This window comes from Lemur catta, chromosome X, assembly GCF_020740605.2.
Source record: "Lemur catta isolate mLemCat1 chromosome X, mLemCat1.pri, whole genome shotgun sequence".
Taxonomy (NCBI): Eukaryota; Metazoa; Chordata; class Mammalia; order Primates; family Lemuridae; genus Lemur; species Lemur catta.
This window is the reverse complement of record NC_059155.1, coordinates 60,682,225-60,754,313: the sequence shown is the minus strand read 5'-3', so window position 1 is coordinate 60,754,313 and position 72,089 is coordinate 60,682,225. Positions and strand designations below refer to the sequence as shown.

Genomic DNA, 72,089 nt, shown 5'->3' with positions numbered 1-72,089 from the left:
TTGCCCTTGAGGACATACCTGATACAATGAAAAAAGGAGTGATATTATTGTCTCTCTACAAATTCCAAAGTATACCTGGTAAGATAGTTGAATAACTATCTCATACAAGATATACAAGTACAAGATAAACATCAAAAGCTCAATAGCTTTACCATGTCAATTAAGTCATGCATCACTTAACAATGAGAACATGTTCTGAAGAATGCATCCTTAGGTGATTTCGCCATTGTGTGAACATACTAGAGTGTACTTACAGAAACCTAGAATATAGCCTACTACACACCTAGGCTATATGGTATAGCCTATTGCTCCTAGACTACTAACCTGTACAGCATGTGACTGGACTGAATACTGTAGACCAAGGGTCCTCAACCTATGGTGAGTTGTATAATTATTTCATTATATATTACAATGCAGTAATAATAGAAATAAAATACACAATAAATGTAATGTGCTTGAATCATCCTGAAACCATCCCCCACTCCCATCCATGGAAAAATTGTCTTCCGTGAAAATGGTCCCTAGTGCCAAAAAGGTTAAGGACCGCTGCTGTAAACAACTGTAACACAATGGTAAGTATTTGTGTATTTAAACATAGAAAAGGTACAGTAAAAATACAGTATAAAAGACAAAAAATGGTACACCTGTATAGAGCACTGACCATGAATGGACCTTGCAGGACTAGAAGTTGCTCTGGGTGGGTCAGTGAATGAGTGGTGAGTGAATGTGAAGGCCTAGGTCATTTCTGCACACTACTGTATACCTTATAAACACTGACTCTCAGGCTACACTAACTTTATTTTTTAAATTTTCTTTCTCCAATAATAACCTTAGCTTACTGTAACTTTTTTACTTTGTAAACATTTTAATTTTTTAAAACTTTTTGACTCTTTTGTAATAACACTTAGCTTAAAACACAAACACATTGTACAGATGTATAAAAATATTTGCTTTCTTATTCTTATATATCTTATATATCCATATATATAAGAATATGTCATATATTCTTATATATACTTGTTCTATAAGCTTTTTGCTATTTTAATTTTTAATTTTATTTTTTACTTTTTAAACTTTTTTGTTAAAACCTAAGGCACAAACACACACTAGCCCAGTCGTACACAGGATCAGGATCATCAATATCACTGTTTTCCACCTCCACATGTTGTCCCACTGGAAGGTCTTCAGGGGCAATAACACACAGAGCTGTCATCTCCTATCATAACAAAGCCTTCTTCTGGAACATCTCCTGAAGGACCTGCCTGAGGTTGTTTTACAATTAATTTCTTTTTAATAAGCAGAGGAATACACTGCAAAATTATGATAAAAGTATAATACAGTAAATATATAAACTAATAACATAGTTTTTTATTATCATTATCAAATATGTATGTACATAATTGTATATGCTAAACTTTTATATGACTGGCAGTGCAGATTTGTTTACACCAGCATCATTCACAAACACATGAGTAATATTGTTGTGCTATGACATTAAGATGACTACAATGTCACTAGGGATAGGAATTTTTCAGCCCCATTATAATCTTAAGGGACCACCATCATATACACGGTCTGCCATTGATTAAAATGTCATTATGCAGTGCATGACTGTATAATAAAATAGAAACTGTAAAAACAAAATATTCCACTTACAATGGAAGCAAATCTATTTTAAAACCTAAGAATAATTTTAACAAGAAATTGATAAGACTTTTATTAGAGAAAATATAAAACTTCATCAAAGAAAGTTTGAATGAGTAAACAAATATAACAAATTACTGGATGGAAAGACTCAATATCGTAAATACTTTGGCTTTCCCTAACATAATTATGAAATATTCAGTGAAAGTTTTATAATTCTGTGTTTTGCATCTCAAATGTTACCTCCTCATAGAGGCTATCCTTCACCACCCTATCAAAAATTACCCTGTTCCCTATCTTAGTCCATTTTGTGTTGCTATTCCAGAATACTTGAGACTGGATAATTTATCAAGAAAAGAGGTTTATTTAGCTCACAGTTCTGCAGGGTGAGAAGTTCAAGGGCATGGCCTTGGCTTCTGGAGAGGGCTTTCGTGCTGCATAACAACATGGCAGAGAAGGTCAAAAAGGAAGCAAACACATGAGAATAGAGGAAAACCTGAGAGGCATACTGGTTTTATAGCAACTCACTCTCACAGGAACTAATCCATTCCTGTGAGAACTAACCCAGTCTTGCAAGAGTGAAAATGAGCTCACTACCACAAGAAAGGGACCAAGCTATTCATGGGGGATCCATCTCCATGACCAAAACACCTCCCACTATGTCCCACCTCTCAACACTGCCACAATGGGGATAAAATTTCAAAATGAGTTTTGGTGGGGACAAATAAACCATATCCAAACCATAGCATCCCCCTCTTTTGTAATACTGTATCCCCTCAATTTGCTCTATTCTTCTTTATAAATAATATAAAGCACTAACTTTATGTTACATATTTATCAACTTTCTCTTTTATTTGTTGTCTTCCTTTATTTGAAGTAAACGTCACGAGGGCACATTGTTTTTTTTACTCACCACTGTATCCCCAGCTGCAAGAACAGTGTCTAGCACATAGTAAAAACTCACTAAATAATTGTTTATTTATGAATCAATTAATGAATAAAGGGCAGACATATTACTTTCATGTAATTCAGCTATATTAACAAAGCGTCCAGTAGGAAAAATCTTTAGGGGATCTGCTTCAAGGAAGAGATAAGATATGTTTGTAATTTGTACATCCCTAATGACAATTGAAAACACTTGATATCTTTTTATTCCCTTAAATACTTAACCTCTCATTCTTGAGTATCATAAAATTTTTATTGGTGGTGTCCAACTGAATAAAATTTTTCTCTACATAAATGAAGCCCAATGAATTCATAGCTCAATTCATGTTGTCAAATCCATGCAGCAATTTCCTTAACTTAGTAAGTAGGAAATTGTTGATTTATAGCTCTTTTATTTCTGACATCCCATAGCTTCTCCTAATCCTACATTACCCAATTGTCAACTTCTCTATCCTAACAGCCCATAGGCATTCTTTATCATGGTGCTCCAGGCAAGGGAAAACCAAAACTTCATGCTCTCCTTTGACATCTGATATCAAGAAAACCCTCATTTCCCCAGTAGGAATGGATGGAAACTCTTGTCTACTGGTCAATAATTGTTTCTATGTTCTGTGTGCCCCCCAACTAGGGTTTGGCATCTCTCCTACGACATGTCAAAGGGCTTTTTAACTTCATGGAAGGGTCATTTCTAGTTTTTCATATGATAAAATGGGAGACCTTTGAATCCCTTGCCTAATAGTTTAAGTAAATGAACCTTTAAATCAGGCTGGGGAAAAAAAGAGGTACTAGGAAAGTTATATATATATACCAGAGCCTATCTTAGAAGAAAAGTGGCCAATGAGAAATAGACACATGGGGCATCACTTGTTCTGCATCATTTTCTGAGGCTAAATACCGTGCTTCAGGAAGCTTACACACTAGTGTGCTTCATAAGCCATCCATCTTCTTGGCAGGCTTTAACTGTTTCCAGAGTATTCATTTCTGTTTGATGTACTCTCAGTCTTCCACCGCACTCATACTTGTCCTCTCCACTCAACATTCCTTTGAAATAGGATCTCCACCTTCTCTCCTTACCTAACTCTTACCTAGCCTTCTAAGTACAGATCATGTCTCACCTCTCTTGAACCCTTCTCTGACCTTACCTTCAGAGATCACTGTCTTCACTGAACTCCCAAATCACTTCTCAGGGGCAATACACAGTGATCAAGTCACTGTTAGGAACACAAATAAAATATATTGTCCCTGCCCCTCACCTCGTGTCCACCTGCCCGAGGGGTTTCCTATCAATTTAGACAAAGGAAACAAAACAAAAATATACCACAGTAAAAAAAAGTCACAGCAATTAATTAATTGCATGAGAATTTAGACAAGGGAAAAATCACTGAGCCCTGAAGTAGTTTGGAAAAGACACTTGAGCTAGGTATAAGGGAATAGGTAGGATTTAAATGGATGGAAAAGAGGCTATTATAGGTGGACAGGACAGAAGTATATGAAGAATTGAGACAGAAAAGAATAAGATATGTTCCAGGAAGAGGAAATAGGCAAAACTCTGAACTGTTTTCTTTAATGTGCCTGGTCCTGTGCTTCACTGTAATAGGTACTCAGAAAGTATTATTGATTGAATAAACTGAGAAAGGAAATAATATTTTTTGCTAAGTAATAATTTGCCATTTAGCCAATACATGAATAGAGGAGAGCTTCATTAAGGAATAATGAGAGTATTAACTTCCTACATCACATGAAATAGTAGCTTGTTATCATATCTTACTGATAGTATTAATAAGATAAACTAAAAGAACTCATCTTTAAAAACTAGTTTAATTAATAATAGAAATAGAAATATGACCTTGATCAATAACATTGCCAATGGTTGTTCTCTATTTATATTCAGTTGTCTAAAATGTCAATTTTTAAGTCAAATATCTACAAAAATATGTGCAGTGGATTTTAGCATAGCTCCCTTTTATTATAAGCATTGACATTTTTTATTTTTGAACATTCCTCTTTTGAGATAATGTTCCACAATGTCTTCTACAAATACAGACTTAAGTATTCAATTAACCATTGGATATATTGTTTCTGTGAGAGAAATAAATGACTACAAAAAGAGCATTTCTTTTTCTGGTTCCCAGAACTACCATTCCACAATTGCTTGAGGCATTATCACAGCATCCTTGAGTAAAGTCTTTTCTCCTGCTGAAATCTGCAACATGTATCAGTGAGAATCAGGATGACTGCTATGGATTTGTGGGACCTGCTCCCTCATGCCTGGCTTTGAGCAACAAACTAATCACATAACAGCTTATTTTCCCCCTAAGTCTCAGACAACCTGCCTCAGCTTTTAAAAACCTAATTGTCCAATTGCTTAATTTCATTAATCAAATAAGCTGGTTTGTGTTTGTGTGGGTGTGTATGCATATGTGTCATGTATACATGAGCTGAGAGGGATGTTTATAGACTGTAAAAATACAAGTTTGAAAAGAAAACTAGATCCCAGGGAACATAAACCGACATGTCCAAACCATGACTGCCTGTGGGGAAAATTTCACATTTTCCCCCACCTTTAACAAGATCAGTTTCTTCACTCATGAATAACTTTTTGTGGGTCATTAATTAGGCCCTTACACAATGACAAAGAAGTTAATAAGAAAGTTTGATATTAAATCAAAGAGATGAGAAAAGCATTATTCCTCACTAAGAAAGAGCAAAGCTATTTTCATACAGTTAAACGAATGAACTGAAGTATTTTGTTGACTTAAACATAGGTTTAGTTAATTCAAACAAAAGTACCTGGGAAGATAAGGAGTTTTTAGTGAAGATTTTATCCTCAAAGAATACTCATGAGGGAGAAAAAATGCAAATGAAATCAAGTTGGAAGAGAAAATTAATATGTACAATTGCTACAATAACCTAGCTAATATTGGTCTTAAAATTCAGTTATGAGAACTGTATGAAAGCTGAACATACCTTAATTAATACATGTGAGAGTGAACAGAGTCACTTTCTGCTTCCACTTGTACCAAGGACTCCTAGTGAAGAGCATGCTCAAAACAGCACAGAAATAAGAGATGGGCTGATGACAAAATTTTCAAATTTCTTCTCATAGCTAACCATCCTCAAACACACTGTGCTCTGAATTCAAGGTAAGCATAAGACATGAAAACCCTTCTGGATCATGTCTAGACACATCTCTTTTTCTCTTTATCACATAGGCCAATGATCACCAAAATGGCAGAATTTGCCAGTTCTCTGAAAATTTGATGGTGAAATCACATAGGTAATAACCTTGCTTTAACAAGCAACTGACACCTATATGACTGGCCATGTCAATTTTTTCTCCAATTGTGGAACAAGGATCTTTTTTTATATGTTTAAAATAAATTTTATTTTTTTCTTCAGTATTTCTTTTTTTATTATTTCAAAAGTTTACCGGGTACAAGTGTTTTTTGTTACATGGATAAATTGTATCATGCTGAAGTCAGAATTGTAGCATTTGATTTTTTGTTTGTTTGTTTTGTTTTGTTTTTAACTTAAACCAGTTAAACAGCTTTCAAGATGACATGGCTTTCAGGGCTACAGTCCTTTCTCTGCTCTCCCACACAAGGCCAAGAGTACAAATACCTGCCCATAGCAAATAGCTCTAGCATGTTTGCTCACAAATTCCCAAATCCCATGGAAACCGGGCCAAAACTACCCAAGAACCTTGAAGGGAATGCATTTTAAAACAACCTAACAAAACAGTGGTATATTTTACCACTATTTTGCTTGTGCTGGTTGAGAGTGGAAGGGAGATAAGGAAAAGCCTTACTTTCTATGTTAGCTATTATATTCAGTCTAAGGGATTTTTTTTCCTATAAAACATACAACTGAAATTGGAAAGTCCTTCAGCTAGATGGCCAATGTTTTTGTGCACCATGGAAAGCATGGCTTTTATAACACCTGGTAAAATAAATACTCTTGGAAGGTTACCCCCAACATCCAAGGTAGAAAGTGACACTGGGAAGAGATGATTCAAATTGTTCAAATATCTACAGTGAAAACATATAAACTCACCACAGACTTTGATCACACATTAGTCATTAGATATCTCATACTGACCCCAACCTCAAATTCACCTTCTGAAATACCTGCGTTTCAGTAAGAGTGATTAGTCATGCTTGGAAATGTAGGAACAGAACTCTACTGAAAAGTAAAAAAATCAAACTTGTCAAGAAAATCTCTCTTTGTCCTACCTAAACAATTTCCCCCCAAAGAGCCAGAAGAGTTATCATCGTATCCTTAAAGGAGAAAATGAGAATACAAAGGGTAACATCTCTAAAGGGAACTTCAGCTTTCACATCAAGATTCCGCATCACTATATTGATGACGTGCAGAGAACAATCTGATGAGAGAACGCTCTGGGTTGACTGAGCAGAGGCACACAGAGTAACAGCCTGCGTCAGCAGCAGCCCTGCTTCCAGCTAACAGCTGAGCACACCCAGAAATAGAATGATCACTGACGCTGACCACAGGCCAGGCCCCACACAGCTGCCCTTTACCATGTAACTCTCACAGCAACCATCTGAAATAGGCATTTTTAGTTCCATCTCAAAGATGAGACAGATGCATCAAGGGGCTAAATAAGTTGTCAAGCTGGTTGTATAGAGGTTAACACAACTAGCAAGAAGCAGTCAGGAGCCTGTGTCTTTCTGGCTGTTCCTTTAAGCAACATTGCCTCCCTGTGTTCAGAACTGAAGTTCCCTCATGTGCCTTCACAGCCATTTCTTACACAGACATTCAAAGGACAATGCCATAGTTCACTCACACAGCATGGAAAAATATCATTATAAAAATCACAAAGGATCTCTATAGAGAAACCAAAATATCAGTGTGAAAAATAAATTCAATATTCAGTCCTACATTAATTCACTATATCTTAAGGATTGAGTGTTGTACAGCTATTTTTATTTTAAATTAAAATGGAAAAAAATACAGGTTTGAAAACTGGTAAGATATCATGACAGTGCTTAAAATTATTTTTTTTTAGACTGGGATGTTTCAAAACCAAAGCTGAGAATAGCTTGTTTGAATCACTTAAAAAGATTAGTTTAGTAGACTTACCCAGACGAAGCTCATATTTTGGCACTGTGAAGTTCTGGATTATCCTTTGGCGGAAGGAAGGAGGGGGGATAATCTATTAATATTATAATCCACACCTCAACTTCCCACTCCTGTTCCTCCAGTCTCTTTAATAGCAATAACTTTTCTCTGAGGCTTAAAACCTCTACAACATCTCTGCATCCAGTCAACTGACAATTACTGTAATTCTATCTCTGCAATATTTTTCTTCCCTCTCCCTTTCTGTTGCAACTACCTGTATCCTAGTTCAGATCCTTCTTAACTCTTGCCTCTAAAGTGGCTTCCTTTCATTTACCCAGTTCTTCCTACTCTATCATATTAAACCAGAGTTTATCTTCTAAAGCACATCAATCTACCACCATAACGCACACAGATCATTGTCAAAACCTCCGGTGGTTCCCTATTGCCAAGCCAGAAATAAACAAAACAATACAAAACAAAATGAAAAGGAAAACATACTTCTCAGTTTATCATTAAAGGCCCTCCATGATCTGACCTCTGTTTACTTGCCCAGACCAGATGGTTTTCTACTATCTCATCCCCCTGCATCCTATTCAGCTGCCAGAGAAGACAATGCAATCTCCCTAAAATGCCTTACATTCTCCTACCAGAACATTTTTTACTTCAAAATAGTCATCACTATCTAACATGAAAGTTTCATGAAAACACAAACTTTGTTTGGTGCACCAAAAAGTATCTCCAGCACCTAGGCATGTCATAAACGTTTGTTAAATGAATGAGCGAATGATGTTCTCCCTGTGCACAATGGCCTTTTCTCCCATCCTTACCCATTTATGGACTATCATTTCCTTCCATGCATCATTTAAATCAGTCCTGCTCCACAACCCTTCCCTGATGATCCTCACAGAGTCAGTCTCTTTACTGTCTACTCTTCCCTTGTTTGGCTGCTTCTCTGTCCCAACACTTCCATTGGTTGCCTCAGATTACAGGCACTCCTGCCTCTGGTTCTCCTGATAGGAAATCCTCTGGAGGGCAGCGGATGTGTTGCAAGTATGAAGTCTGGCACTTAGTAGGAGGTCAAAAAAAAAAAAAGAATCATGTATTTAAACTGAAGTTTGTTAACAATAGCCAGGCCATCTAATATTTTCCTTTACATGAGGTTTTTATCTGTATGAGTTAAATGTGGAGATTATGTTATATTATATCACATCAGGGATCAGCAAATCTTTTCCAAAAAGGACTAGATAGTAAATATTTTAGCCTTTGTAGACCATAATGTCTCTGGCAGCCATAGAAAATACATAAACAAATGGACACGGCTGTATTCCGATAAAACTTTATATATAAAAGCAGGTAGTGGGCTGGATTTGGCCCATGGGCCGTAGTTGCCAACCTTGTATTAAATTATAACATCAAATTAGCAGTCATGATGGCTGCTGAGTTCTTCAGCTTTTCCTTTCACTGAGGCAGACAAAACAGTTTCCAGTTAAGATCAAAATACACTCATTCCTATACTTCAATAGAGGGCTTATCAGTGCTGATGTCTATGATCCTGCCTGAGGGATGCAAAAATAAATTTGTGAAAAGTCACTTGTGAGAGTCCACTACATAAACATTTGGCATTTTGTAGTATCATTTCCTTCCTCTATTTCCCAATTTATATCTTGTTGAGTTTTAAACTTTGTTTGCTAATTTTTTGCATTAAAAAATACATTCTGTTTTCAGAATGATGTGCCATTCCGCACATATATAACATTTTTTCCTTCTAATAAATTCCTTTCTAATTGAGAAAAAAGCACATCAAAATAAATCAGGGCCAGGCATGGTGGCTCACGCCTGTAATCCTAGCACTCTGGGAGGCCGAGGTGGGTGGATTGCTCCAGGTCAGGAGTTCGAGACCAGCCTGAGCAAGAGTGAGACCCCCTCTCTACTAAAAATAGAAAGAAATTATATGGCCAACTAAAAATCTATATAGAAAAAATTAGCCGGGCATGGTGGCGCATGCCTGTAGTCCCAGCTACTCGGGAGGCTGAGGCAGTAGGATCGCTTGAGCCCAGGACTTTGAGGTTGCTGTGAGCTAGGCTGACGCCACGGCACTCATTCTAGCCTGGGCAACAAAGCGAGACTCTGTCTCAAAAAAAAAAAAAAAATCAGAATACTGAATTGAATATTCATTATAGTCTCAACTATATAGCAAATGTTCACAGAATTGGTAAGTGAATATTTTTCAGTATTATAGAGAAAAGTTTTGTTTCAATGGAAAACTCTGTTTCATCTACAGTAGTCCCCAACCTTTTTGGCAGCACCAGGGACCAGTTTCATGGAAGGCAATTTTTCCATGGATTGGGGGAGGGATGGTGGAGTTCAGACAGTGATGCTCGGCCCGTTTCCTAACAGGCCATGGGGGTCGGGGACTGCAGATCTACAGCATACCCTCCTGGGTTGTCAGATTCTAATCTTATTAATTGTCTCTGAACTACTGTGCATCGTTTTTGCAAATTACAGGAAACATAAAAACTCTGTCTTGTCTGATGGAGATTTGACTTCCTCTTTCTCTGGAAAAACCAGTTGGGTTTCCTACCTGCAAATTGGACTGGATCCTGTTACCATGCCAGATTCTTGGTCAATTCTTACCAAATTTTTAGTTCTTCCAGTTTTCTTCAATATCTGGCTATAGTCTCCAAACTACCAGTTCCAATTTTTCTCCCTCCTGCCTTACTCTTGAACCTGACTGCCAAGAAACCAATTGAGATGCTAGGCTTCTTTGCACCTGGCCTTTTCCTCCAGGACCTAAAGAAACCTTGTAAGTTGAATCCCAAAGACTTGATATAAACCTCAAAGGACTCACTGTCACAGTAGACCAGGCATGCACTGGAACTCTTGCCTGGACAAGCCATTGGCTGAACCACTAAGAACTCTGAAGAAATGTTCAGGTCATACACGCCCTTTAATGAATACTAGCCAAGACCGTTGACAACATCACCAAGAGCACAGATATCCTAGCTTGAGAGCTTCAAGAAAGTTGCTTAGTTGTGTTGCCTAACTGACTGGTGCTCACATAATTTTGGCCTCCAGAGAGGGGTGCATGCACAGCAGTAAGAAGCAACTGCTGTATATTTGTCCCCCAAAACATCTCTAACATCTTAATCACATTTGAGATGTCAACAAAGAAATCTGCTGAATATCTACAATTCTCCTGACTCCTGATCTAAAGATTTTCCTCTACCCATTTCTTGGATTCTGATGGACTGGTTGCCCTCAGGGTTCAACTCCTGGCTCCTTAGGTTAATATAACCTTTTATTTTTATATCAACATTTCTCTTTCTCACTTTAGGCATCCCTCTTTTGTAATGCCTGATCTCCAGGACCCTAAAACAACTTACCTTTTCTACCCCCCCCCAACAGATGGATCAATTTGTTTTACAGGGCCGGGCGCGGTGGCTCACGCCTGTAATCCTAGCACTCTGGGAGGCCGAGGCGGGTGGATCGCTCGAGGTCCGGAGTTCGAGGCCAGCCTGAGCGAGACCCCGTCTCTACTAAAAATAGAAACAAATTATTGGACAACTAAAAATATATATAGAAAAAATTAGCCGGGCATGGTGGCACATGCCTGTAGTCCCAGCTACTCGGGAGGCTGAGGCAGTAGGATCACTTAAGCCCAGGAGTTTGAGGTTGCTGTGAGCTAGGCTGACGCCACGGCACTCACTCTAGCCCGGGCAACAGAGTGAGACTCTGTATCAAAAAAAAAAAAAAAATTTGTTTTACAGGAACAATAATGTATGGTAGAAAAAATGATTTTCTATTTACCCTTCATAGTGAAAGAGCTTAGGAAATTTCAACCCCAGATATGACTCCTTGGTATAAAGAGTATTCCCTTGTCTAAAAATAGAGCATAAATTTCGCCTTGTTTTACATTTATAAAAGAAGTTTTCATTTTTAAAGATATCGCATACCAGGAAAAGAACTACTCCAGGGGGCAACTTTTATCACCTGAGAAAGCCAGGATATTTGAATTTCTATAAGGGATACCCTAGCAAAGCTTTCTTCAGCCCTGCCCCTGCCTCAAGAACATGCATGGAGGAGGATTTGGCAAGCCACTTTAGCTATATCTTGAAACCCTGATTTAGCCCACACCCACAAAGCATAACACAGACACTATTCCTAAAAGATAGAAATCTGTCTATTCTTTCCTTGGAAATCTTCAGAGAAACTCCCTCTGCCATCAGGTTCTAGTTTCAAACAGTTAAAACATAAAACACTTGGGAGTTACTACTAAACTCTTACCAAACCAAGACACAGAAAGATTTCCTAAATACAAGACTATAGCCAGGCATGGTGGCACATGCCTGTGGTCCCAGCTACTCAAGAGGCTGAGGCAGAAGGATCACTTGAGCCCAGGAGTTTGAGACCAGCCTGGGTAACATAGTGAGACCCCCATCTCAATAAAATAAAATAAATACAATACTATAAGGCTGTTGGTCTCTCTGTCCCTGGAAACATGTGAGGACTTGTGTGAAGGGATTTAAGAAAACAGGAAAGCTTTAACTCTCACCCTCATCTTCAACTTCTCCACAGATTCAGTCCTTCCTCAGACTGGAAGCAGGAGTATCCTGCATACATGTGACAATGTGCATATACACACACACCCTCTGTTCTACCTCCAGTCTTTCTCAATCGTGTTATCTAAAATTAGATTAATATTGACTCTTCCTATACACATATATTATGCTCAAATAACTGTAGGTTAAATTTCTAGCTGTTAGCAGCATGAGGGGTACAGTTAAAGATAGCCTGTAAGGTGAGTCTCACCAACTCTCTCCCCTGTTGGGTGAAATCTTGGAGAGTTTGAATCATTTCCACTTCAAAAGTGTTTTAAGAGTTGCTTGCTGGTCTTCTCTGACAAAATCCTTTTGAGCCGTTAACAGAGTGTTTTATTTCTTAAAAGATCAAAGTCACACAACTCCATGAATAAGTGAATTCTAGATTAAGGCATTCAAGTTCAGTCTCAAAATCTAACTTCTGTCCCAAGCTGGGCTCTCAATTTAACAAATATTTTTTAACTTATATTGAATTTTTTAAAAATCATACCTACTTGTAACTCTCCATGCCTCTTCCTTCTCTTTTGCTGTGCCATCTTTCATTTACCACATCCCACAACTACATTTGTGATTTCCTTTGTTTGTACCACAGAAATGTAATCTTTGTTAACAATCATAAGACTTTAAATTCTCCTAGTTCTAGCATATATATAAGATAATTTAATACTCTGTGAAATTTTTATTTATGATATTTGATATTCAAGTAGGAAATTGAGGCTCAGTGACATCAATGGCTTCATTCAAGAAGTAGCAAAATAGGAGAATATATCAGTTAATCTGATTCCAATATCAGTACCATGGATTTTTTCAACAAATATTAACAAATGACTTTATGTCAGATACCATGCTAGACACCGGAATACTATAGTGAGCTGGATAAGAAGCTAATTATCCCAACTGTCTATATTCACTCTAGTTGTCCCCTAATCATTTCATATTTTCTTTATTTTAGGGCATCGTAATTATACCTACTCACTGACTTGAATTAAAAATGCATTATTAAGCACATGAAAGAAGGTTCAGATGGCAGGTAGTCAGATTCTAGACTGGATAGGTTTCCATAAGCTGCATGTATTGGGGGATGAGTTTCTAGCTTAAGTTGTGTTTATAAAGTAAATAGTGACAAAGAGTCTCTCCTTGACCAAACTTGTCAGTCTCCTCTGAATCCTCTTCCCAACTAGGCCTCAAATTTTGCACTTCCGTGTCCTTCCTTGTGTCATTCAACTTTATCAATAATCCTGCTAAGTCAGTTTGGCCAGACTCTCCCACTTAATATCTGATCATCCTCTATATCTCATCAGGTTCCTCATCCTCTACCCTCCCCAAGGTGATGTCTCATCATCCTGGCCTCTCTTCAGCAAGAGTCCTGTTAGGTCAGTGAAGGATCTCAGGAAATTTTACCCCAGAATATGACTCCTTAGTATAAAGAGTATTTTGAATTAAAGGCCCTTAGAGATCAACAGGCCCTTGAAAGGGTCTTTCCCTCTATCTGCATAACCAGAAGGACCCATCAAAAGAACAATGGACATCCCTTCCCTTCCCTGTTATCTCACTATATTGAAGGAAGGAAAATCAAGAATACAACCAGACCTAGCCCAAATCATTTTAAATATGATACCTGTCTCTCAAGGTTAATTTAATTTGCAAAGAGAGTCATTTACAAGTCGATCTGTTTCCCCGCATCTATTCATCCTCCCTAGCAACCATTTATTGCCCCTAAGCAGAATTACCTATATTCCTTATCTCCTTCCTCTCTAAAAAGCGTGTATAAAAATATCTGGATCCCACTGGGATACTGGGTAATCACTCTGTGATTCTTCCCGTGTGCATGGTAAATAAACCTCTTTCTCTTATTAATCTGCCTTAACTGTGAGTTGATCTTTCAGTGAACTTTTGGGGGAAAGGGGAAGTTTCCCCCTCACCCCTACATCAGTTTAGCCATAATCCCCCTTACCCCTGATGTTTTCTCTTAGTAATTTTTCATCCACTGACCATCACGGACCCTGCTCGTTGGCAATAAATTCCTACTTTTCCTTTTCCTTATTGTATGCAGAATTGAATCTAGTCCTATACTGAGGTCTTTTTTCCCCTATTGCAATAGTCCTTAATAAAAGATGTTCAGCCTAAATGTGATGGCTTCTGTTTTCTTTCTTTTTCACTAGCTGTCTGTTCTTCAAAGAGCAACCAAAAGGACATTGTAATCATGTAAACCATAGGGGAGGAAAAATTGCTTCCTTCTACCCTCCTAGGTTCTTTGGCTGGTCTACAAATTAAATTAACACAAGATCAATTAACAGGAGAAAAACAATTTTAATTATGTAACTATGCACAGAAATCACACAAAAATCTGAGACTCAAGGAAGCAGCCAGATGATTGAGGCTTATCTATCATGCTATCATGCTGAGCTATAGAAAGGAACCGTGGCAGGGGCGTGGGACTTCTGGGTGTTGGTGGAGACAAATTAAGGGAGGAGGAAGGGAGGAAATGTGTGGTGAATAAAGTTTGCCTTGTTATGCAGATAAAAGTCTCTCAGGTAATAAAAGTTAGCTTGGAGTATCCCTCTTCCTGGTACAAACACCTCTGCTAATAAAGATTTCCTTTATAAATGTAAATTTTATTTACAAAAGGGAAATTTATCCTTTATTTTAGGCAGTTGAGAGGGAAGTGAAGAGCTTTTCCCTTCGTTGGCTGGTTCTCACTTTCTTTTAGCTCGAAATAATCAATATACCAAAGTGGCATATTTTGGGGCGACATGTTCTGAACCTCTTCAAAATCAAGTTTCGAAACCGTTTCAAAGCCTGCTTAAAAGAACTTCACTGAGCCCTCAGTAAAAACACTTTCAATGTGCCAACTGTTTCCCAGATACACTGACTGATAAGACAGGAAGCCCAGCTTATCAGTCAGGCAGTGTTTGGGCAATGGCAGGCAGACCAGATTTGACTGACTTTGAGATGACAAGAAGGAAAAAAAAAAAAAAAAGAACTTCAATGGCTTCCCACTGTTATTGAAATAAAATCTAAGCACTTTCTGTTGGCCTAACGGTGATTCTTAAAGCATGGTCCCTGGACCAGCAACAGAAACATCACCTATGAACTTCTTAGAAATGGAAATTCTTGGACTTGCCCAGACCTCCAGAATTAGAAACTCTAGGGATAGGGACCCCAAACCTGTGCTTTAACAAGCCCTCCAGATGATTCTGATGCTTGCTCAAGTTTGGGAACCACTGGCCTACAAGATCCCACACAGTCTGGCTCTTGCCAACATTTTTGACTTCATCTAGTTCAACTCCCTCCCTGATCCACTTCCCTGTAGCCACTCTGGCCTTCTTTCTGCCGCTTAACTATCCAATCTTATGTCTAACACAAGAATTTTTTACTTGCTCTTCCCTTTCCCTGGAATGCATTTTCTGGGATCTTTATATGGCCTGTACCTTTTCATCTTATAGGTCTCAACTAGATGTCATTTTCTCAGAAAAGCCTTCCCTAACTATGATATCTAAAGTCACCTTCTTCAATCCACTACCTTAATACTTCCTTTTATTTTCTTCTGTTAATGGGAAAAAAACTCTATAAAGTAATTTAAAGAGGCTTATTCTGAGCCAAATATGATTGATCTTGGCCTAGAGAACATAGTCTCAAGAGCTCCTGAGAAAATGCCCCAAGGTGGCCAGGTTACAGTTCAGTTTTATACATTTCAGGGAGACAGGAATTGCTGGTAAAATAATAATTCAATACATGGAAGGTATACACATTGGTTTGGCCCAAAAAGGTGGGACATCTCAAAGTAGGGGCTTACAGGTTATAGGTGTGTTTAAAGATTCTTATTTGTAATTGGTTAAAGAAATAAAGCTTTGTCTAAAGTCATGGAGTCAGTAGAAAGGAATGATTGAGTTAAGATAAGGGTAGTCTGCTAATCAGAGAGCAAGTCACAATACACTCAAAGTGATCTGTTAAGTAAATTGATAGCCTGCAGGTGTCACTTAAGCTTTGCCTTGCATGGCTTTAGGTCCCATTAATAATGTAATATCTTATTATCACAAAGAGTCTGTTTTGTCAGTGTTATGATCTCTGTTTTAACATTAATCCTAGTCAATTGTGTATAAACTCCCAAAGGGAGTTTACAATGAGGCATGTTTGACCTCCCTTCCCTTCATAGCTGCAAGCTCAGTTTTAAGGTTTTTCTGGGGTCCCCTTGGCCAAGAGGGGGTCCATTCAGTTGGCAGGGAGCAAAGGATTTTATTTTTAGTTTACACTTCATAACAGTTACCATCACTTATGTTTATTAGCTGCGGTTTGTGAATTAAACTGACAGAAGACAGAGTAATAGGAGAAAAGACATACACATTTAATTGATATTTTTAATTTTATGTGCATTGGGGTGGGGGGCTACACACAAAAAAGAAGTGAAAACCTCAGAGAGGTGGTTAGACCCAGGGGCTTACATACCATTTTAACAAAAGTGTGATAAATTATGGAGAGGTGACTAGACAAAGGAAAAGGAGTTTGGATGGTTGGGCGCAATGGCTCATGCCTGTAATCCTAGCACTCTGGGAGGCCAAGGCAGGAGGATTGCTTGAGCTCAGGAGTTCGAGACCATCCTGAGCAAGAGTGAGACCCCATCTCTACTAAAAATAGAAAAAATTAGCCGGGCATGGTGGCTCATGCCTGTAGTCCCAGCTACTTGGGAGGCTGAGGCAGGAGGATCGCTTGAGCCCAGGAGTTTGAGGTTGCTGTGAGCTAGGCTGGTTCCATGGCACTCTAGCTCGGGCAACAGAGTGAGACTCTGTTTCAGAAAAAAAAAAAGGGAAAAGGAGTTTGGGCTCCTAGTAGTAAATTGTGGGAAGGTAAATATATTGGGGAAACTAATGGTAGATAAAAGATGTTTAACAAGGTTTGTTATACAGACGCAAGTAAGTGCAGTCTCTATTGATAAGAGTCATTCGCTTCCTGATAGAAAAGAGGAAAACACCTTTACAATTGGAAATTTCTGCCCTGCTTTCAGGTTAAAATGGGGCAGGGAGAGAGTTTCTCCTTTGTATACTGTTTTTCAATTGCCTTCAGCTCAAATTAATCCTTAAATCAATGTGGTCTATTTGCAGGTGGCATATTCTGATCTCCTTCACCACCTTGAATTATCCTATTTAATTATTTCACGTCTTAAATCTCTTTATCTCCCTCTCCCCACCACTAGAATATAAACTTTATGGAGGCTGGGATCTTATCTGTATAGCTGGCTCAATAATTATTTGTTGAATGAACTGTCCTGGATCCCTTCTGTTCCTGCCCAAGTATTCCCTCAATTAATGAACAAGGGAATATTGCTGTAAGTTGATTAGAGAGGCTTTTCCTCAAAACTTAAAAAGGTAAAAATATGTGAAAAATATTTTCAAAATAAATGATATTGAAAAAGTCACTTTTAAATTTTTTTTTTTTATTTTTTAGAGACAGGGTCTTGCTCTGTTGCCCAGGCCAGAGTTCAGTGTGGCATCATCACAGCTCACTATAACCTTGAACCCCTGGGATCAAGCAATCCTCCCACCTCAGCCTCCTGAGTAGCTAGGACTATAGGCACATGCTACCATGACCAGCTAATTTTTTTGTAGAGATAGGGTCTTGCTGTGTTGCTCAGGCTGGTCTCAAACTCCTGACATCAAGTGATCCACCCACCTCAGCCTCCTAAAGTGCTGGGATTACAGGCGTGAGCCACCATGCCTGGCCTGAAGAAGTCACTTCTAAATAGAAGTTGATATGTACCTACCATGAAATATTTTTTGTAAGCAATATTTTGAGTTAAAACTAATTTCCCCCTTAGAATTTATCAAGTGGGAGATGGCTTCTTTCTCAAACTCACACTAGAAGTTACTTAAAATGAAAAAAAAAATCTAAATCAAGATACATTGTGAATATCCAGCAAGGTCCCTCTCATTTCATCCCTCTTCAAAAATCGTCATCGTCATCATCATCATCATTGTCACTATTACCTGGTGCTCCACTCTTGTAATTCTCTTCTCATTCACATATCAAGTTTTAGATATTTGACCAGATCTATTTTTTCTCAATAGGAAGTTATTGATTTTCACTGTTTGTGTGAAATAGGGATAATAACTTCTTTTGATTCATCCATGCTTGTGCTGTTTGAAAGAGTGACAGTGCTATATAAAGGAAAGGTATTATCATTATTTTATTTCAAGGACATCTGCGTGGGAGAAGGAACAGATGCTTCTATTTCCTTTAAAAATTCCCTACAAGCCATTTCCCCATCATCTGTATTCTGCAGAATGCATTGATTTTACATAGAATCAAGTAAGATTGATTACTCCTATAGAGACCCAACCTTAAGTAAAGGAAAGAAGCTAGGTAGCACAAAATTCAAATCAGAACTCATCTTTAGTGGGAATCTGAAGGAAATGGACATCCAAAAATGAACTCCAAGTACAGCCATAAGCTACCTGTCATTCATCAGCTCTGTTCATCAGAGCAGACTTCATAAAGTCAATTATAGCAACACCTAAAAAGTAAAGGAAGCTACTACTATGTCTCACTACATTAGAAATTCTCTTTTGAGATACATTTACACAAAGTCCACACTATTCCCCTTGCACAGATTAGAAACTTCTAGAAACACTGCAATTCATTTTGTCACTAGGATTCTGTTGTACAAGCTGCTGTTTCTGTATAGCAAATGGAAGTCTGGATGTTGTCCAAGGCCCCAAACCTTCCAGAGCACCTGTCTAACCTGCAAAAAGAGAACAGCTATTCCAAGAGAGCACCTTGGATTCTGAAAGAACATGATGCAATGTCTCATGCAGTTTGCTTCTCTGTGGCAAGGATTTGCATCAGTGCCTGTGAGGCCCACAGCATGGCAGGCTCATTATTCATCACGGCATACCACATAAGAATTGGCACAGAAGACCATAAACGTGATTGTGATTCACAGGACAGTTGTGAAGTCATAATCATATGTAATAACACCTTGTAATAATGTCACTCCTGCCCCATTAGGAACCTCTGGTGCTTCACGGACATCTCTTTGTGCTTAGCTCCCACTCTGCCAACTAGCACTGAGTTTTTCTCACCTCACCTCAGCAGAGGGAGCGAAAGAAATGTTGTCCTCATTATTCCTGAGCCAGCCCTTCAGAGTGGAGGCCCTCGCATTAGTCTTCTATTGATGGGTAAGAAATATAGCAGCTTAAAACAACACTAATTTATTAGCTCACAATGTGTGTAGGTCAGAAGTCAGCCACGGCATGGCTGGTTCTCTGTTCAGGTTATCACATGGCTGAAATCAAGGGGTTGGCCTGGCTGGGTTCTTGTCTGGAGACTCTAGGGAAGAAATCCACTTACAAGTTCATTGTAATTGTTGGCAGACTTGAGTTCCTTGCAGCTGTAGGACTGAGGTCTCCATTTCCTGGCTGGTTCTCAGCTGGGGGCCATGCTCTGCTCTTAGAAATGCACTCATGTTCTTTCTCACACTGCCGCCTTCATCTTTAAACCTGCCACAGTGCATTGACTCCTTCTTGTGCTTCAAATCTGTAATTTCCTCTTCTGTGACCAGCCAGAGGACACACTCTGCTTTTAATGGGCTCACCTGATTAGGTCAGGCCCACCCAGGCTAAACTCCGTTTTTCTATATAACATAACATCAGCACAGCAGTACTATCATATTCACACTCAAAGGGGAGGGGATTACACAAGGACAAGGCTCACTGGGAATCATCTTAGAATTCTGCCTTTCACAGCTCAAAGGGATAAAGGTGACAGAAATAGTGAATGTGGACAAGTAGAGGGTATAACAAGACTCCAGAGTCATTTCAGAGGCACATTTCAGACCCTCAGTTCTCCAAGCCTACTTACCACCCTTTGTAGAGGGCAATAATGAACTCAGAGCACGGCTCTAGGTACTGATATTATTTCTAAAAAGTGTGCTTCCTATGGGAGCTTCCCAAGCTCGCAAGATTCAGGAGACCTACCCACATTAACCTTATCACACAGTTTATCACAAGGGACTCTGACAGCCTTTTTTGCATGTTCTCTATTAGATTCCAACTTAAGGGCAGAAATTCATTGCTGTGCCTGTAGACAGTAAGCTCTAAATACATGTCTGTTAAATGGATGGCAAACAAGAATGATAGAACTGTCTTGTGATTCCTCCATGTCATACTCCTGTTTGATCACATTTGCTGGACTATTAACCATTGCTTTTACTAGTTTGCATGGTAGTTATAAAATGACATTTAGATCAACCAGAATTTATCAAGTGCCTACTATGTGCAAATTTTCATGTGGGATACAAAAAATGATGAAGATGAAATCCCTGTCAAGGATTTCCTACCTGTTCTCTGGTAGGAAAGACTGGCAAATAAACAACTAGAACAATGACACAAATCTGACCTGCCATTCTCCTGGCTAAAACTCTCAGATAGCCCCCAGTTGCACGTGGGTTAAAATCCAAAATCCTTACTGTGGTCTTCAAGGACTTGCATGACCTGGCCTGCCTTTCCCCTCCAGCCATACTTCCTTATGGTTCAGCCATGCTAGATGCATCTCTTTTTGGACTCAAGGCCTTCAAACCAGTGGTGTGCTGGTAAATATTTAACAATTGGCTCTCCAGAAGAAAAACAAACCTTATTTGTGGCATTTGCCAATTTCCATGGTGCAAATAATCCTACCATGACCAATTTCAAGCTACCAATGTTAACCAGACAACAAAATTGCCGAAAATTTAACAATTGGGTCTTGAGAGCAGCTTAAAGTCAGCTCTAGCACACCACTGCTTCAAACATATTATTTCTTTGTTCATCCCCTGCAGGGGACTAAATAGTGTCCTTCCAAAAATCATGCCCACCCAGAACCTCAGAATATGACATGTTTGGAAATAACGTCTTTGCAGATATAATTAGTTGAGGATCTTAAGATGAAATCATTCTAGATTTAGGGTGGGCCCTAAATCCAATAATTGGTGTCCTTATAAGAAGAGGAGAGGACACAGAGACACACACAGAGAAGAAGGCCATGGCAGAGATTAAAATTGTGCTACCACAAGCCAAGGAATACCTAGAACTACCAGAAGAAGCTGGAAGAGGCAAGAAAGAATTTTTTCCCTAGGCCGAGGTGGGAGGATCGCTCGAGGTCAGGAGTTCGAGACCAGCCTGAGCAAGAGCGAGACCCCCGTCTCTACTAAAAATAGAAACAAATTACCTGGCCAACTAAAATATATATAGAAAAAAATTAGTCGGGCATGGTGGCGCACGCCTGTAGTCCCAGCTACTCGGGAGGCTGAGGTAGTAGGATCGCTTAAGCCCAGGAGTTTGAGGTTGCTGTGAGCTAGGTTGACGCCATGGCACTCACTCTAGCCAGGGCAACAAAGTGACACTCTGTCTCAAAAAAAAAAAAATAAATAAATAATAATTTTTTCCCTAGAGTCTTCATAGAGAGCATGGCCTTGCTGCACCTTAATTTCTGACTTCTAGCTGCCAGAACTGTAAGAGAATAAATTTCTGTCATTTTAAGCCATTCAGATTAATTTTTTTTTAAAGACAGGGTCTTACTCTGTTACCCAGCGTGGGGTGCAGTGGCACAATCATAGCTCACTGTACCTCAAACTCCTGGCCTTAGATGACCCTCTTGCCTCAGCCTCCCCAGTAGCTAGGACTACAGTGCCACCACACCCGGCTAACACATCCCCCAAATTTGATCTTGGAAAATCCCTTTTCATCCTTCAAGCTTTGAGTTAAATATTACTTCCTCAGAGAAGCCATTCCTAACTAAATCAGATCCCCCCATAAATAGCTACATTTCTTTAGAGCCTGTTTTATACTTCATAGTGAGATAGAGATAGATATGATTTTTTCACATGTCTGCCTCCTGCACTTGACATATGCTCTATGAGGGCAGAGACCTCATCAATCTTGTTCACTGCTATATTCCTAATCCCAGCAGAGTTCCTGTACTTAGTAGGTACTCTTTCTTTGTTCTCACACCCCCCTGGGTCTCCTCCTACTTCACCATTTGCTCTTTCTCCATCTCCTTTGCTGTTTCCTCTTCATCTCCCCAACCATTAAATATTAGAAGGCCCCACAGATTAGTCCTCAGACTTCGTCTCTTCTCTATCCACATCCACTTCCTAGGCTATTTCATCTCATTTCATTGCTTTAACTGCCATATGTTTGCTGAAAAATCCCATACTTATATCTCCCCTGAACTATAGACGTGTCTATCCAAAATGCCTACTTGAAATCTCCACCTCTGTGTCCTCTACAGCAGCAGTCCTCAGCATTTTTTGCACCAGGAACTGGTTTCATGGAAGACAATTTTTCCATGGACTAGGGGATCAGGGTGGAGTACCATGAGGCAGGGTGCAGAGCACAGGCAGTGATACATGGCCTGTTTCCTAACAGGCCACCGACCAGCACTGGGCCATGGCCCGGGGGTTGAGGACTACATCTTTACAGTGTTTTACTTTTTCATCTACATGCAAGTTACAGGTGCAGTCATTTTGTGAAAATTGAATGAGCACGTTTCTGTTAGAATGTGATATTTCATTAAAAATTCTTTTTAAAGTAAAAAAGTCATTAATAAGTCCAAAACCAAAACTCCTGATCTTGTCCCCCTCACCTGCTTCTTGTACCATCTTCCCCATCTTGGTATCTGGAAACTCCATTTTCCAGATGCTCAGGGCAGAAGCATTGGAATCATCTTTGACTTCTGACATGGATGTCCAATCCATCAATTCTGCAATTCTGCTTTTCCTTCAAAATGTATCCAGAATATGACCACTTCTTACCACTTCCCAGTGCAAGCCACCATTCTCTTCTCCCTTCACTGGCCAACAGTCTGTTCTCAACACTGCAGCCCTATTACCCTTCAGCTCAATACCTCCCAATGACTTCACTTCCTGCTCAGAGTAAAATTCTAAGCCCTTTCCAAAGCCCAATCCTATTCCCTTCTGCTTTTTCCTCACTCACTCCACATCAGTGTCTTCCTCACTATTCCTCAAATGTGCCAAGCACAGTCCCACCTCAGGGCATTTCCACCTGTTATTTCCTCTGCTTAGAATGCTCTTCCCCCAAATACCTGCATAGCTCACTCCCTCCATTCCTTAAGGTCTATGCTCAAAGGTCACTTTTCCAGTGAGGCATTCTCTAACCATCCAATAAAAAAATATAGTAAGCCACCTCTTCCTAGCACTCTCTAACTCCCTTACCTTGCTTTATCTTCCTCCCAACACTTATTCATTTACTGTCTGTGTCCACCACTAGAGTATAATCTCCATGAGGCTGGAGTCTTTGTCTATTTTGTTCACTGTTCTATCCCTAAGCCTAGATCAGTGCCTGGCACATAGTAGGTGCTCAACAAATAAATGAACTCAGAAGGCAAAATTAACTAAGGGCTAGAATAGATGTATAACAAAACATTCTCGAGACTACTGAAAAGGAAGGAATTTATGCTGATACCTGCGAAGGGGTAGAAACCAGTAATACCTCACAAGGAAACCGGTATTGAAACACAGTCGTGGAAAATGAGTAGGATTTCCATCCTCTGAGAAAGGATGAAGGGCATTCTATAAATCCCATACAAGCAAAAATATTATTACTTGAAAATAAAATCTAAAAATAAATAAAAAGAATAAAGAGAAATGTCTCATATTATAAACCAAGGCCTTTCCCTATCTACTGTGGGACTAGTTAGAAATATAGGACAAAACTTATGCTGGATTAAACAATCTCAAATTCCTAACAATCTAATTCAGGGTATTCACTAACTTAACTGTTTGTCAAAACAAAAACATGTTAAAATTAGACCAGCAATGCCTGTTGAACTTCAGTTGACAAGCCTGCCTCAATCTGGTTTTAGCTTATTCTAAGCCTATGCCTATAGGAAAGCAAGTTTTTTTGATGACGGCTTGAATAATAGTTTCTTATAATAAAACTAGATTCACTCAAAAAATTCAAGAACATTCATAAACAAGTCTATTCTGAGATATCTAAACCTAAAACTATAAAAACACAACAGTGACTTTAATTTTGAATGTGCTTTGTGTGATGTAACAGGTAAATAACACGGCAGAAATTAAATTTTAGCATTTCTTTGTTATACTATTATTTATAAGAAAAAGAGCAAAATATAGTACTGAATGACTCTAAAGTAGAACTCATTTGATAAATGCATCACCTCAAAATTTAACACTGTTTGGATAGTCAAAGGGGATAAAAACAGAGGCAACCTTGTTCAGAAGACAAAGCCCTACATTCTGATATTCTTTTTTTTTTCTGTCCCTAATACTTTATTGGTTACCTCTAGGTCTGTGCCAGGATGGGTGGAGTCACTATTCACCAGGTGTCATGTAGGGGCATGAGAAGACCTTGGCCTAGCCCTCCAGGGATTGTGGAGTTTAGAGGGGCAGGTTTAGCCTTTCCTGGGTCATTACAGGGCACCCAGGTAGGGGCACATGTGGGGGCCAACAGCACAAGGTAGTGACCTTGTCCGTAGACCTTGTCCGTCTACCAGCCTAGTTGTGTTTGTAGAAGTACTCCTTGCTGTCATCCACGTTGGGCTTGATTGTGTCGCTGCCAGGCTTCCAGCCAGCGGGACAGACTTCCCCGTGCTCGTCGGTGTATTGGAAGGCCTGGACCAGCCGCAGAGCCTCATCCACAGACCGCCCCACAGGCAGATCGTTAATAGTGATCTGGCGAAGGGCACCCTTGCCGTCGATAATAAAGAGGCCCCTGTAGGCAATGCCTTCATCGTCTTTCAGCACGCCATAGTCGTGAGACAAGCTTCTAGACACATCAGCAAGCAGGGGGATGTTCAGGGGGCCCAGGCCTCCCTTCTCCCGGGGGGTGTTGATCCAAGCCAGGTGGGTGAACTGAGAGTCCACAGAGACCCCCAGCACTTCGCAGCCCAGCTTGTGGAAGGCCTCAGCATGATCGCTGAAAGCAATGATCTCCGTGGGGCACACAAAAGTGAAGTCCAGCGGGTAGAAAAAGAGGACCACGTACTTCCCTTTGTGTCCGAAAGCTTCACCTCCTTAAAGGCGCCATCCATCACGGCGGTGGCTTTAAAGTCAGGGGCGGGCTTGCCGATTTGCACTTTGCAGATCATAACTGAAAGCTGCGTGGGTAGAGGTCTGACGCACGGACGACCAGACGCATGGACCTGCGTTCTCAGCACCCTGATATTCTAGTCTTGGTATTGCCACTTACAAGTTTGGGCAAGTCACTGGGCCTCATTTGATCCACACTGTTTACAAAGTCAATTCTTGCTCTCACGTTCTATCTCTGGGAGATAATGCATTTGGAATTAAATCAAGCAGTCATTATGGAAGCTTAAATGTTTTGAAATGCTAGTGCAGAAAAATCATACAGTTTCTCAAGGTAACCTGAGATTCAAGAGGAAGTTATTTGAATTGGTACAGATTCTGATTTTGACATGCCTATGGCCTTAAACCACAGGTCATTGTTTCCCCTACTGTATTCTTCCCACAATGAACCATGGAATGTTCCTATCTACCATTCAAATTTTAAAATAATCAATGCATACACTCAGTAAATAGGTTGTGAATCTGAGAAACCCTATAAGGTTCAAATAAATTAAATGATACCAGCCTAAACTCAATGACGTCCAAGTAAAGTATGAGCTTTCTGATTTTCTCCTAGTCCATTCTCATGTGAAGCAGAGGAAAAGGGGGGAAAAAACCACTTTTTCATCTTATGCCCCTACAAATTTCCTTCCTAACTGATGTTGAACCAAGCACAGGAGTATTATTCAAGTCCATACTTACTGCTACATTTTCCTTCTGCTTAGAGGACAGCGCATGCAGCAGCCTGAAACCCGAGCTCAGATTCGGGTCTCTATGTGAACCATGAACCTAGCCTGAGACAGTTAGGTTATACACATTCATGAACCATGTGGCTATCACTTTCCCCTGTCACAGCTGGTTAACCTCAGGGAATTACCATGGGAATACTCTTGCCCAATCAAGCACTTATGAGATCCAGCATACATACTGTGTACCTGCCCCAATTGAGTTCCTGGGAAAATGCTTCTCTTTTATGCCCCAGTCTCTGTCTCAGTGAGAGGAGGACTTTGTGTGCCCTCTATGTACCCCAAGTCTTGCACATCTGTAATAAATTCCAAACCCAGGAAACTTATTTCCTAGCTCTCCAAATGTTTAGATTTGAACTGGGATCTTTGAAACCTAGAGGTTTCCTCATTATTACATTACCTTAGGAATTCCAAATATTTTAACTCGGGTATATTACAGGGGTAACTTCAATACAGAGAAAAAGAACTTCCTGGATTCCAGTGAACCCAGAATCATACCAGTAGCTTCAGCATGCTGAGGAATCATTCTAGAAATTCTAGTGGTGCTTCTGGAGGGCTGCTAGTGCAAAAGAAGACCCTGAAGATCTATAGTTCCCTAGCATTGCCTGGGTCTGGAAATACTTGGCAAACTTGGAAGTCTTTTGTTGTTTAAGTTAAGCGTATGCTTGGAAAAGTGCATCATTCAGCTCTCAAACAGAACGATGTAGGCTCTAAATAGCTCCCATGACAGTTTGTCTCAGAAAAGAATACATTTCACAGAAATATTCTGGATTCCATTTTAAAGAGTTCTTGTAAGCCAGCAAGAACTGCACATATAGGATATCAGAAATGAAAAAAAAAAAAAAAGCATGGAAAAAGCTCCTTTAAAAGGCACGCCTGAGAAATTCAATTTAATGTCCTTAAAAAATCATCACCACCATCCATTGCAACCAGAGACTTGCTGGAAAAGAGAAGGGCAAGCTTTGGGAGAACTTCCATTTACTTTAGGAACATAACACAGACATCAGTATTGGTGGCATAGGTATTTACTTAAGCTCACTGGCATCAGCTGGTATAACTTTTACTGAGAATTAAGTGCCCACAACAAATACTCAACTTTCTCAGCAAGCGGAACCAAATAGATCTTCGGGAAACCAGCTACCGCTCTCACACTGCAGGCAACTCTGGAAGGCTCTGTCAAAGATAGAGCACATTGGTCAGGCCATTTCTGAATTCACAGACTTTCACTACTACCTGGATCAACAAGACTTTTTAGAAATCAGAAACATAAATTCAGGTCAAAAGAAGAGTTCCTTGTCTACAGACCAGTGTCCAACATCTATAGGTCATTAGGGATGGTGAATGATGGACTATGAATTTCACCAGAATTTCACGGAGAAAACAACAAACAGAATAATATTCTTTCCCCATGATGCAGACTTTGAGAATGCTATCTTGCCACTCACTCTTAAAATGCAAGGGAAGAAGTAGCTTACAGTAGTTCATGGGTAGAGATGGGGTTTGAGGGGAGAAAAAAAAAAGATATGGGTACAGATAGCAGAACAAACAAAACAGTATTACTTATTCCACAAACTATTTTCAATTATGTCAAGTTTCTTAACTCCAAAGCTAGGCATGTGAGAATTCATTCAAAAGTAGAAAACGACCTATTCCCCACCACATCATAAATTCCAGGAAATGCCAGGAGGTTTGATTATTATGGCCCATATGCCACGAATTCATTAAAACACAGACCTGTTTAAGTTACAGGAAGCACAGCTTTGTGGAATGAGCACCAGACTGAGTCCTGGCTTGACTGTTCTCTTTTAAGTGATGCTAGGAAATTTGCTTAACCATTCTCTGTGTTCTAACTCTACAACTGTAAGAAGAAAAAAGATAAGAGAGAGGAGAGAGAGAAGGAAGGAAAGACACTCTCCATTTCTCCTACTTGCCATTCAGGGATGCTATGAGAATCAACAAATAGCATCCTTAGAACACTGACAGGCCTCTGGAAGCCATTCACCTTAATGCCACTAACATTAGCTGGTACTGATGTGGGGCATCCCTCAGATCGGCATGCCCACATCCCCGTAGGACCCCACAGTGCCTGGGACATTGACAGAGGCTCACACTATAAACTTCCTACTTCAGCAAGTCCAACTTGTAAAGCATGGTTCATTGGTATTCTCTGATGCTCTTTGTGTAGGAGGTAGGAGCTGACTGCTCATTTTAAAAATAATTTCCTAAGAGGAATTTTTTAAAATATCAAAGCACTTTAACTGGGGAAAGGAAGGGAAGGAAGACATCTCATTCAGTGATAAGTGGATTGACTCATTTACTTATTCTGCAAATTTTATAGAGCAGCTCCAATGTGCCAGAAATTTTGCTAGACTCTGGGGATGCAAAGCCAAGTGAGGCAGGTCTCTGACCTTAGGGAGTTCATGGTCTCAGAGGAGAGAAAGATGAACAACCCTGTGATCCTAACACTGTGGTGAGGGTAAGATTAGATGCTTACAAGAGTCCATTGCAGCTACCTCTAAACTGTACTAGGGTTTCTGGAACAGGGTGTGCCTTGAACTGGATTGTAAGGACATATAGGAATTAGAAAAAGAAGAAGGAAAGGGTATTTCATGCAGAAGGACCAGCATCTGAAAACATAGGCATGAAACAGCTTTCCAACACAGAGAATTCTTAAATGAGATAATTTATGAGGAGCACCTAAGGAAGAGTAGGCATTCAACCAACCTTGAAACAAATGCAGGGGTGTGTGTGTCAGCAAGAGAGTTAAAGAGCCAGGAGGCTGGTGGTGCAGGCGTAAGTGCCTCGCCTTATCCACGAGACCCTGATGCTTTGGCTGTTAGGGGAGGACAGGACAGATGGAGCGGGACACACAGGATCCCAGCCTTGCTCCTCCCACATGCACCTTCCGCCCTCAGACCTCCAACTGCAGTTCCTGCCTTCACACCATGTTGGTAAAGAAAAAGTGATCAGATATGCTTTTCTCAGAATCACTGATTTGACAAGGTGCCTTGAGAAGCCTGGGATGGAATCATGTCTAGATTCATGACTGTAGAACTGTGGAAAATGTGTAGGTCTGGCTGGACAGGGTGAGTACTCTTAGCTAAATAGATGCAGCCCCCTCTGGATGCCATGGTCTGAGAGCCTAGAGCCTAGAGACTGTGCTTTGGTGAGTTGGAGCAGTTACATTCTGAAAGCACTAAAAACAACCAATGTTTGTTGAGCTCTCACTAGATGCCAGGTACTATGATTATCTAAGGATATCCTGATGGCTAAGAAATGACCACTGATAAGCTAGCCATTTGAAATGGAAAAAAAAAAAAAGCAAGCTCTTGCCAACCTCTGATCAGTATGTGAGGTTTCTTTGTTAGTATTTTAAGGATAGTCATTTCTCTCAGTTTGGCATTATAGAAAAGACATTTAGACCAGAGAGAACCATGCGGAAGATCTTTCTCCTTTTATCACAATTTCTGGAGATAAAGCTTAGAAAAGCCAGGTGTCTGCTGCCCTCATGTGGTCACAGTCATCTTTCGCTTTCAGCAATCATATGAAAGTGCATTTCATACACCAACCAAATAGAAATGTGAAATTAAGAATTTTGGTGGAAAAGGATACAGTCTTGTGTGAAAGGTTTCTTCTTTCCATGTCTCTAGGAAAATTCTACGACAAAAATTGAAATTTCTCCAGGACAGCCTAGACGATCCCAGTGGTAAACTCTGGTTTATCGTTTTTAAATTGAAGGCCCTTGACTTGCCATTCTAAACTCCGTAAGTTTCTCTGATGTCCAAACTGTGAAAAACAGTTCATTTCCAGGAATTCAGTAAACAAAGCCTGGAAGTTATTTCAACCAATGTCTTAGCCATGTGCTGTGAAAGTTGTGAAGAATTTCAAACTGGTTATTTTCACGTCTTCTTCAATTATCCTCTTCACTCTACACCCACTCCTTAAAAATCTGTCATGGGATAAGCTTAGCCAAGCAAATGCATTTGTCCTTCTCCACACATAGGCTAACAACTACTGAATCAAATCCTTCCCCCATATTTATTTCCTTTTTCTGGAATATTTACTTTATTCCCTTCACCACACCAATTCCTACTACTCTAGGAAATTTCTTTTCTTTCTTTCTTTCTTTCTTTTTTTTTTTTTTTTTGAGACAGAGTCTCACTCTGTTGTCCAGGCTAGAGTGCCGTGGCATCAGCCTAGCTCACAGCAACCTCACACTCCTGGGCTCAAGCGACCCTACTGCCTCAGCCTCCCGAGTAGCTGGGACTACAGGCATGTACTACCATGCCCGACTAATTTTTCTATATATATTTTTAGCTGTCCAGATCGTTTCTTTCTATTTTTAGTAGAGATGAGGTCTCGCTCTTGCTCAAGCTGGCCTCGAACTCCTGAGCTCAAACGATCCACCCGCCTGGGCCTCCCAGAGTGCTAGGATTACAGGCGTGAGCCACCACGCACGGCCTTACTCTAGGAAATTTCTACCCAGAAATTTATCTTTTCTGCAAAATCGTCCCAGACTCTACCTAGAAAACATAATCAAAATGATTTCAGCATCTTCTACCTGGAATAGAAAAAAAAACCTGGGACAGAGGATAGGAAGAGACAAATAGAGAGAATGACTTGGAAGCCTTTGTTATTTACATACTTAGACATAAACTCCTCAAAAGCAAGGACTGCATCTAGTCTTTCCAATGTTGCCTTCTCTTACACTATTACAATGGGATGTGTGTGTGTGTGTGTGTGTGTGTGTGTGTGTGTGTACAACATGCTTAATCATGAGAGCTCAGAACACTACCTTCTCCAAGAAAAAGTTTGGATTTTGAGATCAGGCATGACACATAATGAGACAGAAAACCACAGCACATTGAATATGTGTCTATAAATGAAATTAGCTCAAAACATTACATTTGCTTGCAGATCTGTCTGTCTCCTCTGTTAAACATCAGGCACCGTGCACCTCGTGGGTAAGAATCATGCCTTCTTTGACTTTTTTTTAAAACAGACTTATGGATGAATAATTTATATGCCACAAAGTTCACCAATTTTGAGTGTACAATTTAATAAGTTTTAGTAAATTTATAGAGTTAGGAAATCATCAACACAATCCAGTTTAAGAATATTTCCATCACTCCAAAAAAGATCCTGCATGATGTTTGCAATCTCCACACCCACTCCAGCCCCAGGCAACCATTAAATTGCTTTCTGTCCCTATAGATTTCCCTATTCTGGACATTTCATATAAATGGAATCATACAATAGGTGGTCTTTTGCTTCTGGCTTCTTTCCCTTAGCATAATGTTTTTGGGGTTCATCCATCTTACAGCATGCATCAGTACTTCATTACTTTTTACTGCCAAATAATAGTCCATTGAGTAAGGGATTATTCCATTGTATGTATATAATACATTTTGTTCATCTAATACATTTTATTTATCCTTTTATCAGTTGATGGACATTTGGATTCTTTCCACTTTTTGGCTATTATAAATTATGTTCACATGGACATTGGTGTACAAGTTTTTGCATGTTATGTTTTCAATTCTCTTGAGTGGTTATTTAAAGAATTGCTGGATTTTATGGTAACTATTTAAGAAACTGGCAAACTGTTTTTCCAAATAGGCTGTCCCACTTTGCATTCTCACCAGCAATGTATAAAGGTTCTAGTTTCTCCACAGCATCACTATCATTCTAATGGGTATGAAATAGTGTCTCACTGTGGTTTTTATTTTCATTTCCCTGAAGATTAATAATGTAGAACAGCTTTTCACATGGTCATTTGTATATCTTCTTTGGTGAGATGTGTGTTCAAAACTTTTGCTCATCTTTTAATTGAGTTGCTTGTCTTCTTCTTAGTGAATTGTGAGTTCTTTGTACATTCCGAACATAGGTCCTTTACTAGAAATATTAATATAATTTGAAATATTTTTCTGGTATGTGGATTGTCTTCTCATTTTCTTAATAGTGTCCTTTGAAGTACAAAAGTTTTATAATTTTGATGAAGTATAATTTATCAATTTGTTCTTTTATGTACTGTGTTTGGTGTATATCTAAGAGATTTTTTTGTCTAACCCAAAGTTACCAAGTGTCTTGGTCTATTTTGTGCTGCTATGACAGAATATCTGAGATGGGTAATTTATAAAAACCAGAAATTTATTTTCTCATAGTTCTGGTGGCTAAGAAGTCCAAGATCAACTTGTCAGGAGGTTTGGTGTCTGATGAGGGCTCTTTCTTTGCTCTCACCCTACTTGGGGAATCAGGGAGCCACTTATCCCACCTGGCCCACTGTCAGGCAACCTAGAGGAAGCTTCTTATTATTTAGCAAATAATCTTTTTTTTTTTCTCTGTAAATGATCTTTGGAAATAGTTCTGTGGTAAGATACATTTGAAAAATGTATTCTATAGACCCTCTGGGAGATCTATAGAGTAAATTTGTATTCTAGAGGTTCTAGAAGTCCTGTCATAAAAAAATTCCTACACAGCGTTTCCCAAGTTTTTACAATCTTAGAACTCTTTTCTCACATCATACTTGTTAATAAGCCAGAGAACCAATGTTTTGTGGAACACATTTTGTGAAATGCTACCATTGGGCAGGCATGGCAAATAAATTTCAACTAATTGCCAACTCTGGTTGGTAGAGATAGTCTAGATATAATATTGAGAAGGATTCTAAGACCTTGTCTGACCTCAGCTAAAAAGAGTACAATTATTGACAAATAATAGCTTCCATGGATATAGAGGACTGTAATGGCAGCACAAGGCAATGAGTTTGACAGTCTTGATCCAGGTCATTTAGCTTCATTTTCTCTGGCTAAAGATTCCTCTAGTTCAGAATCAGTGACTTAAGAATTACTCCATCAGGAACCCAACTTAGGAAATGTGAGGTGTCATTCATTATAGTTTGCTCATGTTCACTGAGTGTTCATTGAATGTACAGGACCCTCAAGAGGTTGAAGAGGTTCTTTCTACTGATAGCAATACTCTCAAAGGTGCCATACAAAATAAATCCAGAATTCTTCTCAAAATTCAGTATATAGGAGAATGGTCCATACCTGAATGCCTCTATGACTGCAGACTCGGCCTCTGAGGCCTGTGGCATTTGGGCAGAATCTACAAAGTCCTCCCAACTCATCTGAAGCCTCCTTGGCCCTATCATCTAAGGGCTTCTCCACTGTGACACTAAGGAATTTTCTGTCTAAGATGTCGGTCTGTGTGTGCATGTGTATACAAACCCACAAGTACATACATGTACAAGTGTGTATAAGTATCTTAGTCCATTTTGTGCTGCTATAACAGAATAACACACACTGAGTAATTTATAATGAACAAAAATTTATTTTGCTTAAAGTTCTGGAGGCTGGGAAGTCCAAGATCAAAGGGCTGCATCTAGTGAGGGCCTTCTTGCTATGTCATAACATGTCAGAAGGAATGACATGGGTGAGAAAGAGAGGGAAGGGGGTCAAACTCATCCATTAATCAGGCACTGACTCCCTCAATAATGGCATTAATCCACTCATGAGGGCAAAACCCTCATGACCTAATCACCTTTTTAAGGTCCCACCTCTCAACACTTGCACTGGGGATTAAGTTTCCAACACAGGAACTTTGGAGGATACATTCAAACCACAGCATTCTACCCCTGACCCCCAAATTCACGTCCTGCTCACATTCAAAATACATTCATTCCATCTCAATAGCCCCAAATGGCCTAACGTGTTCCAGCATCAACTCAAAAGTCCAAAGTCTCATCTGAACCAGATATGGGTAAAACTCAAGGCATAAATTTCCCTCCAGCTGTGAGCCTCTGAAATTCAACAAGTTATCTACTTCTAAAATACAATGATGGGACAGGCATTGGATAGACATTCACAACCCAAAAGGGAGCAACAGGAAAAAAGAATGGGGAAACTAGCTCCCAGTAAGTCCAAAACCCAAGATAGAAAACAATATTAAAACTTAAGAAGCCAGGATAATCTCCTTTGACTCTATGTCCCACATCCTGGGCACACTGGGGTTGGGATTGGGCCCCCAAGGCCTCAGACAGCCCTGCCCCTATGGCTTTGCTGGGCTCAGTCCACTCATCAGCTCTCACAGGTTGGAATCTTGTGCCTGTAGCTTTCCCAGACTGGAGTTACACGCTGGTAACACTACAGTTCTGGGGTCTCAGGAGCTGCCCCACTCCTGTGGTTCTGCTAGGCATTACCCTAGTGGGGACTCTCTGTGGTAGCTATACAACTGCAAAAAGTCTCTGCCTGTGCCCCCAGGCTATCTGTGACATCCTTTGAAATCTAGGTGGAGGCTGTCATGGCTCCATAGCTCTTGCGTGCTGTGCGCCTACAGAATTAGCATCATGTGAACGCTGCCAAGGTTTACAGCTTGTACCTTCTAAGGCAGTGGGTTGAGCCACACCTGGGCCTTCTTGAGCTATGGCTGGGGTGACTGAGGGCACTGCACCAGAGTTTAAGGAGCAGAGTCCTGAGGTGGCACAGGGCAGTGAATGCTGAGGTCTGGTGGGCACCTCTCTAGAAACCTTGCCCTCAAAATCCTGTCCTTCTTCCAAGATCTCTGAAATACCTTCGGGGCCATTCTCCCACAACCTTGAAGAATAGAACTTTCTATACATATTAATCGCTTTAGCAAACAGTCATTTGGCCACACCGTTAGTATTCTCTTCTAAACACGCTTTTTTATTCTCTCCATGGCCATGCTGAAAGTTTTACAAATCTTTCCATTCTGCTTCTCATTTAATTATAAACTCTACCTTTAAATCAGTTCCCTCTTCTCTCATTTTACTGTAAACAGCCAAAGAAGCCAAGCAGCACTTCAAACACTTTGCTGCTTAGGTATTTTTTTTTTGCCAGATAGCCTAGTTCATCAACTCCCAAGTTCTGCTTTCCACAAAGTCCTAGGAAATGGACAAAATTCCATCAAGTTCTTTGCAACTATGTAACAAGAATGGCTTTTACTCCAGTTCCCAATACCTTGTTTCTCAGTTCTCTCTGAGAACTCACGAGAATGGCCTTTCCTGTCCATATTTCTACCAACATTCTGATCATGACCACTTAAGTAATCCTTAAGACTATTTAGGCTCTCCCTACAGCTCTTATCTTCTTCTGAGCCCTCACTAGAATTGACCTTAATGCTCCACTCATGGAAAACTTGGCTTGCTCTTCCAAATTCTTCCAGCCTCTACTCATTATCCAGTTCTAAAGCCACTTCCATATTTTGAGATACTTGCTATAGCAATATGCCACTTCTCAGTACAAATTTTCTGTCTTAGTCCATTTTATAAAGCTATAACAGAATACCACAGACTGGGTAATTTATAATGAACAGAAGTTTATTTGGGTTATGGTTTTGGAGGCTGGGAAGTCCAAGATTGAGGGGCTACATCTGGGGAGAGCCTTCTTGTTGTATCACAACATGCCAGAAGGCATCACATGGACAAGAGAGAGAGAGGAGGCCGAACTCATCCTTTATAAGGACTTCACTCTTGCAATAACGAACCCACTCCTACAATAACAGCATTAATCCATTCATGAGTACAAAGCCCTCATGAACTAATCACCTTTTAAAGGTCCTACCTCTCAACAATGTTGCTTTGGAGATTAAGTTTCCAACACATGAAATTTAGGGGACACATCTAGACCATAGCAACTAGTAGGGAGCACAAATTAGGACTCACTTGATATCCAGAGGGGTCTAAAGGCTGGAAAAGAGAATTCCACGACACAAACCATTTTTGCTTGCCTCAGCAGCTGATGCCTCACTTTGCAGAGTGACACTAGAGACTTCTGAAGTCCACAACTTCAGCCTGGAAGGAGAAAAAGGGAGACAAATCTTTCAACTTGAATGGGATTTTCAAAGATGTACCAGGTATAGTCTATTGGGAGTCCACAACATTCCCACTCCCACCCTTTTCCTTGGATTTCAGGAGCTGGAAGCTTCAAGACAATATTTCTCAGACTCCCTTGCCAATACAATCTCTCTGGACAAAATTTAGAGGAGAGAACAGACAAGTATCTTTTGGAAGATGTGAGTTTTCACAGCACCCTGCTAAATTCCTTTCTAAGCTAATCATCTTGGGGCCTCTTGGAGCCATGGGACACTCATGGTATTAGCAATGGTATTCTGCAATTTTCTGACCTCTGAGTGGCAGAAACAACCGTGATCTTCTAGACCATGGTGATCCAGAAAGCTAGTTGTGGCCCCTGACCTTTGCTCTTCCATGTTCTTTCTTACTTCCAGGAATGATGATGACCACAGTGTCTTGGAAGCCATTTTGAAAAGGGCAGACATGGCAATACCCTGGGTCTATATGAAGGAGCACTGCCTGATAATATGGAATACCCATGGTTGATTCTTACGTGAGCAAGAAAGAGATTGCATCTGAGCCATTATATTGTGGGTCTAATTATTCCAATAGTTTGGCCTAACCAGAGTAGTATAAAAGTTGTAGTATGCATCTCGTTATTGGAAGTCCCTAGAGTTTATGGACAGGCAACTGGGCTTACAAACAGTATCTGAGCATCTGAAAGGTTGCTGTAGCTACATTTTTCCCAGGATGGTGCCTGCATGAGCATGCAGACCTGTGAAGGGATCTGTTTTGGCCTTTTTCCTAGGCTCAATATATCCAGGTCCTCCTGAGCAGCTATGTGTTTATGTGTTCAGTACAGCATGAGGGCAAGAAGGCCTGAAATGGAGATGACCCTGATTTTTCCTGCAAAGTCATGAATAATCTGACATTGAACAATGCCCATTCTTTATTACTCTCATCCCCAGAATCCCTGGGCAACAGAGGGAGGAATGAGGGAGAGAGGAATGGGGGAGGGAGGAACATTGGCTGAAAAGTCAAGTAGAGTGGGTCCTAGTTCCAGTCTGCTAACAACTCCCTGAAGAAACTTTTCTCTCCTTGCACCTCAGAGTCCTCACCCCCAGAAAGGGAGTTGTTGAGGGGTCTCAGAAGTAAGATTCAGAGAACACATAAGTCCTATTCCTCATCCCTTATTCTCCAGGTCTTCGTGTGTGTGTGTGTGTGTGTGTGTGTGTGTGTGTGTGTGTATGCATATGTTTTTAAGAAATTCTAATGCTTGGAAGCCATAGCTGCCAAACCAGAGGGTTGCTCAAATCTTGTTTTGACTCAAAGTGTGTGGTCCAAATACCATAGTATCAGCATTACCTGGGAGCTTGTTAGAAACGCAGAATCTCAGGCCTACCACACAAGCACTGAATCAGAATCTGCAATTTAACAAGATCCCTAAAGGGACTCCAATGCATATTAAAGTCTGAGATGTACTTCTCCAGAGAACCTGAAATGATACAAATGGCAGCCTGAAAAAAGAACGGGATTTGAAGTTAGGAGACCTAGGTGCTAGTTTTAGTTCTGCCACTTACTGGCTGCCCAAATTAAGCAAGTCATGTAATCATCCTCACCCTTTTTCTTAAATGGGGTGCTCTAATTAAATTACAGAATGGTGTAGAGGTCAGTGGTGTGTGTTCTGGAGCCAAAGTGCCTAACCTTAAATCTTTATTTATGATCTATGAAACTTTGGGTGAATTGCTTGACATCTGCAGGCTTCGGTCTCCTTATCTGTAAGATAGGGTACAATAATGATGAGGGATATTAGTGATTTTTAAATGAAGTAATTGATGTAAATCACATAGCACAATGGCTGGCATAGTCTAAGTCCACAGTACATCTTATTATACCCTGGCTTACTATAGTATCTTTCAAGAACAGAAAGACACCTTGAAAGTAGAGTTGCCTGGGTGCTACCTGAAGTCTTCTACCTTTGGTTTTTATCACACCCCTCAACAATGGGCACAATCACCCAAAACTGGAAATTTAACCTCTATGCCACCAGACAGCTATGAGATTGGCTTCATAAAATCCCCAGGGCTAGGAGCAGAGAGAGTAATGCAATCCAATCGGGAGACAAGCACTTCTAACTGGCCTTCCCTTCCCTACAGGAACTCACAAAGTCCAAAGAATAGAACATCATCAGGAAATTGCCTGATGGGCCTGTCACCACTCGCTTCCAGGAAGAGGCAGGTACCAAGGACCTTCAGCAAAACATGAAACCACAACAAGAGAGCAAGCATAACCCAGCTCCTGCCCACTGCAATTACTCAGGAACTCTGCCCCTTGGATGTAGAAAAAGCCCAGCAGTGCTTCCCAGTAAGCTGCTATTCAGGTCTGGAACTTTCTGAAAAATGACCTGGCAAGTCATTTTTTCAGGGCAGGGTCAAACTGGATTTTGGAAGGTTTACACCACTGGGATGACTGAAACAACCTATAGACTGGGTACCAATGCACATGATAATGTTGTAGCATCGGAAAGAAAATAGATAAATTTCAACTCAGTAAGAAGCCTAACTTCTGCATTACAAAGTGTTTGCAGCTAGATATAAGTAGTGATCCTGGGCAAGGTTGGTGCCAGGCACAGGCACATTATGCAAGAAGATGGCAAAAGTGAAGCCTATGGTATGGAAAGGCCCAGCAAGGGCACCAGCATGTTGCATAGTGTGTGGGAGAAGACAATGGGAAAACTAACACCATTTACCAGGTGCCTGCCATGGGCTATTTCTGGGCTTGGGACTCTAGAGATGTTCTTTTGAACAATAACAGCAGCCATCTAGGACAGCGGGTCCTTAGCTACGGCAGATAAGACAGGACTAAGGCCCAAGAGGCCAGTAAATAGTGGATTTAAGCCTTCTCTTCCAATGGATTAGTAGATCCCAACAGTCCAGGCAGAGTGTGGGCTGGAAAAACACTTTTGTGTGTTTCTTGATTCCTCAGTGCCAATGTCATGACTGGCAAATGCTGGCATTGCAATAACAGCATGCTTTTCACCAGGCCCCATCCAAAGCATCAGCTCCTTCTGCTTCTGTGCAAGCGCCTCTTCCTGCAGAACCAAGATGTGGGGGGGGGAGGAGTCTGGCCAGGGCCACAGACCAAGTGCTTCTGAAGCTTGGGATTTCTCTACTGTCTTCAGGACACTGTCATACCAACACTATTAATCCTTTCCTGCCTAGTGATTATGATATCTGAAGAGAAGGTTATCAGGTCACCTCTCCTCTAGAAATAAATGGCTTGGTATCTCTAAACCTGGCCGTCATTTACACATATACGGGAAATCCTCAATGGGTGATAATTCATTGCCCACAGGCCCAAGGGAAAACAGGCTCTTTTACTGAGATTTCTACAGGAGGCTTAGACAGGGTCACTTCCCACATGTCAGGACTGAGTTTGCAGATTTGGGTCTTGACTCATCCAAAACACCTGGGGAATGTGAGTTAACTTCAGAGAAGAAAGGAAGAGGAGAAAGAAACATGTCCAAATGGAAAGTAAATGTCTGATGGATTCCACGATCGCAGTTGACACTCACATCTATGAACAGTGTCTGGCACTAGCTGGCTCCAGCGCACAAAGAATTGCTGTGTACCTGGGCTGAGACCCTGCCATCCTGACCCAAGGAGGTCTGCTTGGTGACCAGGCAGGAACAGCAAGCACAGAGAACACACTTGGCCTCTCTCCTTAAGACCCTGACAGGAAACAGAAAGCTTTCCTCCAGGCCACCACAGGCCTTTTTAGCAGGCCATATTGCCACTGGCTGGCATTCTCTGAGAGACCGGCTCTCCACTATTTTACAATACGTTTCCCAAAAAGCAAAACCCAGATTTTCCCAGGGGGTCTAGGATCCCAGGAACTGGAGCTCCTGCATTTGTTAGATTCACGCCTGCCAGGCAGAGAAAGCGGCTTTCCTGGCTCTGCCTGACCGAGGGCGGGGTCTGCTGAGTCAGGCCAGAAAGTCCCTGGGCTGGGGGAGGGGTGTTGCCCGAAACCACTGGGCGATCAAATTAAAAAGCTTTTGCACAGCCAAGGAAGCTATTATTAGAGCGAATGGGCAACCTACAAAATGGGAGAAAATATTTGTATGCTACACATCCAATAAAGGGCTGATAACAAGAATCTATATAGAACTTAAGAACATTAAGAAAAAAAATCAAACAACTCCATCAACAAGTGGGCAAAGGACAGGAATTGAAACTTTTCAAAAGAAAACAGAATAATGGCCAGCAAACCCATAAAAAAGTGTTCAACATCTCTAATCATCAGGGAAATGCAAATCAAAACTACAATGAGATATCACCTAACTCCAGTGAGAATGGCCTTTATCAAAAAGTCCCAAAACAACAAATGCTGGCGTGGATGTGGAGAGATGGGAACACTCTTAGAGTGCTGGTGGCACTGAAAATTAGTACAACTCCTGTGGAAAAGTAATTTGGAGATATCTCAAAGAACTAAACATAGAAATACCATTTGATCCAGCAATCCCACTACTAGGCATCTACCCAAAGGAAAAAAAGACATTCTATAATAAAGACATCTGCACTTGAATGTTTATGGCAGCACAAATCACAATTGCAAAGATGTGGAAACAACCCAAGTGCCCATCAATACATCAGTGGATAAATAAAATGTGGTATACATATACCATGGATTACTACTCAACTACAAAAAACAATGGTGAACTAGCACCTCTTAAATTATCCTCAGCACAGCTGGAGAGCATTCTACAAAGTGAAGCACCACAAGAATGGAAAAACAAGCACCACATATACTGGCCATCAAATTGGTACTAAGTGATCAACCCAAGGTGCTCACTTGGAAGTAATATTCGTCAGGTGCCGGTCAGGTGGGAGGGAGTGGCAGAGGTGGTTAAACTCACAACTAATGGGTGCGGAGCACACTGTATGGGGGAAGGGCACACTTGTAGCTCTGGCTTGGGCGAGGCAAAGGCATTATATGTAACCAAAATGTTTGTACCCCCATAATATTCTGAAATTTAAATTTAAATTTTAAAAAAGTACAATGAGGGTTTCTTCCCCCATTCGGAGAGATTGGTGGCCCTGCAGCCCAGCTCCAAAGCCCCTCCTCCAGGCTACTTCCCGTAAGGAGCCAGGCCCAGGTCCCCACTCTGTATTACCCGTTCTGGCCCCTAGATGGCCGCGCCCTAGTGCCGCTAATGACAGAAGAGGCCCGACTCCCTCTTTTCCTACTCCCAGGAGCAGAAGGCAGAGGAAAGTGTGGCTTTGGGAATGGAGGGATGCGAACTGCCAGGAGCGCAGGAAAACGAAGTGGGAGAGGGGGCATTGGCCTCTGTCCCCTGGGCCGCTGGAAAGTCAGCGCCAAGCCCGCTGGCCTCTCGCCACCCAGGGACGCCTCCCGGAGACTTTCGTACGACCCGCCGGAGGAAATAGTCGCACGCTCTTGTCGCTCCCTCTTGCCTCTGCGCGAGCACTGTCAGAACCACACTCCCTGAAAGGCGCCATGTTGGCCATCGGCGGCGGCGGCGGCGGCGGCGCCCCCCCATCCTCCCATGCGCGTGCGCAGTGCCGCGACCTCGCGTTCCCCGGGGGTGACGGGAAGCGGAAGTAAGTGCGCGGCTGACCCAGGAGGTCCACTTGTAGCTTATGCTGGCGGTTGTCATCCGCCCCTGACGGGCTCTTGGCGGTGAAGTAAGGCGGAGGCGGAGATGGTGATGGGTTTGATGGGCTGGGGTTGTTGGCAGGGTTGTGGGTGAGCGCCCTTGTGGAGGTTGAGTGACACGGGCCGTGGGCGTGAGCGTTGGGGGCGCGGTTCGGAATCGATTGAGTCATTCAGGGACTGTTTCCTGAGTGCGTAATTAATGCCAAGCTCCGTTGCAAGTGTTTCACATTAGTCTTTCAGGAGCCGTGTGAGGTGGTACTGTGATTATATTCATTTGAAAGAGAAAACAGCACAGCGTGGCTCGGCAGCGTGTCCGAAATCCCGTAGATAGCAAACCCGAGGGATCCTTTTATCTTTTCCTATATTTATCATGTTATTGTTTCTCGTCTGTCTTCCCTGCTAGAATATAAGCTCCACAGGAGCGGGGAACTCTGAGATTTTATCAGATACATCTGTAACACGGAGAAGAAGGACATAGAAGGCACGCATTTCTTAAATGAATTAAAGTGGCACAGCAGGCTATCAGTTGTAAGACAGAGATTGAACTCTGTATGAATGTTAACTCTTAAAGTAGAATGAGGCATTGTACCCCCTTCTGTTGAGTGAAAACCTTTGGGTTTTGCCGAACTTCACTCCATGGAAGGTAGCAAAGGGGTTGCTAATGGACTCTCCTGTGGTCATTGTGTGTCCAGGGTCAGAGTGTGTAACCGAGACCACTGCTCGCCAACTGCAGACTCCAGCTTATCTGCGCCCAGGCTTCCTCACTTAGTCTGAGAAGACCCATTCTAAGGCCCCAGGAAGAGGTGAGTTCCCCGGGTCACAGGCAGACATCTGGTGCTGCAGTGAGGTCCCAGCTGACGTGTGTTTGTGTCTGAATTTCTTGGTCCTGTCTCCTTGGGAACAAGAGAGGTGCTCTGAGGCAAGTTGGAGGAGAACCCTCAGCACAGAGCCCAGACCCACATCCTCAGGGCAGAGGGAAGAGGCTCACAGGACAGTGGACAGGAGAGCTGGACCTGCAGTGGCCTTTGTCTTTCATGGTCAGCTGAGAGAGGGCAATGCTGGCTCAACTTCCAGGTGTCATCAAGGACCATGTGACAGTGGGCAGTTGGATCCCTGTTGGAGGAGAGAGAGATGAAAGTCACAGGTAGATCAAGGCATGGATGTCCCCCTTGGGGCCAGTCCCCTGCTGTAGGCAGGATGAGGCTGGGAAGGATCATGACCACCCACAGAGGTCTTCATCCACTGCTAACACACCCACTTATGCAACTTAGTGCTCCTTCTCTTGTCACTGGCTATTGTTGGATTTGAGTCAGTGCCATGGCATCAACCTTGCACCTGCTCAAGGGGAAATGCTGAATCTCCCTCCTGACCAAGGTGCAGAAAACATATTTTTAGTTTATAGAATTTCAGAGTAGTCTACAGGTATGCTCTCATCCAGTTTTGCTGCCTCATTTTGATGCTTAATGAAGCTGGGCCTGAGAACATGACTTGTTAAGCTACACAGATCTGAACTCTGTTGTCCTGATGCTGTCGCAGTGATTGCTGCAGCATGTGATGGTTACTCTGCCCAGAAGCTCCTTGCTGAAACGTTCTGAAAAACTGCCAAATAAGAGAGAGCATGGCAATCAAAATGCAAATTGTGGGAAAGGAGAAAGTGATGGGCAGGAACAAGGTAGTGCAACAGCCAGTGATGCATGGAGGATGGAGGAGGGCAGTCACAGTGGCTTTCAGCTTCACACAGAACTGAGGAATGCTGTACTGTTACCCACCTGCCCTCCACCCCTCCCTCCCTCTAGCCCTCTGAGCCCTGGTGTGTCTCCTCCCACCAAACTACATCAAGAGATCCTTCTTATACACACTTTGCTGAGGGTCTTTTCATCTGTAGGGTTCTGTGTGATAATAGGTGATTTTTAATCATTTTTAATTTATATTTCACTTATAATTAATATTCACTGTCAAAAAATGGAAATAAACAAGGGAAGGAAATTGAAATCAGCATCAATAGTGACCAATGTCAACTTTTGAATAAATGCTTGTCAAGACTTCATATGTAATCATATTGCCTAACAAACATGAGATCACACTGTATTTTTTTGTAACCTACTTTTAAGTATCTTAAGAACTGAAAACAAAATTCCATAGCATTTTTATTTTAAGAGACAGAGTCTTACTGTGTTACCTGGGCTATTCGTGGACTTCTGGGCTCAAGTGATCCTCCCACCTTAGCCTCCTAAGTAGCTGGGACTACAAGTGCTTGCCACCTTGCCTACCTCTATAACATTTTTAAACCCTGTGCAGGATGCCTGTTTTTTTTGTATCATATTTTTTAAATAAGTTCTTTTTGTTGGACGTTTAGTTGGTTCCAAATTTTGACTTTTTTTATTTCAATGATTCTAAATTTTGAATGATGGGGATGACTACAGTTAATATCCTTGCAGCTTTGTGCACATTTATTTGTTTTATTATGATAAATTTCTAAGACTAGAATTCTGGAGATAAAGAAGGTATCAAGTTGTTAATGATTTCTGAAGTAGATGCCTTTAGTGATAAGTCATACATCTTTCTTGTAAGGGAAACAAAATTTCATGTGCAAAATGCACATGATCTTAGCAGAATCCTATGGGAAGAGGCTGGAGCTACCAGGCCATGTTTCCAGATCATTCAACCCAGGGTGCAATGGTGATTATTATCATGCTGATAATTATGGTCTTATGTCTGTACTCACTGATCTCAACCCTCCTAATTCTGCTTTTGTAGATCTCTGTCCCTTGTACAGAGAAGAACAGGATGGCTATGTCCCAGGTGAGTTCCTAATTTACTTCTATTTTTTTCCCAATGAACTGGAGGCAGAGGCAGCTTTTAGGAATCTATGTTGTAACCTTGAAAAAAATCTGTCAATTTCCTCTGTTTTCTCTTCAACCTGTCATCTGCTGCAGGTTTCTTTAATCCTTTCCCTCAGAGAGTGAGAGAGAGAGAGAGAGAACGAGAACAAAGGAGAAAAGAAAGACAGTTCTCTACTTATCCTTTTGGGACCTGTACCTCATTTTTTCTTCTTTTTCTTACACATAAATTTCCTTAAATTTGCCTTCTCTAAGTCTATGCTAATTACTATCACAAAATTGTAAAGACCAGGTAATTTGTACATTTCAGGTTTCTAGACTAAGGAAAGACAAAGAGGAATCCAGTTCCTTTTATGAATCCACCTAACATTAAATTTGATGAAGATACTGCAAAAAAGAAAATTATAGACCAGTTTTACTTAAGAATATAGATGCCAAAATTCTAAAACCATATTCTGAATAGAGCATTAATAAATTGAATTGAACATTTTTTAAAGTAATTTTCACACATACTAAAAAATTCAAACAAAAGCTTTCCAGTCACCCAGACTGGAGTACAGTGGCCTCCTCATAGCTTGCTGTAACCTCACACTCCTGGGCTCAAGCGATCCTCGTGCCTTGGCCTCAGGAGTAGCTGGGACTACAGGTGCACACCACCACACCCAGCTAATTTTTTTAAAAAATTTTTGTAAAGAGGGGGTTTCACTGTGTTGCCCAGGCTGGTCTTGAACTGCTGGCTTCAAGCAATGCTCTGTCTAGGCCTCCCAAAGTGCTAGGATTACTGGGGTGAGCCACTGTGCCCAGCCAAACAAAACTTTGTTCAACAAAAGGAGAAAAATAATTCTCCCTCTCACTTCATGCCCAAGTCTTCTCCTCCTTCAGTTTTTTATACATTCTTCCAGATATCATGTATACATATCTGTCTAGATATATGAATCTTTTTTCCTTCTTTCTTTTTTTTTTCTTGTGAACAAATTAGTGCACATTCTGGTCCTTTTCATAAGTTAATGATCATTCCATTTCACCACATATTGGTCTACCCCAAGTTTTCTTAACCTCATCACTACTGACATTTTGGGCCAATAATTCTTTGTTGTCGACAGCTGCCCTGTGCCTTGGAGAATGTTAAACAACATTGCTGGCCTCTACGCTCTAGATGCCAATACCTCCACCCCACCTCCCTTGTCATGACAATGAAAAATTTCTGCTAACATTGTCAAATGTTCCTTGGGAAACAAAAATCACTCAATTTTGAAAACTGTATGGGTACCTCATTTACAATAATGGCTGCTCGATATTCCACTGGCTGGAAATACCATTATTTATTTACCTTTCTGCCAGGAATGTACTTTTAGGATATTTCTAGTCTTTTTTTTTAAATAAAAAGCAAACTTCTTTATTGTACACAGTACAGAATATAATGCACCTTGGCAGAATGCAAATGGCCCTGCACAGGGGAAAGTATTTTAAATCAACTGGCAGGTTAAAGCCTTTCTGCACTGTAGACTTTCCACACTCTGGAAAAGAAGCAAACAAACAAACAAGGGAAACTCCAAAATCCCCAAGAAAAACAAACCATTCGGGAGGTGCATGAGTCCTATGGGAATGCAATAGTGATCCTGCCGTCCTATGTCCCGTGACAGCACAGGCCACAAAGTTATAGCAGGGAAGGGGTAGCTTACGCTACAGAGGATTATATTCATACTTGCTAAGGTAGCATGAATCCATCCAAAAAAATCCCAAATCAGGATAAGTAAAGAAATGAAAAACAAATCTATACAGAATTTACAGCAAATAAATCTCTAGCCAGTGGGGGTAAAATATGCATCTATGCATAGACTGTGTGTAGGTTATAAAACTATAAATATGGTTTTTTTTTTTTTTTTTTTTTTTTGAGAGAGAGTCTCGCTCTGTTGCCTGGGCTAGAGTGAGTGCTGTGGCGTCAGCCTAGCTCACAGCAACCTCAAACTCCTGGGCTTAAACGATCCTACTGCCTCAGTGACCTCCCGAGTAGCTGGGACTACAGGCATGCGCCACCATGCCCGGCTAATTTTTTTTCTCTATATATTTTTAGTTGGCCAGGTAATTTGTTTCTATTTTTAGTAGAGAGGGGGTCTCACTCTTGCTCAGAGTGGTCTCGAACTCCTGACTTCAAGCGATCCGCCAGCCTTAGCCTCCCAGAGTGCTAGGATTACAGGCGTGAGCCACTGTGCCCAGCCTAAAGCTATAAATATGGTTTAGAAGGAGTCCTTTGATTAGAGTAGAATGCAATTAAGGCCCAAGCTAAAGGTTCACCATCTTTATGTGCTAATTAGCTTTCAACAGAGGCGAATCTTACGTTTCCATATCTATAAAATGTACCCCTTATCCCTGTGAACTTTTTCAGAAACGTGCTGTTGGTCAAAGGGGGACAGTTGGAGACTATGGAGTGCCCCATTAATAGAAAAGCCATTCAAAGCATGTGTCTTACATTCACGGGGTCATCACTGCCTCCCTTCACATAGGAGGAACAGTACAGTCATTCTTGATGCTATAAATAACATAGCCGTGAATATCCACATACATTCCTGTTTGTATGCATCTGAATATATCTCATCTGTAAGATAACTTTCTAGAGGTGATAATTCTAGGTCAGAGGCATGTGCATTGACAGTTTAGGGCTTCTTAGCCAGGTGGACCCTGTACTCACCAGTGTGGTCATGGTCACTAGCACCTCAGCTATCATTGGGAGGGGTGTGTGGAGGGGTTGGGCTCCTCTGAGAAGCCCTCATGCTGGAGAAATCGGCCTGTCACCACCCTATGGCACACTGATTTTTCTGTCTCCTAAATTTGGGCCTTGTGGATGCAAAATGTCTCTTTGAATTTAAGACCACCAAGTGTAAACATAACAGGATGGGGTTCAGAGCATGATCAGGTGGCTTATTGGCCCTTTTTTTTAAGACAGAGTTTCACTCTGATGGCCAGGCTGGAATGCAGTGGCGTCATCATAGCTCACTGCAACCTCAAACTCCTGGGCTCAAGCGATCCTCCTGCCTCAGCCTCCCGAGTAGCTGGAACTACAAGCCAGCGCCACCATGCCCAGCTAATTTTTTCTTATTTTAGTAGAGACGGGGTCTTGCTCTTGCTTTGTCTGGTCCTGAACTCCTGAGCTCAAGTGATCCTCCCGCCTTGGCCTCCCATAATGCTGGGATTACAGGCGTGAGCCACCTCGCCCAGCCCAGGCTGGTCTTGAACTTCTGCCCTCAGGTGATGCTCCACCTCAGCCTCCCAGAAGTGCTAGGATTACAGGCGTGGGCCACTGCACCCAGCTGGTTTATTGGTCTTTGATAGAAATTAGGGCACTTCTAGAAGTGAGTTCTTGTTTGTTGGTGACAAAGAAAACACCAAAATTTCCCTTTTTGCCTCAGTCAGCTGCCCAAGCCACAGACCTTCTGGTTTTCTGTTCCTGTCTCATGATTGATGAGCTAAGGTTAGAACCGCTTGTCATGATTAATGAGCTATGTTTAGAATGGTTTATTCTAGCTCTATATCCCCTGAGAAGCCCACTCTGTCAGCCCCAAGCAGAATTGACTTCCTCCTCTCTGGACCCTGTCCTACATCTGTCATCTGTCATTGCCCCTGTAAGGCAGGCTCCTTCCCTCCCTCCCTTTCATCTATGAGTCTGTAAGTGTTGTTTTTCTTCCTCCACCAAACCGAAGCTCCTTCAGTTCAAGAGGGGCTTTTTTTTTTTAAATTACTCTTTATATCCACAGGACTTACCAGCTTGGTCTCTATTCAATAAATACGTGTTGAATGAATGAATTTCCAGGGTAAGATATTTCTAATAGCTTATCTGTTTCTCCTATAAAGTTTCAAGTAACTTTAGTTGTATAAATACTCTATGTGGTATACTCTGCCAAATTGTGACAAGTGAATAGCATAAGAACAATTGCACAGAGAAAGGCAGATATGGGTGCCAAAGCTAGACCGTGTGGATTTAAATCCCTCACTCCTAGCTGTGTGACCTGGGCTGGTTAGTAGAGACTGTGTGCGCCTCACGTTCCTCACCTGTCGAGTTTCTCCTAGGGTGGTGGTGAGGATTGAAATCTTCAGCACGCGTAAAGGACTTAGAATAGGCACAGAGTAAACCCTCCATGTGCGTGAGGTGTCCTGTCCCAGTCCCCCAGGCGGATCCCTTTGTGCTAAAGAGGAATGTGCTGTTACAGGAATCATTGACCTTCAAGGACGTGTTTGTGGACTTCACCCTGGAGGAGTGGCAGCAACTGGACTCTGCTCAGAAGAACCTCTACAGGGATGTCATGCTTGAGAACTACAGCCACTTGGTGTCTGTGGGTGAGGGACTACTCCACAGTGGGATGTAGAATGCACCCAGTAGTGTCTTTCTGAGCTGCCGCTGCAAGCTCAGGGACATTGGAAACCCTCAGTGAGTTTGGGCTTAAGGCCCACTGTCAAGTATTAACGGTCCCATTTGGGTGCTGGACAGGATGTTAGTGTCTTGGCCTGCTACGTGAATGTTCTGTACTGAGGGGCAAATAGCTAACTGTGCATGGGGCAGTCACCAAGACCATGCCATCTTCAGCCTGCAGGGAAGGGCCTCGGTTCTGGAATGCCTTCAGCATTCATAACAAAGTTCTATGTCATTTCCCCTGAACAGGGTATCTAGTTGCCAAACCAGATGTGATCTTCGGGTTGGGACCCGGAGAAGAGTCCTGGGTGGCGGACGGAGGGACCCCAATGCAGAGCTGTCCAGGTGAGTCAGGCCAGGGAAAGGGGAACCAGCTTGGCCAGTGAGAGCTTGGCCTCTGGGAGGCGCCCAGGAGCCCTTCTCAGAGCCCCCAGACTTGTGGATGTGCCTGGGGTCTGATGCCATGTGCTGTTCTCACATCCAAATGAGGCCTCTCCCTGGCAGCGTTTTCCAGTCACCATGCACTTTGCTTGGCATTCAGACAGTGTGGCCACTCTTGTTCTTAGATCCCATTTCTACCTTCCAGCCTCCTGGCTTGCTAGCAAGAAGTGCCAAGCCCCTTCTCATTTCTTTCCTCCCTCCTTTCTGGAAGCTTTTAGGACTTTTTCTTCCCCCTCTTGGGCTTTTGCATTTTCACCAGAATAGAGGTAAGTGTTGGTGTTTCCTCTTTATTGGGCATACTGTGGGCCCTTTCAGTCTGAAATTTGGAGTCTTTTTTTTTTTTAACTTCAGGGAAATTATCCTACCTGGTTTGTTGGAGTCGGTACAGACGACAAAGCTTTGCTAGTGACCTTTAACTCTACCTGGCCAGGTACCCACCATGTTCTCGTCTGCCCTCACTTTGTGGTGAACACTGTAAACCACACCATTTTCTCTTTCCTCTTCTTATGTCTTCTCAGACTCTTAGAAATCTGACTTGATACACTGCCTGTTTTCGAATTCCTCCTCGTATCAATACTTCGCTCCAACTAAACTCGTGTTTTTTGTATTATCTCTTTATTCAGAAAATAAATAAACTTGAGGGGACTTTACTCCCAGGGAGGAATATTTCAGTGAACTGTATTTCAGTCCTGGGTAGAGCTCCTTTTTTTGGTCTGTTTTTCAGTCTGGGCTGCTTATGGGGATCCAGAATCTCTTCACATTGTATTGGTCTCCTCTTTCTCTTCCATTCATAGTTCCCCTTCCGTGGGCCCATCTCAGAGAAGTCTGTTAAGAACACTGTTACTATTCATAGTGTGGTCCCTGGACCAGTAGCTTGGGCATTACTCAGGCTCTAAATAGAAATGCAGGAGCTGAGGGCCAACCCCAGATTTTCTGAATCAGAATGTTTATTTCAGCAAGCTCTCCAGGGAGCCCATTGGCACAGTAAAGCTTGAGAAGCACTTCTTTTCAGAGATTAGTTCACAGCATCAGCTGTAGTCAGATGCAGGCCCCATGGACCTACAGGTGACTCCCCAGAGCCTGCTCCTACACAACAAACACGCCCACTTTCTTAGACCCTCCTGTGCTAGTGGATGGAGCTCCCACCACTCTGTAGCTTCTCCCAGGACGGTTTTGGGCTGTAATATCCTCCTTATTGCTCAGTGTAATTCCATACCCACTGCCTGGTAGAGATTCATCAGGATTTCTGGTGTGCTGAATATCATGCTTTCTTACTTTTAGTGATTCCTGGAATTATAATGATTGTATATCTTTTTCTCATTTCAGTGGCATCCTGGAAGGGAGGAAAAACAAACTCAGGCACAGTCCCCCTCCTGAGTCACAATTCCCTTATAATTAAAAGTGCATTGGCCAGGCGCGGTGGCTCATACCTGTAATCCTAGCCTTCTGGGAGGCTGAGACCGGAGGATTGCTCGAGCCCAGGAGTTTGAGGATGCAGTGAGCTAGGCTGACACCACTGCACTCTACCTGGGGCAACAGAGTGAGACTCTGTGTCAAAAAAAAAAAAAAAGCCCTGAATTACATTAAAATATAGACGTTCACATGTTCAGTCTAAGAGTACAGAATGGTATAGGATAAAAAGAAATCCTATATGCATTTGCAGCCACACCTCCCAAGAGCAACCTCTTTGAAAGATTTCTGTTTTTAATTCTTCTGGCAAGCACCTCCATAGGTCTAGAGAATACCTTTACACCTCCATTTCTTGAGTTTTCAGTTTTATCTCCCCTCTATGGAAATAAGGATTTAGCTCACTCTTTGGCTTTCTGCTCCTCAGTACTTCACAATGTTTGCTAAATTCTTATTTTTAATTCCTTTATTGGTTACATTAATAACTTGAAATAACATAGCCAAACTTCTGTTCGATACAGTAACTTTTTGAAAATCTAGCTAACTACCAGTGGCTTATTTCTCTCACTAGAACACAAACCCCTAGATACCAGAACCTGTGTCTTGTTCTAACTTATCCCAACATGGGACCAGTAGATGACATTCAATAAATATTCCATTGATTGTTTTGGATCTGGGCAGAGGAAGGAGGTTAGGAGCCACATAGCCTGGGTTCAAATTCTGGCCATTTCCCTTACTAGCTATCACTATGCACATACTGCTTAGCCTTTCTTTGCCTATTGTAGAATGAGACTAATGATAGAACTTAATGATTGTCAGAAGTTAATGAGTCAGTGCATGTAAAGTACCTAAAAAGGGCTGGGTGCAGTGGCCCATGCCTGTAATCTTAGCAGTTTGGGAGGCCAAGGCGGGAGGATCACTTGAGGCCAGGAGTTGGAGACCAGCCTGAGCAACATAGCGAGACCCTGTCTCCACAACAAATACAGAAATTAGCTCAGTGTGGTGGCATGTGCCTGTAGTCCCAGCTACTCAGGAGGCTGAGGCAAGAGGACTGCTTGAGCCTAGAAGTTTGAGGTTGCAGTGAGCTATGATGACGCCATTGCACTCTAGAGTGAGACCCTGTCTCAAAAAACAAACAAACAAAAAAAAAGGCACCTAAAAGGGTTTCTGGCATAAAGGAAGCTCTTAACAAATGTTATCACTCTTTTTATTGTTATTATACACACAGAAGTTGTTTTTAATATAGTAGTTAACCAGAAATGTATCGCATAGTTACCTGTGAGTTTGTCAGAACAGTCATGAGTAATCCCCATGAGTTTCAGAAAGCCTGGGATGGGCCTGTTTATATGTATTGTGAGTAACACTTTAGAGTGTTCTGATACTCACGTCTAGTTAAGATCCACCACTTAAAATATCTGCTGAGAGGGATTCCAGGGAAATGGGAGACATAGCAAGGCCGTCATCCAAGAGCACGGGAGCAGGATGGGATGGGAAGACAGGATTATGTGGACTCACTCCTGGACAACTCTCCAGACTCCCAGGGTTGGGATCAGAATGTAACTTGAATTTCTTCCCCATGCCTCCATCTTTAAATCTATTTTGGGGAATGTATTTTTCCCCATCCCCTGGATGAAATCTCCAGCATGTCCCATAAGTTTTCTGGTCATTCTGAGATAATAAAAATCTAGGAAATGTTAGTCTCAAGAGTATCCTCATTGTAGTAATAAAAACTGTCCAACCCCATGTAGTAGTGTAAACTCTGATGTTTATTTAAAGTTTGTTGATCTTTTCACAGACAGAAATTTTAACTTCGTTAATTTTCTCTATCATTTCTATTCTGTTTTGTTGATTTCTCCTTTTACTTTTATTTCCTTTTTCCTACTTAGTTTGCGTTTACTTTGCTGTTCTTTATGTAGCATTTTCCACTAACATTTTAATATGAAATTTTTCATACAGAGCAAGTAAAAGAATCATAGGTTGAACACCTATATAATATCTCCACCTAAATTCGACAGTGAAGATTTTGCTATGTTTCATTTATCTATTACCTGTCTGTATGCCAACTCTTCTGTCCTATCAATTCACCATTTTGTTTTGTTTTGTTTTGTTTTTTTGCAGTGCCTTTCAAAGTTGCAGAGATTGGTATGCTTCACCCATAAATGCCTCCACAGGCATATCATTAATTAGAGCTTAATATTTGTTAGTGTTTTGTTTATCATTAGTGCTTATGAGGTATTTTAATAAAAGGAAATACATTAATGGCACCATGTGATCTTCGGCCTGTATGTGGTAATGTTGTAACATAATTTCCTGTATATATTTTCAGTGTGTGGTCATTATTTATACTGATGTGACTGGATTCCTTTTTTTCAAATAAGATTTATTAAGGTATAATGCACATGTCATGAAATTCACCTTTCTTAGATATACAGTTCTATAGTTTTGACAAATACATAGTTATGTAACCACCACCACAATCAAGGTATTGGACATTTTCATCCCCCCAAAAAAACCTCTTGTTTCCTTTTATAATTAAATCTCTCCCCATCTCAGGCTTGATCTCTTTTCCTTCTAGTTTGGTTCTTTCTATAACACCATATACTTGAGTCATATAGTATGTAGCCTTATGCGTCTGGCTTCTTTCACTTCATGCTTTTTAGGTTCATCCATGTTATGGCATATATCAGCAGTTTGTTCCTTTTTATAGCTGAGTAGTGTTCCAGTTTGTTTATCAATGGACCAGTTAACGCATATTTGAATTGTTCCTGGTTTTTGGTTAATATGAATGAAGCTGGTAAGCATTCTTATACAGGTATTTGTATGGACCTATGTTTTCATATCTCTTGGGTAAATGTATGGAGTGGGATCGCTTGGTCATATGGTAAGCGTACATTTAACTTCTTTATAATGCGTTGTCAAACTGTTTTCTGTTGTGTCTATACCATTATGTTTCCCTACCAACAACACACCTTCCTAGTAGGTGTGTAGACAGATCTGATTGTGATTTAAACGTGCATGATGATTAATGATGTCGAGCATGTTTTCATGTGCTTATTTGCCATCTGTGTATCTTCTGTGGTGAAGTGTATAATTATAATCTTTTGCCATTTTTGTTTGTTATTATGAGAGTTCTTTATATATTCTAGATATAAGTCCTTACCAGCTATGTGTTTTCCAAGTATTTACTCCCAGGCTGTGGGTCGTTTTGTTCTTAACAGTGTCTTTTGAAGAATAGATGTTCTTATTTTTGATAAAGTCCAATTTATCAAGTTGTTCTTTTATGGCTCACGCTTTTTGTGTCCTATTTAGTGAATCTCTCTCTAACTCAGGATAACAAAGATATTTTTTTCAAATGTTTTCTTCTAGGACATTTATAATTTTAGTTCTTTTTATTTTTTCTGAGACAGAGCCTTGCTCTGTCAACCAGAATAGAGTGCAGTGGCATCACTGCAACCTCAAACTTCTGTGCTCAGGCGATCCTCCTGCCTCAGCCTTCCGAGTAGCTGGGACTACAGGCATGAGCCACTGTACCTGGCCTTATTTTAGTTTTTATATATTATTTTTTGCATATTCCTTTCCAGTTGTTCCAGTAACATTTTTTAAAACACTGTTCTTTTAAAATTAATTTACCATGGCATCCTTTTGGAAAGTTATTTGAAAACATATATGTCAGTCTATACACCAGTACAGATTGAGTATCCCTAATCCAGAAATCCAAAATCTGAAATGCTCCAAAATCCAAACCTTTTTGAGCACCAACATGATGTACAGAGGAAATGCTCATTGGAGCATTTCAGATTTCAGATTTTTGGATTATAGATGCTGAACCAGAAGTATATAATTCAAATATTCCAAAATCCAAAAAACTCTGAAATCTGAAATACTTCTGTTTCCAAGCATTTTGGATAAGTGATATTCAACCTGTACCACACTGTCTTAATTATTATAGCATTATATTATATTAAATGCTTAAATCAGGTAGTGTGAGTTTTCCAACTTTTTTCTTTTTCGTAATGTTTTGGTTATTCTAGGTCCTTGGTATTTTCTTATAAATTATAGAATTAGCTAGTCAATTTCTATGAAAAAGCTTTCAGGGGATTTGGTTTGAGATTGCATTGAATCTGTGCATCATCGATATGCTAAAACCATAATTCATAAATATGGTTTATGTCTCCATTTATTTAGGTCTTTTAAATTTTATTTCAGTAATGTTTTGTAGTTTTGAAGGGACAGATCTTACCCATATTTTGTTTAATTTAACCCTGTGTTTTATATTCTTATAAGGTAATATAAATGGGATGTGGGTGTATGTATGTATCACATAGTTGTTTTGCATTTCATTTTCCTGTGGGTTGCTTCTAGTTTATAGAAGTGTAATTGATTTTTCTATATTTTTCTATATTTCTATATTTGTATCCTGGGACCTTTCTAAATTCACATATTAGTGCCAGTAGTTCTTTTAGATAGTTTGGCATTTTCTATGTAAACAATCACATAATTGTGAATAAGGGCAATTTTTTCTTTATTTCCAATCTGAATGCTTTTACTTCTTTTTCTTGCCTTATTGTACTTAATGTCTAGGGTCTTCAGTATAATGTTGACTAGGAGTAGGGAAGGCAACATACTTGCCTTGATCCTGATCTTAGGACATAAGCATTCACTCTCTCACCATTAGGTATAATTTTACTTGTAGGTTTTTTCATAGATGGCCTGGTAATGATTGAGGATGTTTCCTTCTAATCCTGGTTTTCTGAGAGTTTTTATCATGAATGATTGTTGCAAATGATTTTTATGGATTAATTGATGTGACGGTTTTTTCTCTTTTAGACTGTTGCATTTTATATAATTATTGATATTATTGGATTTAGGTCTACCATTTTATTATTTCCTTTTCTGTTTGTACTCCCCCACCTTATTTTATTGTTGTTGTTCTGCTTCACCATTCTTCTCTTTTGAATATTTCACTGTTTTTTAAACAGTCTACTTTGAAATAATTGAAGATTCCCATGCACTTACAAGAAATAATACAGAGAGATACCATGTACCCTTTACGCAGTTTCCCCCAGTGGTGACGTCTTGCAAAACTATACTGCAAATCACAAGCATATTGACATTGACAAAGTCAAGATATAGAACATTCCCATTACCACAAGAATCCCTCATATTGCCATTTTATAGCCATACCCATTCCCTCCCACCCCTACCCCTTCCTTAAACCCTGGAAACTACTAATTTTTTCTCTATTTCTATAATTTTCTCATTTCAAGAATATTGTATCAATGGGGGAAAACATTATGATACCTTATGGGATTTGTTCTTTTCACTTGGCATAATTCTCTCGAGATTTATCCTGTTGTGTGTACCAATTGTTTCTTTCTTTTTGTCACTAAGTAGTATTTGACCACATGGATATACCACAGTTTGTTAAACCATTCACCCACTGAAGAACATCCCTGTTGTCAACTTCACTGATTTCTGCTCTAATTTTTATTCCTGTTCTTTTGCTTGATCTTTCTTCATTTCTAGTATATGCATTCAGTGCTGTAAATATCCCTCCAAATGCTGCTTTGTGTCCCACAAATTTTGACATGTTGCATTTTCATTTAATTAAAAATATTTTTAAATTTCCCTTAAGACTTATTTAGAAGTAAGTATATCTTTAAATTTCCAAATATTTGGCGTTTTCCAAGTATCTTTCTCTTACTGATTTTTGGCTTAATAATGTTATTACACATAATATGATTTCTTATAAATTTATTACAGTTTAAGACCCAGAATATGGTCTATCCTGGTGAATGTTTCATATGCACTTGAAAAGAACATATATTCTGCTGTTTTGGATGCAGTGTTCTATGCATTTCAATTAGGTGAAGTTGGTTGATGGTGCTGTTCAGATTATCTGTATCCTTTCTGGTTTTCTGTCTACTTGTTCTATCAATTATTGAGAGAAAGAGTGTTGAAGTCTCCAACAATAATTGTGGATTTGTCTGTTTCTCTTTCAGATGTATCCATTTTTGCCTCATGTATTTTGAAGTGCTGTTATTAGGTACATACACTTTTAGGATTGTTATTTCTTCTCAGAGAATTAACTGTTTTATCATTTTGTAATGTCCCTCTTTGTCTGAGAAAATCTTTCTTGTTCTGAAGTCATTGTCTGAAATTATAATTACTCCAGCTTTCTTTTAGTTAGGTTTTCATGGTTTATCTCCATCCCTTTATTTTTTTAATAAATAGGCTTTATTTTTAGTATACTTTTAGATTTACAGAAAAATAGACCAACTAGTACAGAGAGTTTCCTTATACCCCTCTCTACCCTCCTCCCCAGTTTCCCCTAATGGTAACATCTTGCATTAGTGTGGTACATTGCTTACAATTGATGAGTGAACATTGATAAATTATTATTAACTAAAGTCCACATTTTACACTAAGGTTCACGCTTTGTGTTGTTCTGTTCTATGGGCTTTGGCAAATGCATAAAAATCCACCATTACTATCATGCAGAATACTTTCACTGCCCTAAAAATTCACCCGTGCTTTCCTTTGTCATCCTGTCTCTACCTTCCTGGCAAGCAATGATCTTTTTAATAACTCTATAGTTTTGCCTTTTCCAGAATGTCATATAGTTGGAATCATCCAGTATGTAGCCTTTTACAGACTGGCTTCTTTCAAATAACAATATAACTTTAAGTTTCCTCCATGCCTATGGCTTGATAGCTCATTTCATTTTATTGCTGAATAATATTCCATTGTCTGGATGTACCAGTTTGTTCATCCATTCACCTACTGAAGGACATCTTGGTTGCTTCCACTTTGGGGCCATTATGAATAAAGCCACTCTAAACATCCATGCTCAGGCTTTCCTGTGGACATAAGTTTTCAACTCATTGTGGTTCATTTCCTTTTAAAGTTTGTAATTTTTCATTGTGAACTCCTTTTGAGTGAGAGTTCTTTTCCATGGAAATTCTGTGTGCCCTAAGCTATAAAAGCATCACTGAAGAACTACTTAGTGCCACTGCTGGGGACCACTGGTTTCACTAATGCAGGACCAATTTTTAGGTGAATTTTTCAGCTTTGGGGGTTTTGCATTACACTTCAAATGTCCATTTGGAATACACTCCTGTATGTGCTACAGGACTATGGTTCTGATTTCTTATAAGTAACCCCCTGATGCTTCTTACCATTTGTGCTAGTGAGTGACATCTTTCTAGTTCCTATTTTACAAACAGAGATGTCCTTTGTGAATCCCAGCTTTAAGCAGGTAGCTCAGTTCTAATTCTGTATACATTTGTACCCTGTGGCCTGGAAGTCAATCCACACTCATGATTAGCACCTTAATCCCCCAACTACAAAGCCACAGAGCTTCAGTTTCTGTTCGCCCCCTCACTTCAAATTTCTTCTTCATTTTTGTCACATAATAAATTTTTTCTTGGTTTTAAGCTTGGCTGCATATTAAATTATTTTTGTTAAACTTCAGCCAGAATTTATTTGTAGTTTCACTCAGGGGGGGAGGTGGTGGGGGTGGGATTTGGAGGGGGGATCCATCCATATCAGCTCAAGTCATGTTGATAGGAGTTCACTACAAGGCATTTAGGGGTTAATGTTATCCCATAACATTATAGTAGAAAGGCTTATAATAAGTTTGATGACTCATTGCATTTTTTTCTAGAAGTCTGGCAAGTTGATAAGCAGATAGATCACTACAAGGAAAGCCAAGACAAACCTCTGTGGCAAGCTGCATTCATAGACAAGGAAACACTGAAAGGTGAAAGTGGTCAAGAATGTAGAACATGTAGAAAAATCATTTTTCTGAGCACAGACTTTGTTTCTATAAGACAAAGACTCCCTAAATATTACTCATGGGGAAGGTGTTCAAAACATAATTTAAACTTTCTTAGTCAAAATAGAAGTTATGTAAGAAAGAAAGAAGATGGATGTAAGGCATATTGGAAATTATGCCTCCGTTCTAATCTTGATAAAGCTCAGCCTGCAGAGAAAATTTTTGACCCTAATCAACGAGGAAAAGCCCTACACCATAAGCGAGCCCTTGATAAAAGTCAGAGAATTCAGAGTGGGGAGAAACTCTATGAATGTACTGAATGTGGAAAAGTGTTTATCCAGAAAGCAAACCTTGCTGTCCATCAGCGAACTCACACTGGAGAGAAGCCTTATGAATGCTGTGAATGTGCAAAAGCCTTCAGCCAGAAGTCAACCCTCATAGCACACCAAAGAACTCATACGGGGGAGAAGCCCTTTGAGTGCAGTGAATGTGGGAAAACCTTTATTCAGAAGTCAACTCTGATTAAGCATCAGCGAACTCATACGGGAGAGAAACCATTTGTATGTGGCAAATGTGCAAAAGCCTTTAAGAGTTCATATCACCTTATTAGACATGAAAAAACACACAACAGACAAGCATTTTATAAAGGTATTAAATGTGCTAAGTCCAACCTTATATATCAAAATACTGATATGGGTCAGAAACCTGAGCACAGTGAACATGGGAAAGCCTTTGAAGAGAAGCCTACCACCCCTATTAAACATCAGAAAACTCATACAAAAGAGAAAGGTTATGAATGCAGTAAATGTGGAAAAAGATTTAGGGGAAAGTCACACCTCTCTGTTCATCTGAGAATTCATACGGGGGAGAAACCTTATAAATGCAGCATATGTGGGAAGACTTTCAGTGGAAAATCACACCTCTCTGTCCATCATAGAACTCATACAGGAGAGAAGCCCTATGAATGCAGAAGATGTGGGAAAGCCTTTGGTGAGAAGTCAACCCTTATTGTACATCAGAGAACTCATACAGGAGAGAAACCCTATAAATGCAATGAATGTGGGAAAGCCTTCAGTGAAAAGTCACCACTGATTAAACATCAGAGAATTCATACAGGTGAGAGACCCTATAAATGCAGTGACTGCGGGAAAGCCTTCAGTAGGAAGTCAACTCTCATTAAACATCATAGAATTCATACAGGAGAAAAGCCCTACAAATGTAATGAATGCGGGAAAGCCTTCAGTGTGAAATCAACTCTCATTGTACATCACAGAATTCATACAGGAGAGAAACCTTATGAATGCAGAGACTGTGGGAAAGCCTTTAGTGGGAAGTCAACTCTCATTAAACATCAGCGAAGTCATATAGGAGATAAAACCTATGAGTATACTTGAGACTGGGATAATTTTACTAGTAGTTATACCTCATTATATATCAAATAATTCATCCTGAGGAGTAACCTTCAAATATCAGGAATGTCAACTCTTCATATATTGTTACTGTTCATTTTACTTAATACAAAGCACAAAAGTATAACTTCAGAGGCATTCAATAAATGTGATCAATTTTTCACCCAGACTTATTTACTAAGGAGCAAAGAACTATATATCAAAGAATTAAAAATGGCCAACATTGAGTGTACTGACATGAAAAAGCCTTTAGAAAGAATGTAAGTGTCATTGCCTATCAGTATTTATGCTGAAGAAAAACTAAGAATTTAGTGAGCTTAGAAAACCATGTTAGAAATTATTAGAGGAATCATGTTCCATATTCTTTACCAAACATTTTGTGGAAAAGGTATAGAGGTGGCAAAGCAGCACTCAATTATAAATTTAAGATATGTTCACTGTGGAGTAGAGTATTACATTTTTTAAAGAACAGTATAAAGCAGAAAATATCCTAGGTGGGACAAATTCCCAGGTTATTTTTTTAAACAAATAGAAAAAATGCTTCCTTAAGTAGGGTGAGGGAGCAGGAGTCATCAGAATCCCTGAAACAAAGGATCTCAGACAGGAGACCTTACACATATTATTCATCAATATATATTCAGTGCAGAAGTGTAAACCCATTACAGAAAAGGTTTGACACACCTCCCTAGGAACAGCACTTAGAAGTTAACATTCTCTGTCTTTTAAGAAAGGGTAATGCTTTTATGGTGAGGCAGTAGAGATTTTTAATTTTCAGAGTAACTTTTATAACAGCAGTATTATTTAAATTAGTGAAAAAATTAATACCCAATGATAGATGGTTGATTAAAAATTGGTATGTCAATTAGGTGAAATAAAATGTACCAATTAAGACTTTATTTGAGGATTTGGAAAAATGTTCATGGTAAATCATTAAATGAGAAAACATTATAACACAATATATCATGTGTTTTATGTTGTAAAAACATAGAGGAAGGATATGCACTATTATGCCAGTGAATTCTGGATGACAGAAATATGGAAATCGTATGATGAGCAACATATGCACATATATGTATAAGTATAAATTTGTATTATATCTATTTTCATTGTGTGTGTGGGTGTGTGTAGATAAATAGAGCAAAAAGCGAGGAAGGAAATAACACCAAGTTATTAAGTAAATTAACATTTGGTTGTGAGGATTATCGATGTTTAAAAATGTTTTTAATGTAGTCTCTAGAAACTACCAATAAAATATATTGTTTAATCTTGTGCATGTTTGATCATTCTGTCTTCCCATCCATTTTCCCATTCAGATTTGTCTTTAATCTTTGACATCATTCTCTTCTTTAAAATGACCCCATTTTCACATATGTTATTGCCTATTTGTTTTCTATGTGATTGTGTAGGCCTGTGGTTTTGACTGTGTACAGTTGATCCTTGAACAACATGGGTTTGAACTGTCGGGGTCCACTTATATGTGAATATTCTTCTGCCTCTGCCACCCCCAGACAGCAAGATCAACCTCTCCTCTTCCTTCTCCTCAGCCTAGTCAATGTAAATACAATGAGAATGAAAACCTTTATGATGACTCACTTCTACTTAATGAACAGTAAATATATTTTCTCTTCCTTATGATTTTCTTAACATTTTCTTTTCTCTAGCTTACTTTATTGTAATAATACAGTATATAATATATATGCAAAATATGTGTTAATTAACTCTTTATTGGCAAGGCTTCCAGTCAACGGTAGGTGATTCGTAGCTTAGTTTCTGGGGAGTCAAAAGTTATATGCAGATTTTCAACTGTGTGGGGCAGAGGTTGGCACGCCTTACTCCTGGTGTTGTTCAAGGGTCAACTATATTTTGCATCTTGAGAATTAGTATCCTGATTTCAGTATCTGTATGTGATTTTTCTGATACAAATAAATGCATCTCCATAATTTTTTACTCTCTAACCGCCAAATTCTGTGACATAAGTTATCAGTTAACAAAGTTTACAGGTAAGAGATGTGGATAGTTAAATGTACCACAAGTAATAAGGCAAAACCAACTTTTGGAAAAAAGCTTTTTCACTGTGATGTTTTTGAGTGCTACTGAATGCTCATACTCCCTCTCCTCCCTAACTTCCCTAGCAGTTGTAGAAGACACCCTAGGTGAACCTCAATGATTTATGTCCTATATAATCCCCTCCCTTGTGGGCAGACTGAGACTGCTTCTAGCCCATAGATTATGGCAAAGGTGATGGGATGTCACCTCCATGACTATGTTACATTATATATTTATCCATATTAGCAGACTAAAAAGAGACTGTCCTTTTTGGCCTGATGAAGTAAGCAGCCATGTTGAAGAAGCACGGAACTGCAGCTGGCTTCTAGTACCTAAGGGAGCCCTGAGCTAAGACAGGACTTGAGTGGCAAAATCCTAGAGACAAGAGAAATGAAGAGAAGCAAGTCCAATACACTGAGTTACTTTTCCCCACAAGGAGTCTACTGATTGGTAAATGGCTTAGCACAGATTTGGAGGTGTAGAGCTTTCAGCAGAATTATGTGCCAAGGAAATCAAATTGGGAGTTCAGATCCCACCAGTGATGGTGGGCCCTGGCAAATACCACAGGCTTTCAGTTGGAACCTCTGAAGGACTTTACCTAGGAATTAGTAAATATAGACCAGATATTTAAAAGATTGGTAGCCCACCTTGAATTAGCTCACTAGCTAACCAAATTAAGGGAATTTGCCCCTACTATAATTGTCTTCAGAAACTAAAGCTCATCTAGAGCTTCTACAATTTCTCATGCACAGTAGTATTCAATCAAAAATTGCCAGGCATATGCAGAGTCAGAAGAAAAAAGTGGACAGTAGAAGAAGACCCACAGGTAATTCCAATACAGGAGTTACACTTCATGGTCTTCAAAATAACTGAATAATGTGGTCAAGAAAATTTTTGATAAAATTCATCAGAAATGTGAATTATTTCCAATAATTATTCAGTTTTCTGCTTAGTTTTAAGTTCTCCTGGAGTTTCTAATTGCACTTTTTTTTCTTATTTGTTGTTCTAGGGTCTCAAATGTGCCATCTCATCTATGGAATTTTCCTTCTCTCTGGCATTCGAATTCTGAATAGTTATTAACTTTGAGGGGCAGGACCGGGTAAGAGCAAAGAGACTGGGCCAATAGCAAGCTAGAAACTTTCTCTAAATAAGCTATCTGCAGAAGATATTGCTTTGCTCCAAAATCCTAATAGACTGTATTGTGACTCACACAGGGGTTTCCATAGGCTTTCCATACATCATTTCTATCTTCCACAGACACTTTATATATTTATTATATGCTAGATCATATGGGCCAAGAGACAGTGTGCATGACAGATCAGACCTAGTAAAAGTATATTCTTGCACTGGGCCACACTGAAAATTGGCAACTTTGTGGGTTATTCAGTAAATAGACTGGAGCAGCATGAAAAAAATCAGGTTTATGGGGCCTAACGTAAGGAATGGTTTCTCAAAAGTAGTATAAATCTCTGTTGCAGATTCCATGGCTTTGCTCCAAAATCACAATAATGTCCTCACAGTTTTCTCACTACTGATACCTTCAACACCACAGGGTCAGCTAGATCATATGATCTAAGTGATAAGGCTGTGTGCACTACAGCCTGAACTTGCTGCAGACTTTCCTGCTCTAGGCCCCACTCAAAGCTGGCAGCCTTCTGTGTCTCCCAATATATGGGCCAGAGAAACATTTCTAGGTGTGGAATATGTTACCTCCAGATCCCAAGGAGGCTTACCAGGTGCTGTACTTCTCTTTCGTGAAGTTAAACTTTGTGTGGTTGAGCTTATGGTAGTCTACAGTCATTCTCTAGAGTCCAGATGGTTTCTGCAGGGGCTAGAGTGATGCATTAAACAGAAATATGTTAGGGATCCCCACTCCTTCATCCTTTAGGTCTTCAGTGGTGGCACTAATCTCTGTCATCCTCTAGGGTACAATATTGTATTTAATTTACCATCTTGGTTGGTGGAGGAGGAAAAGGCAGAGGTTTCCATTTGGTTTTCCCCACTATGAAGGCTCTTACTGAACAGGCCAAGGAACCAATGTGGAGATTAATCCAATTGCCAAATATATGAATTCCAGTTATACACTTGGAAATTGGGGATGTGACCACTGGGCCTGCAGACACAATGGAACACTGTGAGTCTGATTTAAGCCAGGATTCGATTTATTACCAGGACCCAATAAACCCCCACTCTGACAGGAGGACCATGATTATGCTTTGAGTGATGTCAACTCAGAAAGCTGTGTCTGATAGTCCTAAAAATTTCTTAGTTTTCCCCTTTCCCAAGTGTACAGTCATGTAAATAAATGGCCATAGGTTCTTTGGGGGAAGGATTAGGGTAAGCATTATATGTCTGCTGCAATGTTGTAGGGTTCTCCCTCTGAGGTGCATGGGCAACTCTCCAGACAATTGGTTCCATATCTGAAGATTGGCTCATGTCTGAGAACTGAGCAAGGGACCCTCATTTTTAAATGAGGCAATTGCCCTCAGACTCCTGCCTTTTTCTGATTGTAATATTAAAGAGCTTCCCTATTGGCTGCCCATCAGTTTTACTCCTAGGGATGCCAGGCTTATCAGCAGACTTGATACAGTTCAGGAAAGAATTAATGAGCTTGAGAAAAAGTGTTTAAGCTTTCACCATTTAATATGATGTTAGCTGTGGCTTTTTACAGATGCTTTTAATAGACTGGGGAAATTGCCTTCTGTTCCTAGTTTACTAAGATGTTTTTGTATTCTTTCAGGAATGTATATTAATTTTGCCAACTGATTTTTCTGTAGCAGTTGAGATGATCATATTTTTTCTTTATTCTGTTCATGTCTTTAAATTGAGTTCTGAATGTTAAATCAATTTTGTATTACACTATTATAATGTGGAAACTCTGGAAACCAAATTCTCCCTTCTCCCGAGGGCTTGTTTTTGCTGCTGTGTTTTTAATAACCTTTCTGAACTAATTTTGTGAAGTCCGTTTTCTTTGTCGTCTGTGGTCACTGAACTCTTCTCTGTTAGCTTAACAGTCTTCTAATGATTGGATGGAGATTTCCTTAAATACCTGGAACCAAAAATCTCCCAGTCTTTGCAGAGTGGCTCTATATGTTGGGACACACCTTCAACACACAACCCGGAAGTTTACATCTCTGCCTTAGCCTTCACTTCTTGCTTGCGCAGAGCCTCAAGATCAGTCAAAGGTGAGAACTTAGGGTCTTCTCAGGTCCTTCCTGAGCATGCACACTGCCCTGGGCATGTCCCTGGTCTTCTAGTTTCCCAGAAATACTTCAGAGCTTTTGAAAGCCCCTAATTTCCAAAGTATTTCATTCTGAAACCTTTCTCTCTAAGCGTTTTTGTTAGGCTATCATTTGCTTCAGCTGTCATCTAATGCCTATAAAGATGTTGAACAAATATTCTCTGGGCAGTGGCTTTGACCAGTTCTGAGATAGGTAAGATAAAGATTTTTGAGCAGGTCATCCAGGAAGCCAGTAAGTACAGATCCACTAAGAACAATTCTTTGCAAATGAGGCCCATTTTGATCCTTGTTTTACTGGTCCTAGGAATGTGGGCTATTATTTTCTAAACTATAGTTGAGTTGGGGAGCAGAGGATGTGACAAGGTAAGTTAAAATGCCACAAAGCTTGCTGTTCTTACTGAGATTCAGTTTTTCTTGAATAAGCATTCCCTGGGTTGCTGCAGGGTTTTTCTTAGTTTTCAGAGTCCAAAAAAAGTTGATTTTAACATTTTTTGCTAGTTTTTCATTACTTTTATAAAGGGGTAGACTTTTAGAGTTCTTTGCTCCACCATTTTTTTGATTTTTTTTAAAATTTTTTAAGGGGGTAGGCTATGGAGGGGTGTTCAGTTGCCTTGTTTTTGTTGAGACAGAGTCTCACTCTGTCACCCTGGGTAGAGTGCAGTGGCGTCATGGTAGCTCACTGCAACCTCCAACTCCTGTGCTCTAAGCGATCCTTCTGCCTCAGCCTCCTGGGTAGCTGCAACTGCAGGCATGCGCTGCAATGCCCAGCTGGGTTTTTTCCCCTTTCTTTTTGGTAGAGATGGGGGTCTCACTTTTTTCTCAGGATAGTCTCAAACTCCTGAGCTCAAGCAATCCTCCCATCACAGCCTCCAGAGTCCTAGGATTACAGGCATGAGCCACTGTGCCTGCCATTACATCATCTTTTGCCTTCACTTTTGAATGATATTTTTTCTGGGTTTTGAATTCTATACTGATAGCTTTGGTTTTTCTTTCTATATTTTAAATATTTCATTTCTTTGTATTTTGTCTTGCATCATTTCTGATATGAAGGTATCTTCCATTCCTCACCTCTTCATGTTTCCTTTCAATCCTCAAAAATAGATCTAATATTTCAATAGGTGTTTTAAAGTCCACCATATGTGTCATTTCTTGGTCTGTTTCCATTATCTGATTTTTTCCTTAGCTATTGTATTTTCCTGTATCTTTACATATTAATGTCTGATTGGGTATTAAATTTACATAATAAATTTACATTGTTGAATGCTGGATTTTGCTATATTCCTTTAAAGACTGTTGGACTTCAATCTAGCAAGAAGTTGCTTGTGGATCAACTTCATTCTTTCAAGGCTTATTTTTAGCTTAGTTAGGGTAGGTGTATGGTTCCCTTCACTTGAGGACTAATTTATCCCCACTACTAAGACATAACTCCCCTGGGGTCTCCACTAATTGCCTGGGGTGATTAACAAGAACACTCTACTCTGACTTGCTAGCACTCACACATTTTACCCCGTGTGACCTCTGAGAACTCTTCAGCTTACAGTTCCCCAATTTCTCTTTTCGTGGCCTTACGGAGTTTCACTATAGAGCTTAATATTCAGTTACAAACTCAATGGCACACCATGCAGATTTCTGTTGCCCTTTCTCATCAACAGCTCCCTCCTCTGCAGTACTGAGCCCTGAAACTTCCATCAGCCTTAGCCTTCCTGAGCACTAACCTCTTTCTTCTCAACTCTGTGAACCACCATGCTCTTCTTAGCACCTTCCTCCCTATATCACATTTTGCAAAGTGTCTCCAGGCAGAAAGCCAGGGCAATCATAGGCCTCACCTCATTTATTTTCCTTCTCTCAGCTTTATAATCCTGTGTTGCCTTTGTTCAATATACAAAAACCATTGCCTCATATATTGTATTAATATCTATTATTTCTAGTTGTTTGTAGCAGGTGGGTGAGTTTGGACCTAGTTACTCCATCATGGCTGGAAATGAAATTGGGTGTATTATTATCTGTGCTTGGATTTCTCAGAGCTTCTTGACTCCATAGCTTAATCTTTCACTGGTTTTTGAAAAATTCTAACCATTGTCTCAAATATTCTTCCTGCTCCAATCTTTCTCTCCTCTTCTTCTGGGACCCCAGTTATATGTGCTTTACCTTTTGGCCATGGCCCAAATGCCTGTCACTGTCTGCATTATTTGCATTTTTTACCCCCTTGAAGACAAGTCTAGTGACTTGTCTTCAATTTCATGAATCCTGTCTTTTATTGTGTCCAATCTGCTGTTAAACCCATATAGTAACTTCTTGGTTATTTTTGTGTGTGTGTGTTTTTTTTAGTTGTAGCATACATATTTCATCCATTTTTAAAGATTACAAATGTTTTGAAATCTTCCATATTTTCACTCATTTTGATTTATTGCTGTTATAGTAATGGTAATTTAAAGTGCTTTCTAGGGAAAAAAAAAACAAGGAAAATGGGAAATTCCTTTGCAATGAAGGTAATATTAATAGTATCAGGAAAGGGACTTGCTGACTTCTCACTATGGTTGGTGAGTCTTAATTTCAGGTTTAAGTCCTTCCTAGGCCAGGCGTGGTGGCTCACGCCTGTAATCCTAGCCCTCTGGGAGGCCGAGGCGGGTGGATCACTTGAGGTCAGGAGTTTGAGACCAGCCTGAGTGAGACCCCGTCTCTACTAAAAAACAAAAGTAGAAAGAAATTATCTGGCCAACTAAAAATATATATAGAAAAAAATTAGCTGGGCATGGTGGCGCATGCCTGTAGTCCCAGCTACTCAGGAGGCTGAGGCAGTAGGATCGCTTAAGCCCGGGAGTTTGAGGTTGCTGTGAGCTAGGCTGACGCCACAGCACTCTAGCCCGGGCAACAGAGCGAGACTCTGTCTCAAAAAAAAAAAAAAAAAGTCCTTCCTAAATTAGAATCAATATATTACACGTTCATATCATAAGTGTTTTCATGTTAGGTTTGTGTATGAAAGTAATAGTCAAAGTGCCAATAAACAGAATTCTCATACACTGAAAAAAAAAGTGCTTTCTGCCAATTCCAGTACCAAAATCATCTAAGTTTTTTGTATTCGTTTTCTATTGTTGCCAAAACAAACTGCCACAAATTTTGTGGCTTAAAACAACACCGATTTATTCGTCTGGTAAGAAGTCCGGATGGGCTTAGCTGAGTTCTGTCTCATAAAGTTGGAATCAAGGTGTAAATGCGCTAGATAGGCTCTTATCTGGAGGCTGAATCTGCTTCTAAGTTCATTCAAGTTTTGGCTGAATTCTTTTCCTTTTGATTGTAGAACTGAAGCCCTCATTTTCGAACTTGCTGTCATCCAGGGGCTGCTCTCAGATCCTGGAGGTCACTCATGGTCCCTTGCCACGAGCCTTCTCCATATCAGTAAGAAAGAATCTGCCTTGTGTTGAATTATTCCTGTACTTCAAATCTGTGACTCTCTCTTTTGCCACCCAACTGGAGAAAACTCTGCTTTTAAAGGGCTCATGTGAAAAGATTAGGCCCACTCAGGTAATATCCCTTTGACCATTTAAAGTAACATAATCACAGAAATGATATTTTATCATATTCATAGGTTCCACCAACACTCAAAGGGTGGAGGGAATTATACAAGGAAGAAGTTCCTTGAAGGTCATTCTTAAAACTCCACCTACCACAACTGTCATTCACTTTGTGTCTTAACAGCTGCATTTCTCTGCCTTTTCTTACATCTAGTGATATTTTGTGTATTAAAAAACTTTGTGTTAAAAAACTAGAGGCTGGAGTTGACTGGGCTTGCCTTTTCCTTTAAATACAAGAGGTAAGGTAAGGGATTTATCACCTCAACCCAATCAGGGCTGGTTTGTAGTGTTAAAACTCGTCCCTTGCTGGTCACTGTTCCTCATGTATTTCCCTCCTGCACTTTTGCTTGAGAGCCTGTTGGGTCTGTCTCCTCAGACCTGAAAGACAGCTTGAGATTTAGTTCTCCCCTTCACAGATTTTCAGCTGAGCTCTTTCAGCCTCCTTCCTCATGATTGTGGCAGGCCCCTTCTCTTATTATTGGGGCTGTTTCCAAAGGTGAGACAGCCTTTCTGGTCTAGTCCCCTCAACTTCCACACCATCACAAACTCAGCAAATGTCCTGTGGACAAAATTAGTCATATGCTTGGAGCTGTTCTAGTTTCTAAGTCAGCCCTCTATAACTTCCAAAAGTTCTTCTGGATCTCTTTCCCATTGTAAATTCTATCAGCCTGGGCCAAGCCCTACCCTCAGCTCACACTGAGAATCAACAAATGCCCCCAGATAAAGGACAGCAATTATCAGCTCACCTAGAAAAAGCACTTCACTTTCTGGAATTTTAATTAATCTAGACCTCATTGTTTCCACAGCTCTGTAATATCTTTAAAATATTTTTTTTCAGCTTATCCTTCCCCCCCACCAATTGTTGCAGTATGATTGCTGGCTGATAAGACCAACTACAATATACATGGAAATGGAAATCTGCTCATTATTTTCTTATTAAACATTCTTAAATCCAAGACAAAAATGAGAAGATATTAAATAATAACATAGAATGTTCCATCCTCACTTCCATATTTTCCCCTCTGTTCTTTTGGGTGAGGTGTGGAGGGACAAAGAACGTTGTAGAAGAGCACACAGATTGGCTTCACAAAGGAATGTGAACCATGGAATGTTGAACCAGAGTAAGTGACTAATGCTTGCTATACTGCTTGTTCTCTATAAGTTTTAAGTAAATTCCTTATGATTTTGTTTATCTGTAAAATATCAGGGGTGTGTGGCTGGAAGAGGTGAGACTGTCATTATCTTCCCTACTTAATAGTGTTGCCATGAGAATCAGAGGAATTCATCAATGTAATGTTTTTATAAAATGAAAAGGCTTTACTTATGTAAAGAATCAATATTAAAACAATGCATTTTAAGAACTGGTGACAAGGAGCAGGGAAAAAAGAGCAAAAGAGAAAATGAATATCCAATAGCAATCACCAGGATCAGAATAAAATGTGCTTTGTCTTTGGTTTCTGGAGGTTTGTGTTTGCATCAGTTTTTGTTCTTGATTAGTAAAAAATTATATACATATATATTACACTTATATCTATTTTATCTATTGTTGATCTCATGTAGACAGATATTAGTACATACAGAGAATAAAAGCTAGGAAGAAAATACACCCTACAAATTAGTAGTGGTTATAAGTGGACATTGGAATTAATGATTTTTAAATGGGCCCTCAAGTTATTCACTGTAGTGCTTTCTCATCTGTAAAATCTGGTAGTTTATAACTCAGGTCACAGGATTTGGTAAGGATGAAGTGTAAAAGCAAGTAGGAAGATGTTTTAATTCTCATTAGAAAATCACTATGCAAGTTAAAATCACAAGATATCCACTCACAAAGGTGTACAATATATTCTCTTAACAATGAGATCAGACAGCCACGTGGACAATAGAGAATATGTGTGGATACATCGAAGTGGCATGATCTTTGCAGAGCAGAAAGTAGAGCCTATACTGAAAATAGAGCTTAATAGAAAAATGTGTGGGAGGCTGGGCACAGTCGCCTGTAATCCTAGCACTCTGGGAGGCCAAGGCAGGTGGATCGATCAAGGTCAGGAGTTCGAGACCAGCCTAAGCAAGAGCAAGACCCCGTCTCTACTAAAAATAGAAAGAAATTATATGGACATCTAAAAATATATACAGAAAAAAATTAGCCGGGCATGGTAGCACATGCCTGTAGTCCCAGCTACTCGGGAGGCTGAGGCAGTAGGATTGCTTGAGCCCAGGAGTTTGAGGTTGCTGTGAGCTAGGCTGATGCCACGGCACTCTAGTCTGGGCAACAGAGTGAGACTCTGTCTCAAAAAAAAAATTTTTTTAAAAGAAAAATGTGTGGGAAGAAATAAAAATCATAAAATTATGCAAAAGACATTTTAAATAATCATTACTGGTAGTTTCTGGAAGTTCGATACTATAATCAGAGGAATTTAAAAATCATTAATTCCAATGTCCACTTATAACCACTACTAATTGTAGGGTGTATTTTCTTCCTAGCTTTTATTCTCTGTATGTACTAATATCTGTCTACATGAGATCAACGATAGACAAAATAGATATAAGTGTAATATATATGTATATAATTTTTTACTAATCAAAAATTTGCCTACACTCCCACAAGCCAGAGACCCTGAAATCACAATGGGTGCATATCCTTCTTATATATGTTATTTTACAACACAGATCATAAAGTATAGTATTATAATCTTTAGTTTACCATGAACATTTTCCAAAATTCTTAAAACATGATTACATTATTGCCAGTGTATTATTCCAACTTATGAATATATCAAGCTATTCAATCACCTATCACTGGATATTCAAGTTGCTTATAATTTTTATTTCAATTAATACTGCTCTTATAGTATCTTCCCTGGAAATACTGAACCTCCTAGTGCCCCCCCATAATTACTTCTTAAGAGAGAATATAGTAATAAATTGTGACCACTGTTCTAAGAAAGGTATCCCAGAAGAGTTTAGCTTTTCTCCAAAGATGTTTGCACTTTTACACTGATAATAGATAAAATGCATGTGCAAAGTCTCCTGTATGGGTTCCTTTTGTTTGGGGATCTTGCTGGCTCATCCTCTCTCAACCATCTATTTAAGGATTATCTACTTACAGATTAATCTGGGAGACTGGCCTAGCAAGGATTAATGTTTTTCCTCTGTCATCCTGCTTACAAATATACTTGTACTTTCAAAAGCTTTATAAGCTATTCTGCAGAGAATATGTATATAATTTATTATTGAATGCTTGATTATAATCTCTGTGATCTTTTGTATGATATCATATCTATAACATGATTTTCCTCATAATATAGTATCTAGGAAAACTGGGTTCTCCAATTTATTAAATTGATAGCATCTCCTAAACAAAGTGCTCTGAT

At 40.1% G+C, this 72,089-nt stretch overlaps 1 protein-coding gene and 1 pseudogene across 3 annotated transcripts; one reads left to right on the top strand and one right to left on the bottom strand.

The window, feature by feature from the left end:
* Positions 1-24,768: 24,768 nt before the first annotated feature.
* LOC123628674 lies at positions 24,769-25,385 on the bottom strand (annotated as a pseudogene). Its single transcript, XR_006731722.1, has one exon. The product of XR_006731722.1 is annotated as a peroxiredoxin-2-like (transcript).
* Positions 25,386-41,475: 16,090 nt separating this feature from the next.
* LOC123628672 (zinc finger protein 674) lies at positions 41,476-61,128 on the top strand. Of its 2 annotated transcripts, XM_045538557.1 has the most exons (7): positions 41,476-41,609; positions 42,273-42,383; positions 44,338-44,382; positions 48,626-48,752; positions 49,075-49,170; positions 56,676-56,719; positions 58,340-58,420. In XM_045538557.1, the coding sequence occupies exons 3-6, from the start codon at positions 44,368-44,370 to the stop codon at positions 56,717-56,719; spliced, it is 282 nt and encodes a 93-aa protein (XP_045394513.1). In that variant the 5' UTR covers positions 41,476-41,609; positions 42,273-42,383; positions 44,338-44,367; the 3' UTR covers positions 58,340-58,420. The 2 variants fall into 2 exon arrangements, with proteins under 2 accessions (XP_045394513.1, XP_045394512.1); XM_045538556.1 differs by lacking the exon at positions 56,676-56,719 and having other exon boundaries at positions 58,343-61,128.
* Positions 61,129-72,089: the final 10,961 nt, after the last annotated feature.

What these genes read in the sequence shown, in the direction of transcription:
- LOC123628672 (XM_045538556.1), top strand. An exon ending in CAGCCACTTGGTGTCTGTGG is followed by an intron (nt 48,753 to 49,074) that starts GTGAGGGACTAC and finishes TCCCCTGAACAG; the next exon opens with GGTATCTAGTTGCCAAACCA. An exon ending in CCCAATGCAGAGCTGTCCAG is followed by an intron (nt 49,171 to 58,342) that starts GTGAGTCAGGCC and finishes TTTTTCTAGAAG; the next exon opens with TCTGGCAAGTTGATAAGCAG.